Source organism: Apodemus sylvaticus, chromosome 22 (assembly GCF_947179515.1).
Source record: "Apodemus sylvaticus chromosome 22, mApoSyl1.1, whole genome shotgun sequence".
Lineage (NCBI taxonomy): Eukaryota > Metazoa > Chordata > Mammalia > Rodentia > Muridae > Apodemus > Apodemus sylvaticus.
Genome location: NC_067493.1, coordinates 55,526,541 through 55,597,885, shown reverse-complemented (window position 1 = coordinate 55,597,885; position 71,345 = coordinate 55,526,541). Strand labels below are relative to the sequence as shown.

Here is a 71,345-nt window from a genome sequence, read left to right as displayed (position 1 = left end):
GTGTGTAGAGTGTCCAGTCTGCAGTTCCCAAGGTTCCTGCATCTTTTCAGACAGTGAAATGACTCATTGCAGAAACCCAGCAATACACATACACATACTTGCATATACACATACACAAACATACACACTCACAGATGTACACATAATACACACACATGCATACACATACAGACACTCACAGACGTACATATAACAAACACACATGCACACACATTTATACACAGCACCTGCAAACATACACAGTACATATATGCCAACACACACACACCTCATCCCCAGTGCCATGTTGCCTGGCAATAACAAGGTAGCAGTCAGCTTGATGAATGGGACAGTGTTCCTCTGCACTGACTTCACCTGAAGCTGTAGCTATTTTGGGTTCTGGTGGAGCCCTGGTTAGGCTTAGCTGGTTACAGCACCCCAGGCACTTGAGGTAAAGGGATGAGGGAGGAGCAGAGAGATGTGAGACATGGCTCTGGAGGCAGCATCATCCCTGGCGGAGATCTCACTCCATGCCGTCAAGCTGGAGCCTGCAATGTCATTAAAGTCCCCTCAGAGTCACCCCCTCTTCATTGTCCCGCCGCACCTCTGCCAGATCTCCGTGAGTCTCTTAGGTCTCAGCCTGACATCCCGTCCCCAGCCTGGCCAGGCATGCCCTCCACGTGAGCCCACGTCCCCAGACACTGGAGCCCTCTAGGTTCTGCATGTGCTCCTTGAGCCACTCTGAGTGGTTACTCCTCGCTAAGCCTCTCTTTCCTTATCTGTCCAATGAGATAACTAGAACTCCTTGGGGAGGTTTGTGTCAGATAATCATGTAATTGATTGACATGGGGTGAGGCTCAGCAAAGGCTAGCTTGACTGAAATCCAAGCTGAGTAGTAAGCAGGGAAGACAGGCTTCTGCCCCTCCTCTATGTAGGAGAGATGGGCTGCCAATGTGGTGGTGAATGCTGGTAATCCCTGAGCTTGGGAGGATGAGGAAGAGGATTGCTGGATTACAGAGCAAAACCCCATTATCAAAAGAAATAGCAACAAAGACTGGAGCAGAGCTTCACCTACCGTCTCCTTCAGCTCCGTGCCCAGCCGATGCCTGCCCTGCAGGTCAGTACAACTAATCGAATAAGACTCCAGCTCCACACACTGCCTGAGCATGATTTAACTGCCCAGGGGCCTCACCAGAAAGGTAAAGTTTGAGAGACCATTATGAACATGGAGGAAGCAGCTTTCTGAGCTCTTGATTCCAAAGCATCCTATTCTGTGTTCTCTCCAGCCCCAGCCTTGGAGGCAGGCCGACCCCTCATATACAAACATCTGTGCAGGAATCCCATTGCCAGTACCCTGTTGCTAGCTTAAGGAGCATTATTGTGTCCTGGGGGAACAGGACAAGGTGAGGGACTGACGATGTCATGGAGAGACAGACTCCCCAGAAGACTGGACAGGGAGCCAGATGGCACACCAGCAGTTCTGCCCAGAACTTGCTTCACAGAGGCGATAGCAATGGCTATCAGGACCACTAGAGTGCCACAAACAAGATGCTTTCTGTGGAGGCACATTCCAGACCCAAGAGAGGTTATTTTAGTTGAAAATATATCCAGAGGGAGGCCAAGAAGCTAAGGACACTGCCTCCCTGTACTGGGAAGGGAAAGCTAAACCCCACTGCGCTGGTGTGGCAACGTGTTTCTCTTCCCCAGGGCATTCTCTATGCTGTGTGCTGACTGTATTCTCCATCCAAAGAAAACATCCTGGATGGAGGTGTGGGTGTGTCTGCATGACTTCCACACAGAACCTTCTTTGTGCCTGGCCTTCATTCCGATTACTGAAGGAGTTGGACACAATGTATCGCTGAGTGCTCCAAGGAGTTGGAGACAATGTATTGCTTAGTGCTCCAGGGGGTAGGACACAATGTATCACTTAGTGCTCTGTGTTCACCACACACTGAGAGGTGGGGTAAGATGGTGATGGCAAGGACATTAGACAGGGTGGCAGGTGATGTAAATGTTGGTGTCAGCTGACAATAGTTACAACAACCATGTTGACAATGATAATCATAACGACAGTTGACAAGGACTATGATGGTGTAGACAATGGTTATGATGATGTGGACAGTGGCTAAGATGATGTATAGGTGATGATGATGTTGCCAGCAGCTATGATTAGATAATGATGGTGCTGACAATGACTATAGCGATGTAGATGATGATGATGATGTTGACAACCACTGTGATGATGTAGATAATGAAGTTGACAGAGACGATGACAATGACTGTGATGGAGTAGACCATGATTGTGATGAGGTTGACAACGATGATATAGTGTTGACAATGATGTAGATAATGGATGAAGTTGACATTGATGATGTTGGCAGTGACAGTTGACAATGATTATGATGATGGAGACAGTGATGTTGACAGGGACGATGACAGTGACAGTTGATGACTATGATGATGTAGATAATGATGACATTGTTGATGTTGACAGACTATGACGATGTAGATGTTGACAGTTGACAGTGACTATGATGATGTAGACAGTGATGCTGTTGACATTGATAATGTTGACAATGGCGATGATGTAGATGATGATGTTCACAGTGATGAGGACAGTGACAGTTGACAGTGACTATGATGATATAGATAATGATTATGTTGACATTGATGTTGACAGTTACAATGACAATGACAGTTGACAGTGACTGTGATATAGATGGCACAGATGATGATGTTGATGGAGTTGATGATGTTGACATTGACTAAGATGATGTAGATAATGATGAAGTTGACATTGATGTTGACAGTGACAGTTGACAATGACTATAATGATATAGATTATGATGATGTTGACACTGATGATATAGAAGTGGCTATAATGATGTAGATGACAGTGATGTTGACATTGATGATATTGACAATAACAGTTGACAGTAACTGTGATGATGTAGATAATGATGATGTTGAAATTGATGATGTTGACAGTGACTATAATGATGTAGATGATGATGTTCACAGTGACAAGGACAGTGACAGCTGACAGCAACTATGATGATATAGATAATGATGATGGCATTGATGTCGACGGTGACTGTGATGATATAGATGATGATGTCAACAGTTATGTTGACAATGACAGTTGACAATGACTATGATGGCACAGACAAATGATGATGATGTTCACAGTGATGATGATGGTGACAGTGACTATAATGATGATGGTGTTGACGGAGGTGATAATGTTGTTGTGATAGTGATGATGATATTGACAGAGACCATGATGATGTCAACAATGATGGTGTTGAAACTGATGATGTTGACTTTGACCAAGATGGTATAGACAATGATGATGTTGACATTGATGATGTTGGCAGTTACAATGACAATGACAGTTGATGGTGACTATGATGATGTAGATAATGATGTTGACAATAATGATGACAGTGACAGTTGACAGTGACTACAGTGGCACAAACATGATGGTGCTGATGGAGGTGATGATGTTGACATTGACTAAGATGTTGTAGATAATAATGAGGTCAACACTGATGACGATGTTGACAGTTGACAATGACTATAATGATGTTGACAGTGACTAAAATGATGTAGATGATGGTATTCACAATGACGATGACAGTGACAATTCACAGTGACTATGATGGCACAGACAAATGATGATGGTGTCAGTGATGACAGTGGCAGTGATGATGATGTTGACAGAGACCATGATGATGTCAACATCATGATGGAGACAGTGGTGGTCAAGATGGTGATGCTGATGATACGGTGACGACGACAAGGTGAGGCTAATGACTGCAAAACGATGGTGACAGTGACAATGACAATGATGACATGAACAACAGTAATTACAGTGGTGACAGCGGTGACAGTGGTAATGATGATGATAACAACAATGATGTTGAGGATGAGAGCAGTATCAGTGGTGGTAGTAATGATGATGTCATGATGCTAACAACGGTGATGCTGGTGGTTGACAGCGGTGGCAGTAATGAAGATATCTGTGACAAGGACAAGCATCTACTGCTGTGCATTTCTCTGAGTGCTTTGATTTTCAGTCTACGCAAAAACTTTAGAACCAAGTCCATGGTTGCTGAATTCATCCCTTGCTGCTTGCAACGTCCTGACAAGTTGTTTAGGCTCCGTGTTCATGTCTGTGAGATGGAGACAAAACATCAGCTTTGGGCCGAATGCTTAGTCGGTGTCTGAGCAGCTGTTCAGGAGACAGGCTGCCTCTAACAGACCCTTCTTTGATATTCCTGTCCACCCCATGAAAAGGGAATCTTTTCATGAGCTGGGCAGTGGTGGCGCACGCCTGTAATCCCAGCACTCTGGGAGGCAGAGGCAGGCAGATTTCTGAGTTCAAGGCCAGCCTGGTCTACAGAGTGAATTCCAGGACAGCCAGGGCTATACAGAGAAACCCTGTCTCAAAAAAAAAACAAAAACAAAAAACAAATCCAAAAAACCAAAAAGAAAGAGAAGAGAGAGAGAGAGAGAGAGAGAGAGAGAGAGAGAGAGAGAAGAAAGAGAGAGAGAGAGAGAGAGAGAGAGAGAGAGAGAGAAGAGAAAGAAAGAAAGAAAGAAAGAAAGAAAGAAAGAAAGAAAGAAAGAAAGAAAGAAAGAAAGAAAGAAAGAAAGAAAGAAAGAAAAGGGAGTCTTCATGATTTCGGATAGGATGCCAGTCCTGAGCTGGCCGTGGCTGAGCTGGGCCTCAGCATCCTGCAGCATCTCCCTGGGGCAGTTTCTGACCCACGGGGCTCTCTGAACTCAGGCTGGGCTCATGGGAAAGCTCCAAAGCAAACTGGGTGCAGTGAGCCCAGCCACACCCTCGGGCGGGGCTAGAACCACCCCAGGGAAGGCCAGTAAGGGCAGGTTGTGAGGACTTGTGCTTGTGTTATCTGGTGCTAGTCTGTCCAGCAGACACAAATGTGGATGCCAGTGAGCTGTATCCACAGTGCTTCTGGACTTGGAGACTGAAGAATCTAGCTATCTCCCAGCTCTGCCTCTCCACAAACAGCCCCATCTCTCAGGGGGCAGAGAGATGAGCACTGCTGCTCAGCCGGACTTCTTCTTACGTGACCCAGACCCCACAGGTGGCCCTGATATAGAATAAGTCCTCCCACCTCGTTGAACACAACCTAGAAACTCCTCACTATTGTGCCCAGTTAGTTCCATCCAAGGGATTCAGTCCTGTCTGTTAACAACCAAGACGAAGCACCACAATTTCTCAAATGTAAAGCCATGCACACGGTCCAGCTGACACTTGTCCTAAGGTAGAGGAGGACTGAAGATGAGCTGAGCTGAGTTGAGCTCACAGAAGCCTCCGAGTGAGCGCAGTAGTCATGGAGAAGACACCTGATTACATCTAAAGAGGCTTTTAGTCCCCTCAAAGGCAGAGGACAAATGTCTTGTGGAGTGCCCTAGAAACAAGGCATAGGGCATCTAGCAAAAGGCGTCTGGTTCCTAATGTCTTGTCAGGGCTGAGAAATGCCTGTGTGTGGCCTGTGTTTGAGCACACACCACGTAAACACCACCAGCTTTTGTGCTCTCTACAGAGAAGCTCAGGGTCCCTGACCTGGAGGGAAGAGCTTACCTGGGCTGGCCCACTGCAGCAGCCTTCCAACCGGATAATCAAGCCATCCCAGCTGTCTCATAGGATCCTGGCTGTTCAGGCAAAGGTAGAAAACAAACCCGTGTGCAAATGTGTTTTCTTGTAAACGCGTCAGGGGGTGGCGGCTGCCTGCCGAGAAACAGCCCGTTGGCTGGTGCAGCTTGGGGCAAAATAATCTTTTGCAGCTCCTGGGAAAGAGAGTGGCAGAGGTGGGGGCACATGGGAATCCAGGTGCTCCCTGGAGCACCCCCAGTCGTCCAGGTGAACATCTCAGGGGCTCAGATAAGTGAGCAGGCAGGTGTTAACCCTGCTCCCTTGGGGAGGCGGCTGGCCAAGTGGCAAACTTGCCACCAAGGCTTGTTGCCTTGGGGCTTTTATTAAGTGCAATTTGCCTCCAGTAACGCCAGGTTTAGTTTGCAGGTCTGCAGAGCTTTGAGTTCAAGCCCCCACCCCTGGCAACTGCTCTTTGCTTTTTCCCAGAAATGGGACCCTACAGCCCTCAGACGCCAGCTTCTTTCATTCTGGGCCATATTCGCTTGTTTGACTGTCAGGGCTGGCCACAGTTTCTTCCCCTGAGTAGGGCGCCCCTGACACAGGAACTCACCACCTTGTGCTCATGCCTGGAAGGGGAGGATGGCAAAAGCAAGCAGGATTGCTCTCTGCATCTGAATTCGGGTTATGATGTGAGCGGAGCTGTCATTTCTCTCAAATTAGCAACGGAGGAGGGGATGGTTAGATACCATAGTAAGCGGACTTTGGTTGTTGTTGTTCTTGCTGCTTCTGCTGCTGTTGTTGTTCTGAGACAGGGTTTCTCTGTGTAGCCCTGGCTGTCCTGGAACTCACTCTGTAGACCAGGCTGGCCTCAAACTCAGAAGTCCGCCTGCCTTTGCCTCCCGAGTGCTGGGATTACAGGCGTGCACCACCACTGCCTGGCTGATACCAGGGAAGACTTAGCTCCAAAGTGCCTGTTCCTATGGAAACAGGAGATTGGGTATCAGGAAAAGGGAGCGCGCGCGCACACACACACACACACACACACACACACACGTGCAGAGAGAGGGGGAAGAGAGACAGAGACAAAGAGACAGACAAGAGAGACACAGTCAGATACACACATATACAGAAGAGAGACAGAGAAAGAGAGAAAAAGAGAAAGACAGAGACAGAAAAGAGAAAACGACAGAAATGAGAGACAGAGACAGAGAGACTCACAGAGCACACAGGCCCAGCCTGAAGTCTTGGTTCAGCCCTGATGGGCTACATGACCTTAATCAAGTCTCTTGACCTTTGGTCCCTTGACCTTTGGGAGCCTCAGTGTCTCACCCATGTGATAGGGTGGGGGGAGTACCTGCCCTACAGAGTCATGCTGAATGCTGGAAGTTATGTGTTTTCAGACTGAAAGCTAAAGGAAGGTGAGACTTAACCAACACCTACCCAAGTCTGAAACTATAAAGCCACCAGCCTCCTGGTGGACATCCTCTTGAGGTCCAGAGCAGGCACTCCGTCAGTGCTAAGAGAATAAGCCAGGGTGTGCAGCCCTGACCCAGCGTGGGCCTGGGGGGATCAGGAGACATCTCTGAGTGGAGAAGAAACTCTCCCCAGATGTGAAGCAGGTAAAGGTGTTCTTGGAGTGATGAGCCCTCCCTGCTAGGATAGCCTCCAGTTCAGGCTGGTCCCCTATGGCTAACAGGCTGCAGATGAGGTTAGTACTAAGGGACGTTTGTTGATTGAATGAATGAATGAACTGTAGTTTGACTATTGGAAAACACTAAGCACTGGTGTGTGTGTGTGTGTGTGTGTGTGTGTGTGTGTGTGTGTGTGTATAAAATATACATACATGATAAATATACAATATATGTGTACATATATACATATATGTATAATATCTGGATACATATGTGTATGAGATCCAGAAGAGCAGAGAGAGTGATCTACCTGGACAAGGCCACAAAGCTATAGAATGATCTTGAAGCCAAAACGGAAAGAAAAGAGAGAGGCGCCACAGCTTGAGGTGTCCTGCACAGAACCTCCGCCTGCCCACACCACTACTTGTGGGCAGCTGACATTACTCAGAAGACCGTGTGAAATGACATGAGCAACCTCATCATCTTATAACAGAATCACTCTCCTAGCCATTTGGAAGAAGCCGCAGCAGGACATTGACCTAGGCAAGGCTTTTCTGGGTCGACTGTGAGTCGTGGGCAAACCTATAGAAGTAAGTGTAAGACCACTTCCCTTGTGGACAGGAAACAACTCCGAGAGGCAGGAGGTCTGAGGCGGGAAGTCAGTTCCACCTACTAGCTTTGCAGCATCGGCCTTCCCCTCAATTGACCCAACCCTGCCCCGCGGACTTCCTGTGCAGTGCTCCTGGATGCAGGAGGAGTGTCAGTCACCACAGACGAACACATGGAGGCACCTTCCCTGTCCCCAGGTGACTCCAACTCTCAGCCCCTGGGATGTAACTGCACAGACATCTCCCCTTCACCGGGCAGATTTATTCTTGGGGGTGTGTGGGCGATGAGCGTTTATGTGGGGGAAACATTTGTCTAAATTTAAATTTAAAACGTGTTCAACAGCCGCTTATTAATGCTGGGGCTGGAAATGGATGGCTTGCTTGCGTTCTTTCCTTTCTTTCTTTCTTTCTTTCTTTCTTTCTTTCTTTCTTTCTTTCTTTCTTTCTTTCTTTCTTTCTTTCTTTCTTTCTTCTTCCTTCCTTCCTTCCTTCCTTCCTTCCTTCCTTCCTTCCTTTCTTTCTTTCTTTCTTCCTTTTCAAATGAACTGATAGGTAGGAGCTTCCCCCGGCTCTCCCTTCTGACCCAGTGTTACCTCTCTCTGTGTCCTTGGGCTATCTGTCCATGGACTATCAACATGGGAAATTAGAAGCTGAGAGAGAGAGAGAGAGAGAGAGAGAGAGAGGGTCTCCTGCCTCTGTCCTGCACTCCTGCCCCCAGGCTATCTGGGCTAGTTCCTGCACTCCCGGCAAGGTGTCCATCTGCCCCGCACCCTACTGTACTGAGCCCGGCCCTGCTATGTCACAGCCCTCTCAACAGCCAAGGCAGTGGGAGGGAGGGGATTGTACGCTCACCCCGCGTTAAGCATAAGAACTTGCAGTCTGATGCCTTAAATGACCCCGTGTTCCTTCTTCCTTCCCGTGCGAGCACCAAGATGCAAACTCCAGTCTAACTGATGTCGAAACTCACACAATGGCTGGCGAGATGGATTTGCTACTAAGGGCACTTCTATGCCAAACCTGGCAGATCTGGCTTTGCTCCCCTAAGAGCCCATGACAGAAGGAAAGAACCAACTTGCTCGAGGTATCCTGTGACCTCCATGTGTGTGCTGTGACATAGAATAACAAATCATTTTCAAGAACTCTCATATGCTTCCCTGCATTTTTCAAAGCACAACTTGGAGAGGGGAAAAAAGAAAAGGAAAAAACAACCACAAACCCATTTCTCACCCATTTCTCCCCTGTCTGGCGAGGCCCTTTCTGCCCAGCTCTGTCTCGGCCCACAGGGAGGCTCCTGCCCCTCCCGTGGCTACTGTGGTGTTCTGTAATTGCTGAGCAATTTGGAGATGACTGGAAATATATAATTCATGGGTGTGTCTTTCTCCCCAGTCCCCTGGGAGGCATGGAGGCCTGACTGTCTCCCTGGGAGCATTGACCTCGACACAGAAGAGCAGAATCTAAATGTCCCAGTCAGAGGCCCCACTGGCCACCCTACTACAAAGTCCTGCAAACGGGAACCCCAGCTTTGATCCCCAAGTAGAGCCAGTGATGGAGAGCTAGATTAAGGCTGGGAGAATGAAGGGCAAGCCCAAGAGCGCTGTGCTTGCCTGGCTTGTTCCCAGGGCAGGTGGGAGACTGTGCCTCGGCCCGGCCCTATCCCCGGGGCTGGCCATCTGTGATGCAGAGAGCAGCTCAGGTCAGCACCAGCCTCTGGGGGGCAGGAAGGAGCAGGGACACGGCCCGGGGGCTTCAGGCTCCAGCTGGTGCTTCACTTTCAATTCCCTGGAGCTAAAGAATCTAGTTTTCAGCTTCCAGCACTAACCGGGTTTCTGGGGCAAACAGTAGCAGCTGCTGTTCCTCATTTTGAGTGGGGTTCAGGGCCCCAGTCTGCACTGGGAATGAAAAGAGAGTGGGGGATAGCACGTTTGTATGTCTGGACTGGGATGGGAGAAGGGCCCAAGAATGTGCCATGAGGCAGGGTGGTGGTGGTGCACGCCTTTAATCCCAGCACTTGGGAGGCAGAGGCAGGCGGATTTCTGAGTTCGAGGCCAGCCTGGTCTACAGAGGGAGTTCCAGGACAGCCAGGGCTACATAGAGAAACCCTGTCTCAGAAAAGCAAAACAAAACAAAAGCAAAAACAAAAGAGTGTGCCATGAGGGGCTTGGGCTTCTTCTCCTATGATGTCCAGATGATTGACAGGGTCTGGGGACGTCCCCTTTCTGTCCGAGGTCCTCGTAGGAAGACATTGGAGGAGACAGTTGTCCATGTTGTCCATAGAGTACCATCAAACCCTTCCAGCTGAAGGCAGTGCTGAAGATCCCAAGGGCCCGGGACCTCTGCCCCTTCTGAGGAGTCCTCATTCCCTGCACGGGCTGGGAACACACAAAGGAGAAAAGTTCCCTGAATCAGAGGGATCCCAGTCACCATGCTGTGTCCTCGGACTGAAGGCCCCGGGGTCAGCAGAGGGAAGAAGGTTCTAGACTGGCAGCAACCAGAGTCTGGGAGGTGTCTTGCTGCTTTTTGGCTTCCTCTTCCATCATTGGATTGCCTTTGTCTGTCAGGGGATCATGAAACCACTGTGGAGTCTCCTGGAGAGGCCGTGACGTGGGAGATGAAGGCCCATACAGCAGCAGGTCTGCCATGGCCGTGAGGGAACCACTGGGGGTAGGGCGGAGGTTCCTCCCCCATACATGCAATCTGGTTAGAACACAAGCCTGGGCCAGAGATGCTCCTGGGTGGAAAATTCCTCTCTGGGGAAGAGTTTCTAATGGAAGCGGTCACTGTTCCCAAATTAGAGTCCAACTGGGTGTGTCAGCCAGTGGCAGTTGTGTGTGATTGTGGCTAGGAGGTGCTGAATGAGAACAGTGTGGACACGGGGCGGCCGTTTCTGGAGCTAGCTCTGTCCGACTTGGCTTGGTGACCCGGGGTCACTCTGTGGGTTCTCTGAGTCCTCCCCATATAAATCAATCTGCCTGTCCTGGCCGGTTCTTAAGAGCACCTTGCCCTCTGGGACAACAATGACAAGAACTGGTCCTACTAAATACGGCCTTCTGTTCTCTGAGCCTCAGTTTCCCCTTCTGTTAGAGAACACCGCTTTGCCGGGTGGTACATCTCGGCCTCTTATCCGGCTCCATGCTCCCTACTCTAGAGAAGATACCCCAGAAGCGACCGACCGACCGTCGGACTTCCCTCCCACACCCTGTGTGGTCTACCTTAAGAAGCATGGACAGAGTTACCCTGGGGTTGGGGGACAGCTTGGGGTTCAGCCTCGGCTGCATGGCTCCTTTCCCAGTATCCAGTCAGTACATGCCGCCTGGTGCATGGTGTCCCCTGCAGGGGACCTTCTCTGGGGTCCTCAGCTCATAGACCGCTCCAGAGGGCCCCTCCCCCTCCCCCTCGCTACTTGGCACTTCCCAGTTATTTTACTAGAGCAGGCTGGAGACGCACCCTTGAGCACAGGGATAGGCAGTCTCCACACTGGCTCTGGCTCAGCACAGCAAAGCTGCCTCCATCTTTCCCTCCAGGACCCTCCTCTGGACTCCAGGACCTTTCCCTTTCTCTCTGCTCTACCCCCCCCCCCCACACTGCCCCCCCCCATCAGTCTGGCCCCTGGATAAACATTCTGCCCATGAACACAACCATCCATTATCCCCCTGACAATTAGCAGCCTATTAAGGATGCCTATGCAAATGAACACTAATTGACCCGCGACACAGCAGCGCCTGTAGGAGAGCATGGCTCCAGATGGCTTAATGATAGGGCCCAGGGCCCTGCTTTCCAGCTCTCCTGGGAAGGGAGTGCTGGGGGCTGCAGAAGGCAGCCAGCTGCCTGGTGGAAAGGAATGCAGATGCGGACTGGGTCTTAGCGGGGCCATCAGAACCGCTGGACCGGAGCTCCTACCTGGTCTGTCTGTCCCTCCCTTTCTACAGCTTCTCTTACCTTCGGAGGCCAATGTTGGCAACTATGTAACCATCCTTTCCCTGGGGGCGGGGCATCAAACAAACTGTTGCAAACACTTTCAATTTCAGCTGAAAGAAAAAAAAATCAAACTGTTGCAAACACTTTCAGTTGCAGCTGAAATAATGGTGTGTATTATAGGACACAGGGTGATGTCTCAGTCCACCCTGTGTGTGTCATGCGGTGCGTGCTGAGGTGACCAAAGTGGGGGAGGGCTGGCCGCTCCAGGAGGCAGAGAGCTGTTTAGGTTCCTCTGAGGACAAGGCGCTGTAGCCTGGAGAGATTCTCTACCCAGACCCACCCAGTAACAAATACTACAGCATGCTGCCCCCCTCAAAGCCCCCAGTTTCCATCCCCAAGGCTATTATTCCCTGAGCACACTGGCCTTTGGCATGAAAACTTGATTTTAAGTTGAGCACTGGGATGAGGGGCAGCCTTTTTTTTGTTTTTGTTTTTGTTTGTTTGTTTTTGTGTGTGTGTGTGTTTTTTTTTTTTTTTTTTTTTGGTTTTTTTTTTTTTTTTTTTTTTTTGGTTTTGTGAGACAGGGTTTCTCTGTGTAGCCCTGGCTGTCCTGGAACTCACTCTGTAGACCAGGCTGGCCTCAGCCTCTTTTTTCTTCACCCCCTCCATTGCAAATGGCCTTGGGGGACCTGCAGTACATGGGGGGGGGGCTGGGGCTAAGGCATGGTGTGTGGGGCTTTCCTAGCCCTGACAAGACGGTGTAGGTAGGAAGTTCCCATCTGCACCATCCTCCAGAAGGTGGGTGGCATGGCCCCTACTCTGTGTCCTCTTCCCTGAGTCCCCTACTTCCCCACCCCACCCCCACCCTGCCATGACCATCTCTTCCTGTCTCCTGTCAGCTGCTAATGAGTTCAGTGTCCCCAGATGTCCACTTGGCAACCATTTAAGGAAAAAAATGTGTGGCAATTATAAAGAACATAGAGGGGGGAACCAAAGAGCCAGATCTAGAAACATCATCAGCGAGGGAATGGCTGCGGGGACCAACAGTGTGTTCCTCACTGGTGTGGAAAATGGCTTCCTGGTTGCTCACATGAGGCAGATGAGTGGGGCACCCTAGAGTGTCTCTGTCCTCTACACTTTCATTCAGTGCTCCAACAAGAGCAGGGAGTGGAGTGGAGTTGAGGCTGATGGAAACGGGTGTCTCTCTCCAGTCAGACGAACCCAGGTGGGCTACCGGCCAGGGCCACGCTCCTCCCTAAAGATCTGTGGTCTGCAGAGTTGAAGGGATCCCTCAAAGTACCAGAGTGACTCCTCGCTTCCTCTCTTCATGTCACATAGGTGTGACGTGCATGGGCTCCCATGAGGCGCCAGCTTCAAGATGATCTTCATACGGTGTGAAGCTCGCTGGGGATATGGCTTGGATGGAGGGGTGGCTCCTAGCATGCATATTCCTGGCATGCCTGTGTGTATGAGTGTGCATGTGAGTGTGAACATGCATGTGTATGAATGCATGTACATGTGTGTGAATGTGCACGTGTGAGTATGCGTATGTATATATATGAATGTGCATGTGAGTGTGAACATGCATGTTTAATGAGTGTGAATAAGCATGTATATGTGACTGCATGTTCATGAGTGTGCATGTGTGAGTATGTGTTAGTGTGCATGTGTATGAATGTGTATGTGAGTGTGAAAGTATGTGCAGTATGCATGTGTGCAAGTGTAAATGTGTGAGTATATACGTACATTTGCTTATGAATGTGCATGAGTGTGAACATGCATGAGTGTGAGTGTGCATGTGTATGAATAAGCATGTATGAGTATGTATGTACATGTATATGAATATCCATGAAATGTGAATGTCCGTGTATAAGTATGCATGCATGTGTGTGAGCATGCATGTGAGGATGTGTGAGTGTGCATATAGAGTGGCATGTGTAAGTGCGTATTGAACAGTATGAGTGTGAACATGCATGAGTGTGAGTGTGCATGCATGTGAGTAAGCATGTGTGAGTATGTATGTACATGTATATGAATATCCATGAAATGTGAATGTCCGTGTATAAGTATGCATGCGTGTGTGTGAGCATGCATGTAAGGATGTGTGAGTGTGCATATAGAGTGGCATGTATAAGTGCGTATTGAACAGTATGAGTGTGAACATGCATGAGTGTGAGTGTGCATGCATGTGAGTAAGCATGTGTGAGTATGTATGTACATGTATATGAATATCCATGAAATGTGAATGTCTGTGTATAAGTGTGCATGTATGTGAGCATGCATGTGAGGATGTGTGAGTGTGCATATGGAGTGGCGTGTGTAAGTGCATATTGAACAGTATGAGTGTGAACTGCTGTGCTGTATCATGATATACAGATTCCCACCCTGGGCTTTGTCATTGTGTAGCTAACACAGCAGCTATGTAACTGTTTTCTTCCTTGGTTCCCTAAAGGCAGACCATAGCCTTTATGTTTTATTTATTTATTTATTTATTTATTTATTTATTTATTTATTTATTATCTATTTGTATGTGTGCATGTGTGTGCACACATGTGCGTATATGTATAGGATCATGCCACAGCGTGCACATGGAGGTCAGTGGACAACTTTCAGGAGTCAGTTCTCTCTTTCCATCATGTGGGTTCCTGGGGATTGAACTTGAGTCATCAGGTTTGGAGGCCACTGCCTTTCCCTGCTGAGCTATCTCCCTGACTCTGTTTTGTGTGACTGGAAGGACAGATGGTGCCCGGCTGAGTGGAGAGATGGATGGATGTGGCTGTCACAGTTTGGATGGAAGGATGGGATGAGTGGGTAGGTGTCCTGAAGGAAGATGACAGACTGACAGATGGATAAAAGGGTGGATGGCTGAGTGGACAGACTAATGGGTGTGTAGAGGTTGAAGGTGTTGGATGGACAGACAGATGGACGTTTGGTGGCAGACGTGCGTGGGTTTTTGTGCCGTGCTCAATTATCAATTCCACATGCCTAGGAGGAGATTGCTGTAGTAAGTGCTGAGTCCCAAGGACTGTGGAGGCAGACAGCATCCAGATCCCCAGTGAAACTGACAACTGGGTCTCCCTTGCTGAGGGCATCCTGTCGCCCCCTGCTGGCGGCAATATGAAGCAGCGTTGCCCAATTGTCAACCTACATCCAGGTTTCCCCTCTGGGTCCAGAGTCCAGCACTCAACTCTTCTTACCCATGAACCCTCTCCAAGGCCACCTTGTGACAGCAGAGATGTAGTTGGAAAGCCAGAACTTTTCAACACCTCCCATGGAAATTTGAGTTCCTACCCATCAGAACGTCTCAGAAAGCCCTGGCCAGGGGAGGTGGCTGCAGTCGATCGAAAGATATGGGCTCTTACTTTGAGGCTATCTCTGAACTGTCAGGCATTGTCCAGAGTGTGTGTGGAGAGACGATGTCAAAAAAGGTTAAGAGGTGTGGTTTGGCCAAGCAAGAAGGCACTTACCTGTAATCCTAGCACTTGGGAGGTAAAAGGAGGGAAGAACAAGAGTCCAGGGATAGCCTCAGCTACAGAGCAAGTTTGAATCTAGCCTGGGCTACATGGAACCCTCTCTAAAACAAAAAACAAAAACAAATAAAAAAAATTCACCTCAAACCAAAAAACCCTGTGTTTTTAAATTGCAGTGACGCCCCACTCATCCTGGAAGCCCTGCCTTCCCTCACCTGTAAGATAGGAGAGAATAAATGAGATTATACTCTGTAGAGGACACCCAGCCCCCAGCTGGCCACCTGGAGGCCCACAGCCAGTGCTGGTCACATGGATGAGTTGCTTACTGAGCCTGCTTCCCTCCCTTCCCACCTCCCGCTCAGGCAGTGATGGTGGTCTGTAGATTTGATTTCTGCGTTAGAACACAAGCCCTCGGGGTGTGTATTCTATCTCTGCGTCTCAGCCATAGCTGGAACACAGCGGGTCTCCTTGAGGGAGTCATGGGAATGAGTTTGGGCTCAGCAGTCTCGAGGTTTCCTTTGGACCTATGGGAACGCACAGATCCACGCACGTTTGATAAATGTATACAGAGCTTGTGTAGAACGGGGGGAGCAAGCAGCTGGGCCGCGCTGCTGGTGTCTTCTGCGCACAGATTCAGCCAACCATGGGTGGAAAATGGGTGAGGGGGACCCAGGGCCGGGGACATGGCTCAGTTGGTGAAGAATTGGCCATGTAAACATGGGGACCCAAACGCAGATCCTCAGCAGTGGGAGGACAGAGGCAGGAGGATACCCAGAGCTCACTGACCAGGGAATGCTACCAAATTAGCTTCCAGTTTTATTGAAAAGATCCTGTCTCAAAACACAAGGGGGAGTGACTGAAGAAGTTACTCAACATCGACCCCTGGCCTCAACACACACTTATAACACAACGCAAACATGCACACACACATACACAGAGACAGAGACAGACACACACAGGCACACACTCATAACACACATACATATACACAGAGACACATACATACACACATATATACATATACACATACATACATATACACATACATACCAGAGACACACAGGCACATACTCATAACACACATATACATACATACACACAGATGCATACATACATACACAGAATCATACATACATACACACATACAACTCAGAGACACACAGGCACACACTCATAACACACATACATACACATACAGAGACACATACATACATACACACTGACTCATACATACCCACAGACATATATATATACACATACACAAATACATATACAGACATATACATACAGACACATGTATATATCAGAGACACACTAATACATACACACAGACACGTACACACAGATATGCACATACATACCATAGACACAGAGACATACAAATAGATACACATACATACCAGACACACACACACACGCATGCACACGCACACGCATGCACCCTCTGGGTCCATACTGACTGTTCATTAAAGTCCTTTTTTGCCATTATTTTTTAAGTACTTCGTAACAACAACTCCTAAGCACTGAGATTGTATTAGGTGGTCTAGGCCATGTGAGATGTTTGGAAACCCACTGGAGTGTGTGTGTGCAAATCCTATAGAAACCCCAGACTCCAGCCCAGTCATTGAAGTGTCCCAATTCCAGTGTGGCAGAGAGTGGAGGCGAGGCGGGGTTCTGCATTCCTGGAGCCCACGCAGCCCTGCTCTCAGGTGCTTCCGACCCGACTCTCTCCGGGGCTCCGCACCCCTTGAGGTTTCTCAGGACATCTTTCCATTCTGAGCTTCAGTGAGGAGCCCTTACGCCTGTGTCCGATGTTTTACAGGTGGTAGCACTGTGGCCTGAAGCTTGACCAGATGGAGTCTTTCCAGCACGTGTCCCCAGAAGGCGGAACACAGCTTGGTCACCCATTGGAGATAGAGAAGAGGCCAGCATCAGAGCTCTCAGTGAACTGATCAGACCCAACAGCCCAAGGGGCTGAGAAGGGGGTCAGAGTGACATTGCAGCCGCGGGGCTCCCTCCCCTGATCCCTGTCACCAGAGTTCTTTAGCTATGTTCTAGACAAGGAACAAGATGTGGGGAATGGAGACCATGTCCTGTAAATCTCCTCTTTTGGCCCCAGGCAGCTCACAGTGATCTTGGGATTCCAGCAACCTTTGTCCTTGTCACCTCTAGACTCAGCCAGGCGCTGGCTTGCTTTCCAGCTACTGTGTCTCTGTGGAGGGATCAGAGCTCCAAGCCCTTGCGGTCTCATTCCAGGGAAGTCAGGAGAAGCCACGCCCTCCACGCCCCTTCCCAGCCATCCACCCTGCCAGCCCTGAGCCAGTCCGGAATGATCCTGCTATGGCCAAGCTCTGGTTCAAGTTCCAGCGGTGTTTCCGGTATTTCCGCAGGAAGCCCGTGCGCTTCTTCACCCTGCTGGCTATCTACCTGACCGCCGGGAGCCTCGTCTTCCTGCACTCGGGCTTCGTGGGCCAGCCCGCGGTGCCCCAGAGCCAGGCCAGCCCCGCAGCGGAGAGCCCGGCTGAAGGAGCTGAGCTGCCTTTCCTGGGTGACTTGCACCTGGGCAGGGGTTTCCGGGATACGGTGGAAGCCTCCAGCATCGCTCGCAGGTACGGACCCACATTCAAGGGCAAGGACACCAGTGAGAGAGCCAAGCTGGGCGACTACGGAGGAGCCTGGAGCCGAGCCCTCAAGGGGAGGGTTGCTCGGGAGAAAGAGAAGGAGAAGGAGGAGGAGAGAGGTAAGCGCCTGGAGGGACCGAGGGAAAATACAGACACCAATGTAGAAATAACAGCCACCAACTGGTCTCAGAGCTCCGGACACACGTGAATGTAGGGAATTGGTCCAGTCATCCATGAGTGAGTCACGTGGCTACTCCTTAATTGGGCAAATTCTGTTTGAACCCCGCACTTGCCTTGGCTTAGAATCCCACTGCTTGTTAAACACACAGAAACTCCAGAATTAGTGTTCCAGAGCACAGAACGTCCCAGGATCCGTGGTGAACACTCGACATGCGTAGAATCAGCTCCACGATGCTGAACAGAGCTGCTACTCTGCCTGGTGTAAAGACAGGGAGGCAGCTGGGCAGTATGGTGAATCCTGACATCCCTGCCCGGGGGAGGCTGAGCTGGGAGGAGTCAAAGGCTAGCCTGGATTATGTAATGAGACTCTGTCTCAGAGACAAAAAAAAAAGACACCAGGAGCCCAGGATCAATAGCAGCTACTTAGACAACTGAAGCTAAGACCAAGTTAAAGAGTTCTCATCCTGTGAAATGAGGAGTCAGAAGCTAGCCTGGGCTATATAATAAGGCAGGGCTCCTGATACTAACACTGCCCTGGGGAGGGAAGGAGTCAGGCTAGCCTGGGCTAAAATATGAGCCAATGCTCCAGGCACTAACACTGCCCTGGATAGATTCCATTGCCTTGTATTTTCTCAGCTTTTTTACATCCAAAAGGATTCTGATTACTGGTACATACCACAGGCTAGAACAGGGTACAGATGATCGCATGCCTGTTTACCAGATGTGGATGGCTGGAGGGGGGTGTAGCTCAATTAATAGTGGGCTTCCCCAGCATGCTTGATCCCCAGGGGCTTGATCCCTGGGCAGGGTAGTGCACGCCTGTAACCCCAGCACTACAGAGGCACAAGACTCAGAAGTTCAAGGCCATTCATAGCTACATAGGGAATTGGAGGTCAGACTAGTCTAGGAACCCTGTCTCACAAGCAAGCAAAAGGGACTGGATAGATGGGCCATCAGGTTAGAGACCAGATGCATACTGTTCTTGCAGAGGACTCCCTTCTATTCCCAACACCCACATCAGGTGGTTTACACCTGTAACCCCATCTCCAGCAGGATCTTATGCCCCTGACACATAGCCACCACCACACATACGGAGAATTTAAAATAAAATAAAATCAAGAACCAGATGTGGACATGGGGGCTTGAGAGGTAAAGATGCCAGCTCAGGGCTTCACAGCTGTTGTCCGTATCACTTGGGGGTTTAAGTTCCATCTGTCCAGATGCCTGCCTCTCTCTGAAGGTGTCCCCACTCCACTGACAGCTATCATGTGACCAGTGGGCTGGGGAAACCTGCCATTGCCACAGATCACGAGATTATAATGGGAGGATGTGTGGGGGAACCCAGCGAGGATGGGGTGAGAGGATTGGGCCCCTCTGTATGCCACAGGAAGCCCTTCTCTACCCCTGGAAGGCACAGGATTCACAAAGGGACACGTGGGTGCCCCTGCCCCAGTCCTAGGCTGAACCTGGCTCAGAAGCTGTCCCAGGAGACTTTTACCATCCTCTCCTGTGACAGAGCCCAGAGCTCAGGGAGACAAGAAGACAGGACAGAGATCCTTAGCCTAGGATTCTAGCACTATCTTAGTCATCTGTGTAGTGCAGACAATGGCCCGTGAGACAGATCTGGCAATGCGTCTGAGACACAACTGGCAGTTAGCAGTGCTCAAGAAATACTCCCAGGATCTACTCAGGGAGCAGCCATCTCTTTGCATTGCAAGGATGGTCTATTAGAGAAATCTCTGCTCTTTCCACGTTGCCCCTTCAGATTCCACCTCTGGCCACTCCGAACAGCACCTGGTCCTTTTAAGTCCCCGGAGTCCCTGCCAGCCCGTTCCCAGTTCTCGGGTTCCCTCCTGTACTGCAGTCTTCTGTCCCTGCTGTGCACTGAGCAACTTCCTGCTCTCTTTGCCTCAGGAGCTCAGTCCTTTAACCTACTTACTCTTTCCCCACACAAATCTCTGCACAGCTTTTTTTTTTTTTTTTTTTTTTTTTTGCTTTTTTTTGAGCCTCTGCCTCCCGCAGCCACTTTCCAGAGTGACCTAACCAGTTCCACTCCCTAGCTTTACCCTGTAGCCATGCACATCAGGATTCAAAGACATTTTGCTTGTACGCCCCGCTGCGGTCCAGAGGGCAGGGGTATTCCACTGTTTGCCAGCTCAACCCGTCAGCACCTGGGACAGCGCCAGGGGCCTCTGGATTTCAGCTTTGTCCAGCTCCAGGCCTCTGCTGCTTCCTTGTCCGACCAGATATGTGCCACAGTCATACATACTGTGGTCCCCGTGACAGTGGATCTGTATGATGCGGGGTTGTGAGAATCAACTGCCGTTAGCTCTCCATAGCTGAGGGTTCATGCCCTGGGGTTTAGCCCACCACAGACAAACAAATAAAAAAAACCCCTAAGGAACACACACTGGCTTCCCTCTTGTATGTCCAGGGTTCACACTGCGTTAGGGGCTAGAGTCATTTAGAGAGAGAACTTCTGAACACGAGAGGGAGGAGATGTCTGAGTTCTGTGCAAATGCTGCACTCTGTAAACATGTTGGGGATGCCGGACCCCACCCCCGTGAGACACGGAGAGACGTTGCATGGCCACTATGACTGTCAGCAGTAACAACGCCGTTTACGGAGCGCCTGCTCTATGCTTGCTGCTGCTTATTTCCTGTTTGTGGCTTAGGATAGAGCAGTCTGTGTCTGTGCCTGGATCACCCTCTGGTCCCTGATGTCACTTAGTAGCTGTCCTGTTGTTAGTACCGGTGCTAACCATTGAGTGGCCGCGGTGGGCAAGACCATGGAGCGCTGATTCGTCGCTTTATTTAACTAGCACCACTCCATGATTTGGAGGCTGTTTTGGTCCATATTGATCACGGTAATACTGAATTCAGAGAGCAGTGGCTTGCTCTGGTTACAGAGATTGCCGGATTAGTGAAGTTATTGGCTTCCAAAGCTTGTGTGCCTTCTTCTCAATCCTGGGCAGAGCCCAGCAGGTGACCTTACACATGTGTTATGAACTGAAAAAACAAAAAATGGAAAAGTAGCCCCAAACTCCCGGCTCTTGGCAGCCCCAGGAACAAGCAGTGTCATTAGGAAAACACATCCTGTCTATTCTTCAATTTATTTGAGGTTCAGCACCTTACATCAGCACTGCCAAAATCAAAATGCTTTTTTTCTGACCTGATACAGAAGCCTGGCTTCCTCCCAAGCTGGCAGTGCCCTGCTACATGTGGGACCGAGAGCCTGGCACTGCCTGGCACTAGCTGCGCACACACATCGCTTCCCAAGCCCCACAACAACCAGTGAGTGGCTTCACATCATCATCTAACCAGGAAGGAAGGAACGCAGTAGCAGAAGCCTAGGGAACAACACCCGATGCTAGCTGCAGTGTGCACACTCATGTGGAATTGTTCATCCCATACACGTGTGTGTGCGTACACACATACATGAGCATTCATCCTACATACAAACACACATGCATATTTATACACAGGAACATCTACATATATGCGCATATACTATGAACATGCATATGTTCAATATGTATATATTGTGTATGTACATATATACATACATCTCCACTCTCATTCATTTCTCTGTTCCTTCATGGGTGCCACAGGCTCTGTCCAGTGTCCTCTTTTCATTTGGTCACATGGTCATCTTGGTCACATGGTCATCTTCTTACAAGGCCATCAGCCCCTGTTGGTTTGGGGCTATGTTCTTCTAGTTGACCTCCTTGCCTCCGGACTGTCTGTCACAAGGCCATATTCTGAAGCATTGCCCTGGTGTCTCTTCTAGGGCAGGGGCTGTGCATGAGACAGAACTCACCTCAAATAACCCAGGGCAGAATATTTGACCCCACTTGTCAGAGAGGCCAATGATGTCTCCAGGGGCCCAGCTCTGTGCCTGCGTGCCACAAACCCAGACCTGGCACAGCGGGATACCTCAGAATCCTTTCACAACAGTGCAGAGAAAAACATGCAAGCCTGCTTGTGCTCAGCCGCCCTCTTAGCAAATGGCCCCTGTCAGAGAGAAGAAACTCTGTGGAAAGATTAACGGGGGCAGAAGGAAATGTAAGGAGAAGAATTTGGTGCAAGGAGGGGAGGCCCTCCCGTGCTGGATTCTGGACTGGAGATAAAGCCATAGCTATTTCAGCTCCCCTCTCTCATCCTCCACCCTGGTCTTTGAGCAGAATGGAGAAACCCCCAAGGGTGTAGTGTCTTTGCAGGAGATGGAGCTGGGCTCAAGTTTGGTCTGAGACCCTCCTTGTGGGTGGATTCAGCAAATATTCAGCTGGGCCATAGGGACTGTGTGTGTGTCAAGCTTTGGGGGTTTCCTGAAACAGGATTAAACAAAGACTTAGATGTTCAGTCCTTTAGTGAAGGCCCAAAATGAAGGGTGTGGGTGGCCTTGCCCTGTGCGCCCACAGCATCCCAGCAGCTGAGATTCTGTCTCAGGTAGGAGGCGTTTAGAATGTGCCGCAAGAACACAGGCCAGCAGGGCCTCCAGAGCTGTCACCAGTGACAGGCTCGCATGGCGCTGGGGCAACAAAACTCCCTTTGAAAAGCCAGACTGTTCTCCCAGGAGCCATTGCCACTGTTGTAGGAAGTCTGAGATGACACGGTGAGGACTGGTGTCCAGCAGAGTACAACCACCATGCATGGCGGGGCAATGTCCTCCTGCAAGCTCTGCTCCCCAGTAAAGAACAGGGCAAGTTAAACCTGGGCAGCCTCCTAGGCAGAGGAAGTGCCAACTGTCACTGAGGGTTTCCTGGTCACTCCCAGGGAAGGCCATTTAATCCCAGGCCCTGGCTGGATCCTTCTCTTCTGAGGAAAGCGCAGAGAGAGCCAGTGTGAGTCCCATAGACCTGCATTCAGATCTTCATTCAGCTTTTAGCTCTGAGCCTCTCCTCCCTAGGCCTCTGTGAGGAGGGAGAATACCAGGTCTTTCCAGTGTACAGGCACACATCCCAAACATCCAGAAGAGGGATCTCGAGCCAAGCTGTGTGTGTGTGTCCAACTCTGGCTTTGTTTATACAAGCTGTGTCACCCTGAGCAGACGGTGACCTCTCTGGACCACAGAGTAAACATAATATTCTCACAGAGTCTCGGCGAGCATTCTGTAGGAAGAAGCACTGACCATAGCTCACATCCAGATGTTGGGAAAATGTTAAGAAAAAATAGATTTTGCAGACTGTAATGTGCTGTCTCTGTGTATGAGTTTCTACTAGACCTAAAGGGATGTATTCCTGGTGCCAACAACTGCATGGTTCTTAGATATCATTGGAAGTAATTCTTGGATGGACGCATCCACCCAAGTCCCCTAGAGAGACAAACTGTAAAGTGTTTAGCCAAGTGAATGGCCAGTGTCTTTTTCTGCTGACTGGGCCCTTGTACCTAGCACACACGGGACAATACAACAGAGCATTCGTGAGACAGACCCCTCTGGCCATTGACTGGTGGTTTCATCACCTGTAAGGAAAGCACATGAAAGTCATCCTATCTAAGCCCCGTAGACCCGAGCCGGGAGGTAACCGTATGAAGTGAGGCTGGAACCTTGAACCGTCCAAGTGCAGTGAGACCCTTGAGGCAGGCCGTAAAGGAGAGGAAGGTTCTAGACCTTCCACAGTCACTAAAACAGGCCTTACTTATCCTGGGTGACGTAGGGCTCCTCCTGGGCTACAGGTGTGGAGACCCTGAATGTGCTTGTGGTCCAGGGAAAGGAACCCCTCCTGTGCCCTACCGTCTTCAGGGTCTACAGGGAACAGTCTAGTTCCCACTGCCCTGATTGGCCAAGACCCAGAAGTTCCCATCTCTTGCTTGTACGCTGAGGACAGAATCAGGTACTGCACACTTGGCAAAGCCACACAGCCAGGGCACACGGGTCGCCTCCTGCAGCCCTCCGGCTTCATCCTCAAGTGTACCCAACTCTTCCTCTTTCCCCACAGCCAAGTACATCGGCTGCTACCTGGACGACACCCAGAGCCGGGCCCTGCGAGGTGTGTCCTTTTTCGACTACAAAAAGATGACAGTCTTCCGTTGCCAGGACAACTGTGCTGAACGGTAGTGCCCCCGTGCCCCAACACTGTCACTGTATCCCCAGACATGTCCCTTCCCACCCTTTCTGCAGGGTGTTCCTTCGATGGTGTAGTTTGCCTTGGCTTGTCAGATGGTGAACAGGGGAATGTAGGAAGAAAGGATTGCAAGAATGATTGGCTAGTGCATATATACGTGTGTGTGCATAAGCATGTATGTCTACATATGTATGCACATGCATGTGTGTGCACATAAGCATGTGTGTATACAATATATAAATGTATACGTACATGTTTGTGCACGTCTGCATATGTGTGCACATAAGCATGTGTATACACATATATAAATGCATGTACATGTTGGTACACATGTCTGCATATAGATGAGCATGCACATGTATGCAGATAAGCATGTGTATACATATATAAATGTATATATACATGTTTGTGTACATGTGTGCACATGTGTGTATATACATATACGTGCATATACATGTTTGTGTACATGTGTTTACACGTGTGTGCACTTATATGTGTGTGCACAAAGATGCATACGATGTGAATATGGCCATACAGCTGTATGGAGTGTGCCGAGGAGCAGGCTTGTAAGGCGTGGTGTGTGGTCAGCTGGTTACATGGGTGAGTTTAGTCTGGACAACTGATTGTCTCTGAGACATGGTAGTTGTGTGATCACAAGCCTTGGCAGTCCTCTTGCCTTGAGCTCTGGAGTCGCTGGGATTGCAGGCCTGGGCCATCATGCCTGGTTTTAAACTCCACCTCTTAAAGAACGCAGTCCCTTGACAGAGGAAATGCTCCGGATCCTGATGTGGTGCTGGGTAGATGGTCAGAGCCACCCAGGCTTACGGCTGCACATGCCCTGGTGACTTGGTGGCATTAGCCCTGCCCCACCCACCTGCTCCTCCTAGAAGATGAAGCAAGAGCAGATGACAGAACTGCCTATCTTGGAACCTCACTTGCAGGATTTGCCTCCCTGTCCCCGCCCTGTCCCCGCCCCCAGACTCCTGCTTCTCAGGAGTCTCTCCCACTGGGGCCTCTCCCACTGACAGAAACAGCACTTCCCAAGGAAAGTGTGCTATCAGTTCTGAAACTGGAGGCAGCCTACACCTCAGAGCCAGGTTACCTCACCCCTGGAACCAGCTGACCACCAGCATTTCCTCTGTCAAGGGACCTTCTAGAAGGCAGGCTGCTCTGAGGAGCCCTCGTGGCTCTGGGAGCACAGTGGGCAGGAGGCTGGCAGGGCTCCCCCTTCCCTGAATTCTCAGCCAGAGCCGGCAGCCTCCTTCCACGTGTTTAGACCGGTGTCCACCGAGTGGCCTTTTTAGGAAAAAGATTTCACGGCTAGGAAAAAATAGCACATCCTTACAGTCTCTGGAATTTTGTTTTGCTTTGTTTAGAGGAAGAAATTTTCTTCTTGGCTGGGAATGTGAGCTTGGTTTTGTATCCTGCCAAAGGGATCCGAGTGCCCTGGCTCCTCCCCCTTCTCCAGTGCTTCCCAAGGGACCTGGCAATGAGGTGATAGGTTCCTGGAAGGTGGGAAGCTGGGTTCTTCAGAGGTGGAAGAGGGGGGAGGGGTGGGGTGATGGTGTGTGGGTGTGTGCCTGCACGCTCAGGATCTAAGTGAGTGTGGGTATGGCTATGCATGCGTGTGTGTAGTTGTATGGGGTGTGTATATGCCTGTGTGAATGTGTGTATGCATGTGTGTATATGTGTATCTGTGTGAATGCATGAGTATGTAAGACTATGCGTGTGAATGTGTGTGTGCATAGCTATATAGGTGTATGTGTGTGCATAGCTCTGTGTGTGTGCATAGCTCTATGGGTGTGTACATAGCTGCATGTGTGTGTGTGTGCATAGCTGTATGGGTATGTGTGTATATATGCATAGCTATATGGGTGTGTGTGTGCATAGTTGTATAGGTGTGCATGTGTGTGTATAGCTGTATGGGTATGTGTGATATATGCATAGCTATATGGGGGTGTGTGTGCATAGTTGTATAGGTATGCATGTGTGTGTGTATAGCTGTATGGGTATGTGTGTATGTATGTGTAACTGTATAGGTATACGTGTGTATGCATAGCTGTATGGGTATGCATGTGTGTGTGTGTAGCTGTATAGGTGTGCGTGTGTGTACGCATAGCTGTATGGGTGTGTGTGTGTGTGTATGAGTGAATTGAGTGAGTGAACATGTAAATAAATGAGTGTATGTCTGTATCTGTGAATGTGTAAGTATATATGAGTATGTGTGTGAATGTATTCATATGTGTGCCTGAGTTAATGTGTGTATATAAATGACAGTATGAATGCATATCTATTAATGCATGAGCATGTACGTGTGTCGTGTGACTGTGAGTGTCACAGTAAGGCCATAACACCGCAGACAGTGATGAGGGCCGTTGGGTGACCCCAGGATGCTCTCCGTGTCCCCAAGGGTCTCTGACTCCCCACCCTCTGTGAACCCAGCAGGGTTTTAGCCCTGTGGAGTAGGCATGACCTGTCCTTCCTCCATCCCCGCCCTCCACCCTTTGTCCCCATTCTGAAGTCTCCCGTGTGCTCTCATTCCTTGGTCTCCATACCTCCTGGAGTCCCCTGTCCCCTGGGGTCTCCCTGGTGCTGTTGCCCTGCCTGACAGCAGCTCTCCTCCCCACACCCCCAGGGGTTACCTGTATGCTGGGCTGGAGTTCGGCGCTGAGTGCTACTGTGGCCACAAAATCCAGGCGGCCAACGTGAGCGAATCGGACTGTGACATGGACTGCAAAGGAGAGCGGGGCAGCGTGTGTGGTGGCGTCAACCGCCTCTCAGTCTACCGGCTGCAGCTGGCCCAGGAGGCTGCCCGAAGGTGTACGTGAGTCCGCCCCACACCTCTGCTGCTCAGCCTGAGGGTCCCTGAGGGTTTCAATGTCTACCCCGCACCTTCTGGGAAGCCCATCAGTCCACGACTTTACCTCCCTCCTCAGCCACTCTGCCTGCCTACGTTCCTGCTCTCCTCTGCCCCACTGAGTCTAGACCGGATCTAGGCCCATCTCCTTCTGAGACGAGATTGTCCGCACGACCTAGGGCAGGGTAGTAGCCAAGACCACGAGAACAGGAAGCCCTTGTCCCTTTCTGAACTCATGATGCGGACTAGCTCCTGTCATGTTCATAGTGTCCCCTGAAATAGGCAGGGGGAAAGCTAGGCCTCGTGGCACTGGCCTGGCATTCCTGCTACTGGGGAGGCTGGTGGGGGAAATGCTTCCAAGTCAAGGACAGCCTGGGCAACATAGTGGGAACCAGCCTCAAAACAGGTTTAAGGGTTTGGGAAGGTGCTGGGAGTGTGACTCGGTGGTAGAGTCCTTGCCTGCTGTGCACGAGGCCCCTGGGTCAATCTCCAGGACCCACAAAATAAACAGGGAGGGAGGGAGGGAAGAAGGAAGGAAGTAAAGGAGGGAGGGAGGGGGAGAAAGAGAGGAAGGGAGGGAAGGAGGAAGAGGGGGTAGAGAGGAGGGGGGGAGTGAGGGAAGCACAGGACACTGCTTGTAGACATCCCCATCTGAGGTGAGAAGCCTGACTTAGCCACAGACCCTGTGAGCAGTGGGGGGCCTTTTCCAGTCCAGCCTTACCTGCTCCTTCCGGGGAAACCCTGCAGTTTGCAAGCCAAGGAGAGAATGCGTGGGGAGAGGCAGGAGACATCTCTTCTGTGGTCATTGTCCCACAGCCCTCCCCAGAGCCTCAGCCTCCAGAGTAGCCAGATGACCAGGCACAGCTGGGTTCTACACCCCTGAGGTGCCCACAGGCTGTCCCAGGCTGTCGCTCGCTCCACAGCCCCCACCCTCTGTGTGTGGCGGCAGCTCCACACCTGGCCATGGGGTGGGGCCACTTCTCGGTGGCTGTCTCTATCACAGTCCATGGCTTGCGGTCCGGGACCTTGGTAGTTAGCATCGTGCAAGCCTTGCCCTGCAGCCAACAGGGATGAGCGTGCCACCGACTTGCAGATGTGCCGCTTGCACCTCAGTTCAGGTCTGAAGGTCCAGCTGGCAAAGCACAGAGGTGGGAAACCTCAGCTGGAGAAAACTGGTGTAGGGGACCTGGTTCTGACCATCGGTGTAACGCAGTTCAAACTCAATGGCAGACTGCCCATCCTCACTATTGACATCATTTGTACTAATATTCAAGTGCTAATAGTGTTGGCGCTTTGGCCACCTGAAGAGATGGCCTCAAGCATTGCAGGCACTGACCAGACACAGCTGCTGACTGTGGATGCAGCCAGGATGGTGGGAGAGATTTAGGTGTTGTGTCTTGCTAGCTGGGTCATCTGAGAGGTGCCCCCCCTTCTGGTTCTCTGGTGTTGCATTTAAATCAAAGGCTTCTCAACTGGATGTGGTGTATGACACACACAGATGGTGGGATAGCCTATGTGAGGTAGTCTTTACACACGTAGGGAGGACTGAACGGCAGGGATGCACCCTGCCCAGTCTGCGTATGTCTGTGGTAGTAAAGGTCCCCAGGTGGAGCTCCGTACTGCACGGGAAAAGCTTCTTTGTGTTATGTGGTATCTGGGTGGAGATGGGGCTGTTTCTATTGAGGGACTGTGCATCCTCTAGGCCAGTGGTTCTCAACCTTCCTGATTCTGTGACCCTTAACATGGTGCCTCATGTTGTGGTGATCCCCCAACCATAACATTATTTTCATTATTATGTTATAACTGTAATTTTGCTGCTATTCCAAATCATAATGGAAATGTTTGATATGTCGGATATCTGATATGCGACCCCTGTGAAAGGGTCATTAAAATCCAAAGGGGTCGTGAGCCACAGGTTGAGAACCACTGCTGTAAAGACCCAGAGATGTTCCCAGGGTTATGCAAGTCGTGAAGCCTTCCATTGGAGAACTAAAGGAAAACCAAGCCTTAGTATGAACCTCAAGGCTGCTTCCCCTGAGACTAGAATGGAGGTGGTGTGGGTAAGAAGGAAGACGGTTGACCAGATGTCCAGCTGAGATGCCTGATGGGCTCCTAGTCAGCTGTGTGGTGTGTGGAGATTCTGAAACAGGGCGCTGTGTACTCTCATGTAGACTCGATGTGGGAGATGCAGCCACTCTTCCCAGGAGGCCACAGTCCTGGGGTAACAGTTGATTCAGCCTCAGGAAAGAAGCAAGGGGACACTTGAGTGGAATCCTCTTCTTAGGAGGATTGAGGTAAGCGAGCGACCATCATTCAGCCAGAAGCAACTTCTAGATTCAGCAGATGCTTTGTTGGAAGCAGCTTCCCTGTGTCTCCATTATAAACGTGTGGAAACTGACATGCAGAGAGCAGAAAGAGCATTTGGAGGAGTCCTCAAATGATGGATAAAGCTTTGCCTGGTAGAGAAGGAGAGGACACACAGACTTAAGACAACACTACCAAGGAACCTGGGGAAATATACGCAAGAAGAACTGGACACAGAAAAGCCTGGATACAGATCAGATGTGACAGGCACTGCTTCCTGATGCCCTGGTGCCTTCGAGAACTGCAGGTGGCTGGAAACAAGTTTTGACACCCAATTGGAACATCTCCACTTCTTCAAGGACTCAGCTTGAGCCTAACTCCTTCTTCCCCTAACCCCTCACCCCTCACCCCTGACTCCCTTTTCTGCCTCCTGGCCCTAAGATTTATGTCATCTCTGCTGCCTTTGCCCTGACTCCAATGCACCCTTGACTCCCATACCTGGGATCTGCATTAGCCAGAAACAACTCAGAAGTTGCCGTCTAAGTTGCTGGTTCAGAAAGGTGTCATCTAAGTAGCTGGCCCTTGGCAAATATAGATGACATGAACACCCTTCCCAGGAAACGAAGAGGATAGACACAAGTCCATTTGCGGGGCCCCTTAGGAACCCACAGAGAGCATTTCCAATCAGAAGGCTGTGCAGGAGCATTTATTTCCTGAGTGCCACCCTGGTGAGCCCAGGAGGAGGTCGCTTGTTCCTGCAGTAAGGAAGACAGTCAGTGGTGAGCTGGGCCAGTTTCTGTAGGTGCCCTGCCTTCCTGCCTTGACACAGACTCCAGGGCACACAGATTCATTCTTGGTACAAACGAAGCAAGAAATGGACTATCTTCTTGGTGAGATTACATTTGTCACAAGAGTTTGCTAAATGTGCCATTGAGTTTTGCTTTCTTCCCCAAGGGACAGACCAGCTGGTGGTGGAGAACATTGTGATTTTATAGGTCACAAGAGAGTGTGTCTGCCTGAGGATGCTTGTGGGATTTGGGGTGGAGAGGATCCAGAGAGCTGTGCCTTTTTCAGGGAGTCTGCCCCCCCCATCCCCCGCCTGCCTTTAGGCGGCTGTCCATGGTGCTGATTGCTCTCGGGTACAAATCAAATCCCATGACAGCCACCCAGCGATCCCTGGGCCATCTCCCCTCCCTCAGCTCCTTCCTCTCTTCCCTTCTTAGGGTTCCTTCTTCATCCTCCCCCTGGTTGCTACTCTGACCTTTGCCCTCTCTTCTACCATGATGAGGCATTATACAATTCACAACAAAATTAAAGATCTCAAAACCCAGTGTCTACATCCCAATCTGGGTAGTGAATTCTGCCCGTGACTGTTTGCTCTGGAGATTCCCACGTCTGAGAGCTGCTCATCGGTGCCTCCACGCCTGCCTCCGGCTCGTCCAGGAAACTCACGTCTCTTTGGAAGGAGCTTGCCACTGCCTTCTCTGCCAGACGCTAACATATGGCACCTGTGAATCTCTCAGTCCTGGGACCAACTGGAACAGGTGGACTCAGCTTGTGCTTCCCCGAAAAATTCACAACACAGGCAGACATGGAAAGTGGTGTGGATTTTTCCGCCCCGATTTTATTCCAAGCTGCAGGTCCATTCCAAGTCTCTGATCATTGTAAATCGCAGACAACCCCAAACATCACGGGGACCAGCAAGCGACAGCCTAGACAGCATCAGCAGAGTGCGCGATACTCCTGAGGGAGTCTCTTAAGTTTGCTCTGAGAACTACCCAGTTCAAGCAACTTGGATTTCCAACATCCACGAGACCTTCTGATGATATCTAAAAATAGCCACCTTGAACCCACCCACCCTGCCCCAGTCCGAGAGGCTCTTTGTATAATTCAATGTGTCTCTTGACTATAGGTAGCTTATTGGCTGAGAACAGCTCCAGCTAGCAGTACCCCCTAGCCAGCATCTTCCATACAGTGGAAGCCTAATTGGCCTAATTACCCAGGGGTGGTGTCCTTTTTCAGACCAAGGAGGACTCCTCTGTCTGCCTCTGAGCTGATTCCTGGGGATATTTACAGAACAGTGTAGTGGCAGGACTTCCAACTCTTGCAGCTGCCCTTAGCAATGAGTGTCAGTGCTCCGCTCAAGTCTTTCCATAACACAGGGTAAGCTACTGGGTCACGCCCACCCCCGCTAGACTGCCATTAGGAGCAGACATTGTCAAAATGTGGGACATTGGCTTCGGAAACTGTCCCAGTATCCTGCTGTGGAGGCCGAGAAGAATTCTGGGAAATAAGCGTGGCTGGCATGGGGTCTCCGGAGTCCCACCTTAGAACTGCGTGTAGCTCCTGTGGAGAAGCCAAGGAAGGAAAAGCACCTTTGATGTACCAGAAGACCAGAGACAAAAGCTAGCTCTGCTCCCTGGGGCTGTGGGACCTGGAGATGAGGGCCTTCCACGACTTGGGCTCTCTGCCTGTAAAACAGGGTAATAGTAATGATGACCTCACAGGCTATGGTGAAAGAGAATGAAGTGTGCCCAACATGATGACACACACAGCAAGCCACTGTCACAGCTACCATTGGAATGTGACTAGAGTGTCACTCACAATCTGTGGCCAGCAAAGGCTGGGGCTCTGCCTTTTATAAGACATTCTTCCTTAAGAGTTCTTACAGTGGGGGCTGGAGATATGGCTCAGCAGTTAAGAGCACTGACTGTCCTTCCAAAGGTCCTGAGTTCAATTCCCAGCAACCACATGGTGGCTCACAATCGTCTGTAATGGGATCCGATGGCCTCTTTTGGTGTGTCTGAAGACAACTAGAGTGTACTCATGTACAATAAGTAACTAAATCTTGGAGTGGAAGAGAGGGAGGGGGACGGGGACAGGGATGGGGAGGGGGAAGAGTTCTTAGCCTGTTTCCCTAGAGCTGATGCCACCGTGCCTCTGCTGGGAAATGGAGCAGCAGGACTAGAAGCAGCCAGCGGCCAGTCCTTCATCAAGCCAGCCACGCGTGAAGACATCCGCTGCGCCCTCTGGAACTCTCTGCAGCATGACTCTGCATATGCTTCAGAGGTGACTGTCCCAAGGAACAGAAGGCTGGAGTATTTATTCCACCCATGTTTGGCTGAGGGTGGCTTCTGGGGAGGTCACCTTCTCAACACTAAGACAGAGTGTCTGGTCATCCTCAGTCTGTCCTGGGATGGGCTGTATATTAAGGGACACTGACAGCAGCTATTGCCTGGTACTGAGCCTCTGGGTGCACAGGTAAAGGAGGGGGAGACCCCATTCACAGATGAGGAAGACTGAAGATGGCCGTCTGAATCTGCTAAACTGGATAAGTCAAGCACCTGCACCCGGTCCATCTGGCTCAAGGTTGATCCCCTTTGCACTGGGCTCCAGAGATTTTTTTTTCCCCAACAAGAAAACATCATCCTAGTGCTGTGAAAATCTAAATATTTTTATGCCACAGGGAGGCCAAGGGAACCAGGGGTCATCTCACTTTTATTTTCAAATGTAAGAGACACTAGGCAGACAGTCACGTGACCCATATCAAAGATGGGGGAAGAAGGGCAGTTGGAAGAGCCAAGATCTCAGCCGCCTTTGGCGCAGTCAGTGTCCGGCTGACTAAGCTATAAAGGACAGACACTTAAGGAGAGAAATGGCCTCTGCCAGGCTCCTGAGAGTCGGCTGGACTCTCTCCTTGCTGACTTAGAAGGCTTGCATATCTCCACTGGCTCTGAGGAGCTCTGCTGAGGCTCTTACTCAGGGGCTCCGAGCTGGAAGATCCTATGTCCTGGTGACTGGCTGCTCCAAAAGCGAACTCCCAGCCTGCCTCCCCTTGCACCTGCTCCCAGATGCTGTCCCTGGCTCCTTGAGACTCTGCAGACCTCGATTTCAGAATCAGCACTCCCTGTTTGGTCCCCACATCACCCCCAGGCACCATTCATGGACAGCTGCTAATCGTCAAAGAAGATTCCTCTCTGAGCACTGGGCTACCAAGTCTGCACGCTCTCTCTGCCCTTTGCTCTCCCTGCCCTTTGCTCTCCCTGCCCTTTGCAGTCTGGACTCCTGATGTCCAGGCTGGGACTCCCTCCCCCCACCCCCCTGTTCTCCGTCTCAGCGCAGCAGGTGAGGAGGCAGACCTGCCACAGCTCACAGCTTCTTCACATCGTTCCCAATACAAACATAAGAACATTGGGACCTCCAGCCCCTCCCCTACCAAACAGGACCGAAGACAGGGAGCTCTGAGACAGCCTATACCCCCGACATGATGTAACAATCATCCTGCAAGCCTGACATGATGTAACAATCATCCTGCAAGCCTAAAGCAGTGCCTTTGCTGTGGGCCAGCGCCCCTGTGAACAGTTCAGAGACCTGAAACTCACATCTGTTATTCAGGGACATCCCACCCGCTGCATGGAAGTAACTCTCATCCTTCCCCAGCCTGTAAGCCTACGCGGGTGTGTCTGTGCACACACAGGGACGTGGCTCTGCGTCTCGACGCTCCCACATCTACAGAGCTGGAGGCCCGTACCCTCCAAACCTCCCTTTACTTTTCCAAGGCCAAACAGTTTGTTTCTGGGAACGGCTAGGACAGAATGCGACTCCTCTGCCACAGAGCAGGTTCTTAGTTTATCAGAGAACTTCCTTGATGAGAGTTTGCCTCTGTGGGCTTTGTAGGTTTGCCCTGTTCTAGCCCAGGCTGGCCTCAAATTCACTATACAGCCAAGGATGACCTTGAACTTCTGATTGTGCCGTCTCTACTCCCAAGTACCGGATTACAGTCTTTGGTCCCCATGCCTGGTTTATCCAGTGCCAGGGATGGAATCGGGTTTTGAGCACGCTAGGCAAGCTAACTACCCACCAGGCCAATCGCTAGACACCTTACAGAGAGCTTTTAAAGGTGGACCATGCTGGCATCTCTAAGGTGCTCACCAGGGTGCTGGCACACAGTAGGGTCTCTGCTGGCACATAGTAGGGGCTGTACAAGCACCGCCTGCCCCTGCCTACCCCTGTGCTTGAGATTTAGATTCTTTGTTGGGACTGTGCCTCTGGGGAGGTACATTCCACTTGAGGTCTGAGCAATCAAGGGCTGGGGGTAGAGCTCAGGGGTCGAGTGCTTGCCTGCTCTAAGGGCTGGATTTGGTTGCCAGCAGTGCAAGGAAGCAAAGGTCTGAGTTTTTAAATATGCTTCAGGAACCTTGCAACAAAATCCCAGGGGCCACATACCGCATTTCCTAGTTACATAAAATGCATATTCATTGTGGAAAGGATTAAAGAGAAGTCTTGTTAGACGGGAGAAAGAGAGGTCCACTCATGGCCATCCTGGACCAGCGAGAGTTCTGCATTTCCCATCCCAGAGCTTCCAACTACACGTTTGCCTCAGGCTCTGCTTCCCCAAAGCCAGCCTCTGACCATGGTTCCAGGTGTTTTCTTCAGCGGCGACTTCGCCTGTGGACCCGGCAGTGAGACCCAGGCTTTCTACTAAACGACTGTATTTCCAGGTTAAGGACCATAAAGAGAACACCCCTCCCCATCCCCTGACAAAATATCAGCTCTTGCATCCCCTAGATGTCTATCTTGGGTCAGCATAGATTTCTGAGGACCAGGAACTGTCTGTCCCTCAGACAGGAGAGGACCCTGGGACCTGAAGGACGGTATACCAGGATGCTGCCGGGAGCTCTGCTTCCTGTGATCCTGCAGCACTCGTCCTTCTGATGAGACTGTGGAAACCCCCGAGCACCATGTTTCATGAATAAGGCGCAGGGATGCTAAGAGAAAGGGGGGTACAGTGGCCCACAGAGACCCATCTCAGTCACCTGTTGACATAGACGCTGGGGCAGAGGAGAATCCCTTGAAATAGTGAACTCATTCACTGGAACTGGACCATTCTTTTCCTCTCTGTTGTGGCATGCTGTGTGACCTTGGGTGAATTCTGCCTTCTCTGGGCTTCAACCTAAGTCTTTCCTCCAGAAGGAGATTTATTAGCGTTCCTTAGTGACCGCTGGCTGTGGTCTGAGTAGTCCAACAAGAGCTGTCTCCTGACAAAAGAGCTAATGATTCGGTGGTTGTTCAGTCCATGAGGCTGTGTGCCAACAGCCCCACTCTGGCTCTGGAGTCCCAGGGAATTACTGGAGAGCTGCTGGTCTTCGGTCTACGTTGAGATCCCAAAGAAGTAGTTTCTAATAACAGTGAGAGAATGTCTCTGTCTAATAACAGTGAGAGAATGTCTCTGTCTAATAACAGTGAGAGAATGTCTCTGTCTAATAACTGAGAGAATGTCTCTGCAGCAGTGTAGACGAGCTTGCTAATGAGAGTGGGGACAAGCAGGCACAAGTTTTCCCCTTCCATGTCCTTTTGTGAAGGCTGATACCAGAGGTGTGGCCCAGTGTCTAAGTCAGGGTCTATATTCCTGCACAAAATATCATTACCAAGAAGCAAGTTGGGGAGGAAAGGGTTTATTCAGCTTACACTTCCACATTGCTGTTCATGACCAAAGGAAGTCAGGACTGGAACTCAAGCAGGTCAGGAAACAGGAGCTGATGCAGAGGCCATGGAGGGATGTTCCTTACTGACTTGCTTCCCCTGGCTTGCTTGGCCTGCTCTCTTATAGAACCCAAGACCACCAGCCCAGGGATGGCCCCGCCCACAATGGGCCCTCCTCCCCTGATCAATAATTGAGAAAATGCCTTAGAACTGGATCTCTCATGGAGGCATTTCCTCAAGGGAGGCTCCTTTCTCTGTGATAACTTTCCAGCTTGTGTCAAGTGGACACACAAAACCAGCCAGTACACCCAGTCCCCCCTCAAGTGATCCAGTCAGGGAAAACCCCTTGCAAGCTCACCCAGCTACTTGAATTCGATCAGTTCCTGATGCAGCTGGGTTGATTAGCTAGGTCTGACAACTGTTTCCCTCTGGCCTCTTCAGATGGAAGTGCGGTGTTCAGGGGCTGCTTCCGCCGACCCAACAACCTCTCCCTGGCCTTGCCTGTGACAGCGGCCATGCCAAACATGTCTGTGGACAAGTGTGTGGACCTTTGCACAGAGAAGGTAAGCTGGGGCTATTCATAGCTCTTGGGGTACAGGGGCAGGGTGGCTAAGGCCACTAAGGAGCAGAAGTACAGGACAGATTGTGACCTACAATGATGTCATAGTATGTCATGGGGGCATGGACCTATGACATCATAGTGTGTTGATTCACAGGTTAAAGGCAGTGGGGCCACAGAGCAGAAGGAGTAGCCTGCCTGTGTCTAACCATGAGGGAGAATGAGGTTGAGGACAGAGAGGGGGAATAATAAACTCTCCTGGCTAAGCAACATCATTGGTGGGAGCCCAGGGTAGCCCAGTGGGACCCCGCTGTGTGCCACCTTTCTCTCTATTCTTAAGAAGTTCCTATAGCTGGGCAGTGGTGGCGCACGCCTGTAATCCCAGCACTCTGGGAGGCAGAGGCAGGCAGATTTCTGAGTTCAAGGCCAGCCTGGTCTATAGAGTGAGTTCCAGGACAGCCAGGGCTACACAGAGAAACCTTGTCTTAGGAGGGAGGAAGAGGGGGAGGAGGAGGAAGATGGGGAGGAGGAGGAAGGAGGAGAAGTAGTAGTTGAAGAAGTTCCTATAGAATATCTTAGAAAGAAGCAAGACCTGTATGGATAGAGCTCACTGGATACAATGTATGGTTTCCTCTCTTGAGTCTTCCTGGACCCAGGGGGAGATCTGGGCTGTTTCTGGTTTAGAAGCCAATGGGACAGAGATAACCTGGCTATTCAGAGGGCAAAGGAAACATCCCAAGGCATCGCTGGTATGCCCACAGGACATCTTGGGCCAGCAAGATGGCTCAGAGAGTAAGAAGACGACGTGCCACCAGGCCTGAAGACCCGAGTTTGATTGCCAAGACCCACATGGTAGAGGGAGAAAACTGGTTTCTGCAGGTTGTCCTCTGGCCTGCACGTGGATGCCCAGTCAATTGATAATTTATAGCACAGGTTTTGACAGAGCTATCCAGGACGAGCACTGTGACATTGTCATGAGAAAGACAGAGCAAAGAGGGGCTTGGCTCTCACATGTTCCGGGGGAAAGCATCAGCACAGTCTGACTCTGTCTACCACGGCCCTTAGTGAATCCCTTTTGCTTGAGATGGTGCTGACCACAGGCTCACTCTCCCAGGGGAAAGGGAGCAGGGAGAATTTACCAACACTAGCCACTTAGTATCTGCTGGGGTTGGGCTCCAGCACGCCCTGGGGATACCTGGATCTGAGGACACTCCGGGTCTTACCAAGCCAGGAAGGCTCTGCACATCCTCTGACTCCTTTGCACCAGATATAGGTGACTTCTAACCCCCAATTTGGTACTAATGCTGTGTGAGGCGTTGCTATGGTGATGGCTGAGGGAAAGCAAAGGGTCCAGATGTTGAATGCCCATGCAGTACTTTTCCACAATGTTTTTGACCTCACCACGGAGCCAGCAGATGGGGAGGGCGGGCACACCCTGTGGGTCTCCCTTTGCCACCTGGGAAAGGTTGCAGGCGCCTGCTTCTCTACTGCCCTTCCTGTTACAAACACCATGTCTCTCCTGAAGGAGTCAGATAAGCAAGCAGCACAAGAACCTGATGGAGTAAAGCCATCAGGGCGGGGCAGGTAGGCGCCGATGTCCGGGGAGGAGGATTTCGGGATGCACTGGCACTGGGTGACTCTTGCTCTGCTCCCCCGCCCAGGAGTTCCCCCTGGCAGCCCTCGCTGGCACCGCCTGCCACTGTGGCTTTCCCACCACACGGTTCCCTCTTCATGACCGGGAGGATGAGCAACTGTGTGCCCAGAAGTGCAGCGCGGAGGAGTTTGAGAGCTGCGGGACCCCCAGCTACTTCATTGTGTACCAGACGCAGGTCCAAGGTATGTTGGGTCGCTCGACTGACGCCCAGATGCCACCTGGCCAGCCGGTCCCTAAGCCAGCAGTGAGAGTTGCTGAGAGGGCAGAGGGCTGGGCTGCTGACCCTGCCTGGCCTGAGGGCTCCTGGGTGTGAGACAGAAGGGAGGTTCTAGGGAGCCCAGGGGACAGCGTCTGTCTCTCCGTCCCTCACCCCCAAGGCAGCTCTTTGCTGATAGCAGAGGTGGAGATGTTGGGTGGAGAGAGCCCAAGGTCTCCGCTCCTCCAACACAGACCCAGCGTGTGATCCCAGACAGACCATTCCCCTGTCCGGGCCTCAGTTTCTCCATGTGGGAAATGGTGCTGTACATGGTTGGCTTCCAAGGTCCTTTTTGGTTGCAGAGTTCTGTCAATGTGCCTAAAGCAGCTGCTGCTGCTTCTGCTTCTTCTTCTTCTTCTCCTCCTCCTCCTCCTCCTCCTCCTCCTCCTCCTCCTCCCTCTTTCCCCCCCTCCTCCCCAACTCTGTCTCCCTTTCCATCTCTGCCCCTTTGCTAGGAGAGTCCACGCTGTTTATCCTTCTACTGCCCGAGGGGATGCCAGGGAAGAAGGCAGTGGCTGTGGTGCCGAAGGTGCAGGCAGTGATGATAGGGATAGAGGGGATTGTGAGGTGACAGTTGCAATTGTGTTTGTCAGTTTGGGTCAACTGGACACAAGCCTATATGTATCCGAGAGGAGATATCTCAGTTGAGAGGTGTTTCTATCAGATTGCACATAGCTGTGAGTGTGGGGTACTCTCTTTATTAATGACTGAGGGGAGAGGTTCTAACCCACTGCGGGTGGTGCCACCCACCCGTGGGCAGATGCTCTTGGGTTGTATAGGAAAGCAAGCTGAGCAAGCCAGGAAATGGCTTCCTCCAAGCTTCTGGCCTCTGCTCCTGCTTGAGTGCCCGCCCTCAGCTCCCTCGGTCATTGGTGGCTCCTTCAGTCAGTCTGGTGTTTTATCCCAGCAGTAGAGAAGAAAACTGGGACAGTGGTGGTGGTGGTGATGATGGTGGTGGTGGTGATGATGATGGTGCTTGTTATAAAGCTGGGCAGGTGCACACTGCATGGGTGTGTCAACAGCAAAAAGTACACGCGAGGCAGCTCACACTCTCAAACCCGAGAGTGGAAGCAGCAGATGCCTGTCTGTCTGATTTGCATACGCATCCTGTGTATGACTGGAGGTCCCTAGCAGGCAGTCCCACCTGATCTGACGTTGTGTACAGGGTCCAGTCCAGTGAGGTGGGATGAGCGTGCGCTGGTGTCTCGGTCAGGGTTTCCATTCCTGCACAAACATCATGACCAGGAAGCAAGTTGGGGAGGAAAGGGTTTATTCAGCTTACACTTCCACATTGCTGTTCATCACCAAAGGAAGTCAGGACTGGAACTCAAGCAGGTCAGGAAGCAGGAGCTGATGCAGAGGCCATGGAGGGATGTTCCTTACTGGCTTGCTTCCCCTGGCTTGCTCAGCCTGCTCTCTTATAGAACCCAAGACCACCAGCCCAGGGGTGGCCCCACCCACAATGGGCTGGCCCCACCCACAATGGGCTGGGCCCTCCCCCCTTGATCACTAACTGAGAAAATGCCCCACAGCTGGATCTCAAGAAGGCATTTCCTCAAGGGAGGCTCCTTTCTCTGTGATAACTCCTGCCTGTGTCAAGGTGAAAGGAGTTATTTCTACAGCTAGGCCAAACTTAACCATCTCCTCAACCCCATCGTGCCTGTCCTCGTCTCGATATGGCCTCATCTCCAGAGCACACCGTGCTGACCCCCATCTTCCCCCCCATACCCCCACAGACAACCGCTGTATGGACAGACGGTTCCTCCCAGCCAAGTCGAAGAAGCTCATCGCTCTCGCCAGCTTCCCGGGCGCCGGCAACACGTGGGCTCGCCACCTCATCGAGCTGGCCACCGGCTTCTACACCGGCAGCTACTACTTCGACGGTTCCCTGTACAACAAAGGTGAGGGGCGGACAGTGAGAGAAAGGGGCGCCGCGCAGCATGCCTGGCCTCCTCGGTCGAGCCCGCCGTGTCCCTCATATCTGACCCACGGATACCATGTGCCTTCTTCTGCCTTGGTACCTCCCCTGAGCTTGCAGACTAACAGACATCTATTAAGCACCTAATGTGTGCTGGGCACCTCAGCCCAGACAGAGACAGATCATCAGCTCTATGCTATCGTTAGGGGTGTATCAGCTGTTTCCTCTGAGGCGATTATTGAGTATCAACTGTTCACCGGGCGTCTCACCTACAGCATTTGCTGCGTGTGGTGCTTTTTTCCAATGCTCCTCACAGATATTCACCGAGCACCATTACGTCGGAAATATGCTTCCCTCGGGTGGTTTTCAAGATGCATTTATGGAGATGGAGCACCAACTGTGTGCCAGGTATCTCAGGGATGTCCAGTCACCCCCCCCCAGATACCATGCTGAGCTAGAGGTGACAGGCGCTGCCCTCTCGCCTGGGCCTCTAAAAAGTGGAGTCAAATAAGGGGAAATGACTGGCCCCCAGTCAGTTTTCAAGTGTGCTCAACTGTTTCCTAGTTCACCCTCGAGCCCTTATCACTCTTGGGCTTCTTGCTGGGGAGCTAGAAATCAGGCCGGCCCTGGACATGGAGCGCTTTCCTTGGTCCAGGTTTTACATCTATGTGTGGACAACCCTTGTTTGTGGCTGTGGCTGTGGTTGTGTTTAGGGGAGGATCGCTCCCGGCTCTGTGATCTTGGGCACACTGCTGTAGGTCTCTGGTCCTGTGATCATGCACCTACTAAAGCTAACGGTGTGCGCCTCGTGAGGCTGATGTAACGGCGGATGGGCGGGTGCACGGGACAAGCTCAGTATGTGGGAAATGAGCCCTGCGGTCATGGCTCAGCTGAGGAGAAGCTAGTCAGCGACCGCTCTCAGGATGGAGAGTAGAGGGAGGGGAAGAGGGTGGGGTGGAAGGTAGGAGCCAGGCAGTGGTGTGGAGCCCGCAGGGGTGCGGGAGCGGGGCAGGGGTGCAGGAGCGGGGCAGGGGTGTGGGAGCAGGGCAGGGGTGCGGGAGCCAGTTCCTAGTTTGTTTCCATTTCCTGAGATTAACACTGACCAAAATCAACTCAGACAGGAACAGGTGGGAGCTGATGCAGAGGCCATAGAGGGCTCTGCTTTCTGATTTGTTACCCAAGGCTCGCTCAGCCAACTTTCCTGTAGAACCCAGGACCACCAGCCAAGGGATGGTCCACCCACAATGGGCGGGGTGGGATCCTCCCATATTAATCATTAATCAAGAAATACCCCCCAGACCAATCTGACAGAGGGGATCCAAGCTGAGTTGAGGTTCCCTCTCTGTGTCTCTAGTTTGTGTCAGTTTTATAAAAACTAACCAGCACACGGGGCGGGGCCTGTGCCTTCAGATCCCAGCTCTGTGTATTTGGTTTGGATTTCCCAACTCATTTAATTAGCACCTACTATGTGTGAGGCAGCACTACTATGTGTAAGGCTCCTATCAGGATTTGAGCCCAGACCCTCAGAAGAACTGGAGCTGTGCTGTCATTTTGAGCTGGTAGCTGGGAACAGGTCAGGTATTGTGGGTAGGCCAATCCTCACTGCACTGGCTCCACGGGCTCCACCCTCAGAGAAGGGGCCCTGGGATCACGGAGGCCAGAGATCTAAAGGCTTTTCATCTCCTGTGTCAAGTTCAGTGAACCCTGCTTTGCAGACATGATGAGAGGGTTCTGAGGTTCTGTTCTCCTTCAGTGGCTTGAAAGAGGTTAGGAGACACCCGGTTCTGGCGCTGCCACCAGGTCCCGCTTGGCTTCGGAGAGCGATGGAGCCGGCAGTCGAAATGGCCATGGGGCCTTTCAGATGGGCCTGGGGTCAGGTTCTTCCCCTCCGGAGCCTCTTTAAGTAGAACAGGTGGAGTCAGCACCAAACACAGGGTTTCCAAAACCACAACCAGATAATGGCAGCAGGGGACCTGGGGACACTAATCCAAAGCACGCCTAACCTGCGACATTGGAGCTGTGAGGAGAGACGCAAGGGAAAAGATTATATTTTTCTGCAGCTCTGAGACCAGGGAACAATTGTCCGGCGGCTCCTCGGTGCCTGAGGGTCACCTGCTCCCCAGATCAGTAGAGAACTTATGAAGTGACTCTGAGAAGTGCTATCTAAATTTGCCACATTTGTGTAGTGGAGCTGCTTGGTCCATTTGAAAACGGGTGTGGGGAGCGAGGGCTCTGGTGGTGGAGTTCAACAACATTCCTCAGGGAAGCCCAGCCCGTTGTTCCTCCTCAGGAACCTAAAATTCCTCTGGCAAATGTTGTGCTGAATGGCACCACCCCGTCTACTGAACATTTAGACTCAGGCGTAGGTCTTTCTAGATTAGCGTGGTTTATTTTCAGTCTCCATAGTGTCGTGCTAGGGTGACACTGGTGGTGTCCAAGACGCAGCATCTCAAGTCTCCCAGACGAGGAAGTGACTTTTCCATACTGTCACATGCCTTCCTTCGGGCGTTGGGAAGTTTCCTTTACCGTTTTTTTGTTGTTGTTGGTTTTGGTTTCTGGAGATTGGAGATCCCACACTCTAACTAGGATGGCTTGGACCTCGGGGCCACCTCCAACATGGAGATGCCAGGTGTGGACCAACAGAGCTAGACCTGAGGCCGTGACTCTGGGGACCGTTTTCTCCTCTGAGAGTGCTGGGTTCTTGCATACCACCTGTATTTCCCCATTGCTGGGTCTGTGAGAGAATGGATCTCAGTGTAGACAAAATGAAGGCCTCAGGTGGAAAAGTCCTCATCTGAGGAAGTGTGACGTGAGGCCCCACATCCTCAGTGCCCTCAGGGCAGTGTGCCTCAGTGACTGTCAGGACTGTGGATAAAGACCCGCCCGCAGGTGCTCAGAGGACACACAGGGAGGAATTGTGGAGTGAAGAAGACGGTGAGGAAGGCTGAGGTGGTGTGCACACGTGTGTATGAGCGTGTGTGACATGTATGTGTGTGATGTATACATGTGTGTGTGATGTGTACATGTGTGTGGTGTGTACATGTATGTGTGTGGTGTGTACATGTATGTGTGTGGTGTGTACATGTATGTGTGTTTATGTGCATGCTCCTCACCCCCTCACCCCAGCTTCTAACTTCTCGACTCCCGTTGGGCACAGGGTTCAAAGGTGAGAGGGACCACTGGCGAAGTGGGCGGACCATCTGCATCAAGACCCATGAGAGTGGGCAGAAGGAGATCGAGGCCTTCGACTCCGCCATTCTGCTCATCCGCAACCCCTACAAGGCCCTCATGGCGGAGTTCAACCGCAAGTATGGAGGCCACATAGGCTTTGCTGCTCACGCCCACTGGAAAGGCAAAGGTACAGAAGGGAGGGTCGGGGACAGCGTGGGGTGTGGGGTGACAGGAGGGAGGGCCTGGGACACCGTGGAGTGTGGGTGACCAGCAAGGGGCTCTTAAGAGCCACCTAGAGCTTGTGCAGAACTGTAGCTTTGAGCAGGAGGAACCCAAGGGCCACACCCAAAGCCCAAGAGCTAAGGATTCCGCCTTTACAGTGAAACTTGATAACAGGACTCTCAACCTTTCCACTTTTTTAATAACTCTGACTTTCTGGACTTAGAGGGGTGACAAAATTGTGGGGTGCAAAGGGCTGGGAGCTACACTCTCCTCAGCCAGCAGCTACCGCACTGCTAGTCAAACCCAGATGGTGTCGATTGCCACATTTGTAGGTCCTCTCCAGGGTATCACACGGCCTGTGTCTAGCCCCAGCTTATATGGTTGTGTGACCAGTATCACTGTAGTGGATCTGCCGCATTCAGAGAGACTGGTGATCCGCTGGTGTCACAGCAAGCAGGGCCCCACACTCTTCCCTGGCTAGGTGAGGAGGCTTGTGCCCAGGAGCAGACAGTGTCTGGAACACAGAATCCAAACCCAGCTGGGTCTGAGCCGAGAACCCGGTTCTCTCTAGTAATGAGGAAACAGACGTAGAGGGGCAAAGACCACCGAGGTCACTGGGATACATAATGGCATAGCCAGCCCTCCTCTTTCCAGGCTTCCGGGGGTCTGAGAGAAGGGGGCAGTGTGGTTATCAACTTGTCACTGAGCAGCCCCTCTCTCTGTCAAACCCTCCAGGAACTAGGGATAAAGTTCCTGTGGCAGGGTATATAGGGCTTGGCACACACCCCAGGTCTGCTGATCGACACCCCCACACCTCACACCAAGCCTCCACATCCAGTGACACCCACACACCAGCCCCGCGTTCAGAGACATACACTCCCCCAGGAGCCACCTTGCTGGCCTGCTTCCTTATGTAAGACACCGGAACACCTAGACCAACACCAAGTCAGGGCATTGAACCAACTCAAAACCAACAGAGGGCATGGGGAGGCTCGGTCCACACTCAACTCATTCTGGGGCTACATTAGCCCCCAAAACCCCTCTCAGGTCAAGAGTGATCTCCCCAGGGAACAGAGCCCCCATTCTTCCCCCCATCCCCCAGCCACCCACCCATTCCTCTCCTTGGATACCCTAGGCACCAGGACAACAGGAGGGCTCATTATCAATGCAAATAAAATCACCAGGCTCCACTCCAGACCTGCCCAATCAGAGTCGTTCCATTTTCACAAGCCTTTGAGGTCTTACTTACACACACACACACACACACACACACACACACACACACACACACCTTAAATGTCACTGCCTGAAACCCTTTACTGCTCATGCATGGCTGGGGACCAGCTACGGCGGTGTCCAACCAGATTCCACAGGGACTCTGATACTCTCACGGGTTTTGAGACCTGCTTTGGGACGCCCTAGATGTACAGTAGGCAGTGACCTGGGAGCAGAGGCCACGTGCTGTGTATGTCCCATCGCTGTAGTCCTGTCCTCTCCTGATCAGAGCCGAGATAAGCCTCCCCACCCCACCCCCCAACTTTGGTTCTATAACGTTAATTTTACAGCCCCTCTGGAGCAGGATGGAGGCGAAATTTTATGTGATATGATTACACAAGGTGAATTGTCCTGGATCTGTTTAATGAAAGAGATCCTGTGTTTAATGATTCCATGGGGAACTGGCACCGAGAAACCATTAATCAGGTCCTGGTTCCTCCTGACAACAAGAAGCTGGAAGAAACTGGAAGGAAGACCTCCAGGCCTCCGCACACACAGGAGCACCCTGATACCCTGTGGCTCCTCGGGGTGCCTTTGTTCCCAGATATGTGGGTGCTGATCGATTACGCAGAGCCCTGAGCTAGGGGAGGGCTTTTGTTTTTGTTTCTGTTCTTTGCAACAAAGTCATTTAGGAGCTTTGAGAGGTAGTGGGTTGGGGATTGGAATAGTGTAGGCGCCTCTGGTAGGGAGAGCTCTGAACAGCTCAGGAAGGTGCTGTACTTTGGGAGTGGGGGAAACTCAGGCCAGCGGGAAGACGCTTGTGGGAAGTCTTAGGAAAAACTGGCATCCACCATCAGGGATTGTCATGAGCGGCAGTCACACTTCTCCACCTGGTACTTCCTCAGGATCTTTGCCTAAGATATCAAGGCTGGACATTTGCAAATCAGTACAAACCCAAGGAGAGCCGATAGCGCCAACAAGATCACCCAGTGTGGGTGGAGAGGAGCCGGGTCTCCAGTCCCAGACACCTGGCTGCAGAGTCACCTATAGACACAGAGAGGTAAAAGACACAGCAGGAAGACAGAGACAGCTTCCCCAGAACAAGAGGTGCAGGCGATAGGATCGGAAGGCAAGCTCATCTTGACACACCACACAAATGTCTTCAAGAGGATCACACTTGGCCACACCTGAAGGCTTGTGGGGTGGTAGGTGCCAAAAGCCAGCCTCACCGGAGGTTCTCCTGGGATGGTGGGAGCTGTCCTGAGTCACCAAGGATATCGGAAGGTGACTCAGAACGAGGGACAGGCTGACAGAGGGAAGGAGCCCCTGTGTATGCTTAAACTTTTCCTAATCCCACAGATACATCTGGTCCTAACCCATTATAACAGTATGGGCCCAATTAGTCAGCTGCCTTGTGAATAATCTATTTGAAGAATAAAAAAATAACCTGTCGTCAGCATAAATATTTCTCAAGTATCCATGGGGTTCCAGGAGGGGACTGCGAGAGAGGCATCTAAGGACAGTTCTGATGTGTTCTGTCGAGAACGGCAGCCCTTCATCACAGTGCAATTTAGCTGTGGGAAATTTCAATTTAGTTCAGCGGCGACCTCCCCCAGCTCCTGCTGGGTATCAGGCTGTGGGGAGGAGCAGGGGGAGGGGGATAATGCTGGTGGTGGCAGGAGTTGATCTGGGCCAGAATCTAAGACTGGATGGTGTTTCCCTGCTGTGCGACCAGGTCGCTTTATCTGTCTGGGCCTCAGTCTCTGTCCTGGTAATGAGCACACAGTAATTTTCTATGGCGTGGTTGGTAAGGATCTGTTTGTTGCCCATCAAGGGGTTAGGATTGAGGATTGTAAGATTGTAAGACTCGCTCGTGCACTGCTCCCTCTAGCGGGACTGAGGAGGACTGCACCCTCTGCAGTTTAAGCCCTCAGAGTGCCTCTTGGGATTCTCGGGTCTCCAGGGCGTTGAGGCTGTTTGCAGCATCCTCCTGCCCACTTTGGCCATATCCCACTTTCTCTCCCGCCTGAGCCTCAGCAGCTCTCCCTGAGCTCTACAACTACCCTGAAGATCACACCATGTAACCTATCTTGAGTCAGGCAACCCTAAAGGCACCCTCCCAGTCAGGTGACTTTCTATTGCATGGCAAGATGGCTGACGATCCCCCAAGAGGAGACAGTCCATGACAGAGTAGAGGGCCACAAGAAGCAGCTTAACAATCCTAACCCCACCCGCAGGGGCTCAGGCTGCAGTGGAGACATTTGCGTAAGCAGGGTGACCACTCGCCACGTGATCAGGAGGAAGAATGAAGCCTGCGGAGCCCAAAGGAGGCCTGGGTGAGCCCTGAGGGCCGGGACGATGATGTCATATTGAGAAAGATCCATCAGTGAGGGCAGCAGCCATGCTTATTAAACAACTGGCTCAGACCAGTGTGAGCTCTGGCCACGCCCTGTATACAGCCTACCATCCCCTGCGAGCAGGCTGTCACTGCTTACAACAGCTTGGTAGTAAAAGGCCTATTCAATGCAGCCAGCCAGACGTCCCAAATCCTGCTCTGCCTCTCATTCTAAGTGACCGTACACAGCCGCTCTGTGCCTCAGTTTCCCCTTCTGTTAAATGATGATGGCGTGGTGATAGGATAACCTGTGGGGAATGAGTAGAGTTAACTCCTGCCTATATCTATCTAATGAAAATGCAATATACCTTTCTAACTAACATATTAATGGGAACCATAGACCTATGGTATGAATAATTTACATAAATTATACATACTATAAATCTATTTTATAACGCCGGACATGGAGGCACATGCCTTTAATCCCAGCACTCAAGAGGCAGGTGGATTTCTGAGTTTTGGGCCAGCCTAATCTACCGACTGAGTTCCAGGCTAGCCAAGGCTACACAGAGAAATCCTGTCCTGAAAAACAAACAAACAAAAAAAACTATTTTATGTAAATTTTATAAAATTTTCATAGTCTAGTCTGGGAGAACATTGGAAGTACTTAGATACCGGCCTGATCTTTTAATCAGAATGGAGTCTTTGATGGGATATCTTTTTTTTTTCTTTCAGTTGATGAAATCATCTAGTTTATCCTTTGAGGAGGGTTCTGTAACTAACTTTGAATTTAATTATCCTATTTAAATGTCTTTTACAATACTATGTGTTACTCATTAACTAATAGTCCAAATTGAACAAACAGATGTAACTATTTGTACATCAAAAAGTCTTACAACCATTACTGAATTTAGTAGGAACATTCCAGATAGGTATAACTCTCTAAACAAATCATAAATGATTAAAGCAATGTCTAACTATTCAAAACTCAAAGACTTTTTCAATTGGGGAACATTTAATCACAGGTTTAAATGTCCATTTAGTCAAAGGATAAGCAAAGGGTTTGTTGTTTTAAGTGATTTTTTTGTTGTAAAAATTATGAAGAACAAATTGATACTTAATAAAGTATGGAGAATTAAGCATCAATTTTATCTCAGGGTATTGAATTGACCTTAAGCTTTATAACTTCAATATTATTCTTTCCTCATTATAACAATATCCATTTTTTAAACAATCCTTTTGTGACATAGTTTGATCTTATGATGGTTATTACAAAGTGTAGAAAACAATTTTAATGAGATAATATTAAAAGGAAGTTCAGGAGACTGTAATGAAAGCCACAGGAAATATGGTATCTTCAATATCCAATAATTATAAACCCAGGAAAAGGGCTTATTTTGATTGGATTTAAGTTAAATATTAGTTAGAGATTTGAGCCGCTCTGATAGGTACCTGAAGTGTTTTGCTTCTTCTGTGTATGTTCTGGTTTTGGTTGTCACTGGTGGAGAAAGCATGTCCTTTTATTGGTATTTTACCAGTAATCAAAAGTATAAAGTATCCAGAGGATGACAGCTTGGCATTCATGACTTGACTCTTTTTAACTAAAAAAGTCGAATAATTCCTTTAAATATCTAATTACAGTGTAACACATTAAGAAGATCTGTAAACTCTAAGATGTCTATGGGAACCCCAAAGCAGGTTTTTAAAATGACAAATCAAAAACCACACATTTAGGGTTTTCTCCCACATTGACTTTGCCAAGACACAGATCTTGAACACCCCTTCCCTTTTGTTCTTTTTCTTTTAAGGAGACCATGATGCTCAAAACTGTTCCTGAGATATTGGTATGCATATAATCACTCACATATAAACAAGACATATGGAAAGCACAGACAGGAGCTGGCTTTTTATTCTCTGGGATAAAGAGCTCAGGGTCTGGGGCAGGGCAGAGGGCAGGGCTAGGAAGGGCAGCAACTGTCACTAGGAAAAAATGTAAGCTAGAGAGGAGAGATCCTGTCCTAGTTATTTATACCTTCCACTGGATAAAGACCAAGGAGGTAACATCTTCATCAGTATCGTATCTTGTTATTAAAGTTATTCATGTTATTAAAATGTTTAAATTTTAAAATTAGCAAATTGTCCCAAAGAAAGGACCATCAAAAGAGCCATTAAAGGAAGAAAAGGGAAATTTAGTCAATGTGGTCACACTGGGAAAGGGAGACAATGAGACCTGAAAACTCCTCAAGTCTGTCTTTAGGGACCTGAAATAAAATCTGGAGGGGTGAGCAGTCTAGTCCCTGGTGCTTGACTGGGCTCCAAGCGTGTCTATAAGGTGTTGCAATGTTGCTTGTCTATAAGGTGTTACAATGTTGCTTGTCTATAAGGTGTTACAATGTTGCCAGAACTCTCTGAAATCTTGCTCAGGGAGACTCGTTCCCCTCCAGCTGGCAACCCTTCCCCCTCTCTCAGCCTGAGATTCCTGGGGGAGCTCCTGTATCCTTAGGGCCCATTGCTTCACAGTCTATTAGTCAGACTGACACACACGTATCTCTTGAGAATATCTTCATTTCTGCCAGACTGGTCCCTGGGAGATCAAGTTTTATGATGACAGTGCCCAGAAAAGCCATGTGTTAGAAATAACCGAGGGGCAGAGCTGGGTGGGTCTGAACAAAGTCTAAGTTCCTGTCAGGGCCACTCAGACTTCTAGAGAGTTTCCTGTTAGACACGTGGAATCAAAGGAACACAGGGCCTCACAGTCAGGAAAGCAGACAGGAAACTCCCCTTGAAGATGGGTCTCAGCTAAAGTCCCCAGGAATGCTGGAGAGGGGGCACAGACATTTGGTTATCGTTAATAGCCTGAGCTATAGTCCCCCAAGCTCCCAAGCTCGGGCCAAGCTAGATGTTGGGCTTTAAGGCTGAAAGCATGAGAGATAAAGAGAAAGAAGCTGCTCAAAAGACTCGGACTGTTTTGGAGTTAGCCTTTGTTTTGACATAAAACCCTCTAAAAAGGTGGTGGTGGTGGTGGTTGTTTTGGTTTGGGGATTTATTTTTGGGTTTTTGGTTGGTTGGTTGGTTTTGATTTTTGTGGGGTTGGTTTTTTGTTTTGTTTTGTTGTTTTTTATTTTTTGGCTTGGTTTGTTTTTCTTCTTTTGGGTTTTTTTTTTGCTTTGTTTGTTTGCTTTTTGGTTTATGTTCTTGCATTTAACTCACATGACTCTAAGAGCTCCTTACTATTCTGAGTTACCAATTTTATCATGTTTTGGAGAGTGTTTTATATTTAGTTAAAGCGGCTGCTGATCTGTGATTTTGTTTTTTAAAGATTTATTTATTTATTATATGTAACTACACTGTAGCTGTTTTCAAGACACAACAGAAGAGGGCATCAGATCTTATTACAGATGGTTGTGAGCCACCATGTGGTTGCTGGGATTTGAACTCAGGACCTCTGGAAGAGCAGCCAGTGCTCTTAACCACTGAGCCATCTCTCCAGCGCCTGATCTGTGATTTTTAAGATGTTCGTTGCCTAGGACTTCATTAAGGGTAAAACCTAAACCTGGAGGAGGAAAGTGCTTCGGTCATCTTTAGTCTATTTTGTTTTATTTTCCAGAACCCTTGCAAGTTAATCAGCAATTATCACTCACTAGAGCCGCAGATGGCCATTGGGCTGCGGGCGCTTCCTCCTTTCTGGGTCCCCCACCCCCGCCCATTTTCTCCAGTAAAGTCACCTGCTTACACTAACTAGGGAGCGTGTGTTTTGGGTCAGTTGTATGCACCCGCTTTGGGTCTTCCCCCACTGGGTCTGTTATCCTACCTGTTTACACAAATATGAAGGCGCTCAAGACAAGGGGTGAACAGAGCCTCCGATGTATCTTTCCCAGAGAGCCAATATCCCAGCAGTCCAGACACAGAGGCAGGCTGCTCTCTGAGTTTGAGGCCAGCCGGGTCAACAGAGTAAGTTTCAGAAGAGCCAGGGCTATACAGGGAAGCCCTGTCTCAAAAAACAAACAAACAAAATCCCTAACAAAGAATGGAGGGTGTTTGTTTAGTTTCCCCCACTGTAGATAGTGAGGTGTTCCCCCTGACTCCAGCACACTTCGAGGTCACACTTCAGGTTGAGGCGAGGTGGGGTGAGAGGGAACAGGTGGCTTTTGTCTCCAGGGGCTTTATCATCAGATGATCATAAACCTCCTAAGCTAAAGGTCACGGGAGAAGTAGCAGGAAAACAACAACAACCCAGAATTAAACATTTGAGGATTTAGGACACAAAGGCCAAAAGTTAACAAATCAAAACTTTTCAAAAACAAGGTAAAGCAAGACAAAACACAAACAGAAATAAATCCCCTCAGAGTTCCAAAAGCAAATGAAATATACTGAGAACAAACTGAACGTGGAATCTAAAGCGTCTTTAGAGCTCAGAATGCAAGCAGCCCAACCATAGGTTAGACGAATGGGGCTTCACACAAGCACTCAGAGCAGATACCTTAAATGAATACTTTGAAAGCAGACAAAAAAGAGATGCCTCTCAGAGTGTGGGCTGTTAGCCACAGCTCAGAACAGACAAATACACTGTCCGCAAAACGGAGGGAGGGAGGGAGGGAGGGAGCCCCAAACAGAACTCACCAACCATCCACCCAGCTGAGGGAACAAAACCAGATGGCCAGGGCTCCATGGATCCAGACAGGTGCCTGGCGTCCGTTCCAGCGATTCCTCTGGTGAAAAGTGGGCCGTTTTTTGGAACCTCGTATGTCACCATAGCCAATGACTAAAAACCATAGCTCTTATCTTAAAAGGAATGTCAGAGAGCTTATTCTGGAGACAGCAAGTGACCGTGGCCCAGAAACACAGATGGCGTTTACTCCAGATTCTGTGTTCCAACCGGGAAGCAGTTTCGTGAAATGTTTGTAGTTTGACAAATCAAAGAAAGCAAAGGCAGTTTAAAATACACTGGTGGGTATAGCGCAGAGCCGGGCACAGACACACAGAGGAAGCCTTTCTATAGGCCCAGGGTGCTGTCTGATGATGTTCTTAGTTAGCCTCAGGGTTGGTAGAAGCTAACTGTCTTGTGTGATAATAGGTTCCAAAAGGTTTCTATTAGTCAGGGGGAGTTAGTTCCATGCAAGAAAGAGCTGTGCGGCCGCTCTTTGCTACCTTGTGGGTTCTTCTTCTTTTTTTTTTTCCTTCTACCCTTTCAACCCATGACACCAGATAGGAGAGGGGAAAAGGGGCAGAGAGGAAAGAAAAAGGGGTATTATTATGGTTAGACTAGTTCTGCTGATTAGGGGTGTCATGTTTCTGAGGGCAAGTTTGATCTTTGCCATTAGAATCTAAATTATTCTTCTTTCTCCTTTTTCATACACAACTACTTAACATACCACAACCAACAATGACAACCAGCAACCTCCTCCCCTCCTCAAGGCCCTAGCATTTATCTACCCTCTGAAAAGTCCCCAAATTCCCCAGTGTCACACAATTGCAGCTGGCAGAATGATTTGCCTGCAAGGGCACGAGGCAAATCATAGTCAGCTGCTGCGGGCAGTCTGAAGCAGCCCCTGCCCGCACCTGGGATCAGAGCAAAAACATTCTTACTCGTCTGTGTTTTTAAAAGATTCCAGGCAGTGGTGGTGCACGCCTTTAATCCCTTGGGAGGCAGGGGCAGGCTGATCTCGAGTTCGAGGCCAGCCTGGTCTATAGAGTGAGTTCCAGGACAGCCAGGGCTATACAGAGAAACCCTGTCTCGAATAACCAAAAAAGAAAAGCAAACAAAAAACAAAAACCCACAAAATTGTCACTACCTAGATGTTCCAGAGGTCTAGAACTAGCCCAAGGTAAAGTAATTAGCCCCTGGATCTGCAACATTCCAACCTCCCCACAGAACTACAGCTCTGATCATCAGTCTCTGCCCATTCAAAACCTGGAGCTTCCGGCATACTAGGCTAGCAAGTGCTCTCTGCTCCCCTGCCCTTCCTGTCTAATTCCACACCTCTGTGCCTCCACAGTTTGGTGGTATCTGTTTACACACTGTGGTTCTCTCTGCGTATAGGGCTGTGCCTGTAGTGAACCAGGCACCAGACGGGGCTGTGCTCCCCAAGAAAGCACATGTGGGTTTCAGGGATCTGGAAGGTTTGTCATCTGCCCATCTGGTGGCGTGCTGATGCTCTGCTCTCTCCATAGAGTGGCCCGAGTTCGTGAGGAACTATGCCCCGTGGTGGGCCACGCACACGCTGGACTGGCTCAAGTTTGGCAAGAGTGTACTGGTGGTGCACTTCGAGGATCTGAAGCAGGACTTGTTTACGCAGCTGGGCCGCATGGTCAGCCTGCTGGGCGTGGCGGTCCGGGAGGATCGGCTGCTGTGCGTGGAGAGCCAGAAGGACGGCAACTTCAAGCGCTCGGGGCTGCGCAAGCTGGAGTATGACCCTTACACAGCCGAGATGCGCAGGAGCATTGCTGCCTACATCAGGATGGTGGACACGGCGCTGCGAAGCCGCAACCTCACCGGGGTGCCTGACGCCTATGGCCCAAGATGATTGATGGGCAGCCAAGGAGGGACCCAAGCACCTCCTGCCTGGTTTCCCTCTGGCACAAAGACAGCGCCAGGCTCCTGCCTGCCTTCTGAAAGGCCCCTCCGACGCCTCAGGAGATGTCCAGACACCTTCCCCTGGAGAGTAGGCTGCCTGATTTGGGGTGTCCCTGCCGTTGGTGGGTGAAGGGGGAGGATAATCTGGAAGGTTCTGGATGCGGCAGCTGATGGACCCTGCTCTGACTGTGTGGGCCCCGGCCTCTTCTTCCCCTGAGCAAGCACCGGCTTTCTGATCTCTCTCAGGCCAGCTCTGTGTGACAGCCGGCTGGGACCCGACTCTGTGGCCTTGGGTGACTGACTTCTGAGGTATGGAGACTGGTGCTCTGGCTTTACAGAGGGAGCCGCCCCCGGGCTAAAGCACACACGGAGACACAAGCTGGGTGTGTCCCATCTCCAGGACAGCAACCCTGTCTTGTCTGCTCATGCTAGCATGTCTTGGGACTGGGGGTGATGTTAGGGTTCTTGGTCCTTCTTCCAAAATCCCTTAGGTACCAAAAAACCAACCTGACAGGTTGGCCACGTGCCACATACAAAGCCCTGGGGATCTGTCTTTGCAGGGTCGGGGCCTGGAATGGCTTATCTTACACTGCCCGACAGATCCCTTAACCAGGGAGCCCTTTACTACCCAGGTCAGGGAACAAAAGTGCTCCAACTCAGAGGGAGTCACACCCAAAACTGTCCCCTACCCTCTAAGCCATCAGCCTCCCTTCCCTTGCTTGTGGCCCAATAGGGCCAGCCCCGACTGGGGACTCCTCAGAAATGGGGCAAAGAATGACTCTCTCATAATTCCCATGATGCCGCTGCCCTCTCGACAACGCTGAGACACCAAAGGATTTCTGACCCGAGTCGCTGATCACGTTTTTAGGAAGCATGCATCCGGGATCCAGACTCCCCACCTTGGGTCCCTCTGGCTTCCCCTCCAGCCCCGTCGCCATTCCCATGACATAACCGCAAAAGCCATAGTCACGGCCCCTCGCTCTTCTGTCCGGAGCAGCCCCTGCAGCCTGGGGGGGGGGGCAACAGAACACTCGCTCCCACCTAGCCAAGGAACCCTGGAGAAGGTTCGTGAAAAGAGATATATTTTTTTAAGAGGAATATGACCAAGACATTCTGCTCCTTGGACATTGGCCACACAAAAAGAAGGACCTGCTTTCCTTCCCCAGCGCCCTCATCCGGAGGGTTTGGACCACCCCAGGGCTCAGCCAAGGGGGCTCTGAATGTATTTTGTACGGTGTTTTCCCCACCCCAGACCAATTTCTAGTTTTCTTTCATGGGGTAGTAGAGGGCCTGGCCCTCCTCTCCTGCTTGGAGGTCAGCTCTCTCTCTCTCTCTCTCTCTCTCTCTCTCTCTCTCTCTCTCTGAGACTCTGGGTCCAGAACCTGGGTCAGTTCTTTGCTAGTGGCCACCTCTGGTCACAAACTTTCTTTTCGAAGATTCCTCAGGTCAACACTATCATTAAAACAGAGTTTTGTTGCTAATTGGCTGCCCTGTTGTATGTTCACACACGGGGTGTTTGCTTGTGTGTGTGTGAGAGAGAGAGAGGCAGGAGAGGCCTGAGGTGTGCAGTTCTCTGGGTTTATTGTGCACAGATGTGGACCAGAGTGTCCATGGACGATGTCTCTTCTGTGTGAGTGGTAGAAACCCTGTGTGGCTGCTGTGCATTGTCTCTGAGGCAGGGGAGCCGATACAAAGCTGCCCCGGGACCTCAAGGCTCCCCATTGCCATCAACGTCCACCTGGCTTCTGCCACCAACCAGACTGGACTTTCTGTGGGAAAGGCTGTGACCAAAGACTTACCCAGTCAGAGGGAGGAGGAGCTTTTGATGTCTTATAGGGAGTGGGGCAGTTGAAATGGGTAGGGAAAAGGCAGGGAGGGGCTTCTCCTACCCCCACCCCCAGAGTCCTGGGCCACCAATGCAGAAGAAGCAAGAAGGAGGGAGGACTCCAGTGTCAGAGTCCCTGGGGGAGGGAATGCTGCTCATGGAAGCCATGTTGGGTGTTAAACCGAGCCTAACCTGTCCGAGGCGCCCCTTGAACCTGGGCTAACCAATCTTAGACTCTTGCTTTGAACCTGAGTAACATCTATGTTCCCGAGGCTACCTTCGCCCACCTGTTCCCAGTGAAGGGAGTCATGTGACATCAAGCTGGCCTGGATTCTTGTCTCAGGACCATAAGGGATCTGCCTCCCACGCCTTCCTGATGTCCAGGGGTGAGGCTGGGCTGAAGCTCCTGTCACAACAACTAATGCCTGCTCCTCCTGTGGCCATCTGGAATCAAATCTTTATATTTCAGACTTGGAAGGAACTAAAGTAGCTTTTTTTTTAAACTCACACATAACTTCCTGAGCATGGGTTACCAGTCCGCCACAGGCCCTGTGCCCTGTTTCAGAGACTGAAAAGGGACTTAAGAACTCTCCATCCCCACAGAGTTCACAGAAAATGTTTGGGGAAGGGGATCATGAGTCCCCTGGTGGCCCCTACATGGAGACTGATTTCAGGGCTAAGACCCTCACTGGGAAAAGCAGTGTGAACAATGGCTGGGGGTTGGGGGTCATCCAGGCTGGATCCTGCTGTCTTCCCGCAGTGACTCCCAGACTCAAGGAGAATAAGGCTGATTATCTATCGGAATCAGTTCCATGTTTCCCCAGGCACCCTGGAGACGGATGAATCCAGTGTGGGAGGAAGGGGAGAGGCAAGGGGTGCAGGCAGCTCCCCCCCCCCAGGACCATCTCCCCCCTCTTCCTTGCCTGCATCTCTCTGTTTTCTTTTCCTCATCTTGCCTCCTGTCTGTCTTTGAGCCCTGGTTTCCCTCTTTGAGGTCAGACTTCCCCCAGCTGCCCTGTTGTCCCTTTCCTTTCTGCCTGCCAAACTGCACCCTCTGCCTTTCTCTGTCCTCCACACAGTCCCCTCTCTGTCCTCTCTGTCCTTCTCTCCATCCTCCTCTCTGTCCTCCTCTCCATCCTCCTGTCCTTCTCTCCATCCTCCTCTGTCCTCTCCATCCTCCTCTCTGTCCTCCTCTCCATCCTCCTCTGTCCTCCTCTCCATCCTCCTGTCCTTCTCTCCATCCTCCTCTCCATCCTCTTCTCCATCCTCCTCTGTTCTCTCCATCCTCCTCTCCGTCCTTCTCTCTGTCCTTCTCTCCATCCTCCTCTTCATCCTCCTCTCCATCCTCCTGTCCTTCTCTCCATCCTCCTCTGTCCTCTCCATCCTCCTCTCTGTCCTCCTCTCCATCTTCCTCTGTCCTCCTCTCCATCCTCCTGTCCTTCTCTCCATCCTCTCCGTCCTCTTCTCTATCCTCCTCTGTTCTTCTCTCCATCCTCCTCTCCGTCCTTCTCTCTGTCCTTCTCTCCATCCTCCTCTCCATCCTCCTCTCCATCCTCCTCTGTCCTTCTCTCCATCCTCCTCTCCATCCTCCTCTCCATCCTCCTCTGTCCTTCTCTCCATCCTCCTCTCCGTCCTCTTCTCCATCCTCCTCTCTGTCCTTCTCTCCATCCTCCTCTTCATCCTCTCCATCCTTCTCTGTCCTTCTCTCCATCCTCCTCTTCATCCTTCTCTCCATCCTCCTCTCTGTACTCTTCATCCTCCTCTCCATTCTCCTGTCCTTCTCTCCATCGTCCTGTCCTTCTCTCCATCCTCCTCTCCGTCCTCTTCTCCATCCTCCTCTCTGTCCTTCTCTCCATCCTCCTCTTCATCCTCCTTTCCATCCTTCTCTGTCCTCTCCATCCTCCTCTTCATCCTCCTTTCCATCCTTCTCTGTCCTCTCCATCCTCCTGTCCTCTCCATCCTCCTTTCCGTCCTCCTCTCCGTCCTCCTCTCCGTCCTCCTCTCCATCCTCCTCTCCGTCCTTCTCTCCATCCTCCTCTCCATCCACCTCTCTGTCCTCTCCATCCTCCTTACTATCCTCTCCATCCTCCTCACTGTCCTCTCTATCCTTCTCACAATCCTCCTCACTGTCCTCTCATCCTCCTCACTATCCTCTCCATCCTCCTCACTATCCTCTCCGTCCTCCTCACTGTCCTCTCTATCCTTCTCACAATCCTCCTTACTGTCCTCGCATCCTCCTCACTGTCCTCCTCTCCATCCTCCTCACCATCCTTCTCTGTCCTCTCCATCCTCTTCTCTGTCCTCATCTCCATCCTCCTCTCTGTCCTCCTCACCACCCTCCTCTCTATCTTCCTCACTGTCCTCCCATCTCGGTCTCCCCATTGATGCTACAAGTGTCTCCCCCACTCTACCCCTTGATCTTCGCGCTCTCCACTCTGCCCTTCCCCCCTCTCCCACTCCCATCTCCTCATCCTTCAGGGAGGGGGTGGCTCTGTGGGATCCAGGCCTAGTGAGACAAATGTACTCAGCCTGGTAACCAGGGAAGTGGTTTCCTTAGCAACAGAATCTGCAGAACCAGAGCTGTGCAGTCCTGTCCTTAGCTCTGCTATTATGGTAATAGCAGAAGAGAGAGGAAGTGGGAGAGAGGGAAAGAAAGGAAATGATTATCAGACAATGCCTGACTCACTGTGACACTGCACTGCGGGAGGAGATGACACCTCTCACTCAGTGTGACACTGCTGGGGTCCCTCCTCATGGGGGGAGGGACAACAACCCAGCATCAGCTCACTGTCTGATAATTTGGGAATACTCAGAATTGAGGCACAGAAACTAGAAAGATGACTCGGAGGGTAAGAGCACTTGAATGCTCTTCCAGAGGTCCTGAGTTCAAATCCCAGCAACCACAGGGTGGCTCACAACCATCTGTAATGGGATCCGATGCCCTCTTCTGGTGTGTCTGAAGACAGCAACAGTGTCTTATACACTCATATACTCATAGACATAAAATAAATAAATCATTTTTTTTTAATCGAGGCACAGGGGTGAGGGCAGAGAGAGGCAAACAGTGGGTACTGGGGTAAGTGTGCAGAGGATTAGGCCACACGCTGGATGTGTAGAGAAGACAAAAAAAGGCCAGCAGGACCCAGAGCTCCCGGCCTCAGCAGTGCCCACCCCGGGGGAACCTGTGACAAGGGTCCCAGTGAGATTCCCCCACTGAGAACACTGTGAGTGCATCGGCGGCGGGTAGAGCCCTGTAGCCTCCCGTCTCCTGGGAGTTCTGCTTGGCAGGGATGGAGGAAGACACCTTCAATTCCATCTTCTGTTCTCAACTGCCCAGGACAGATGTGGAGGCGGGGACCACCCAGGGCGTGGCGGAGGCATGAGAGGCCCAAAAGATGTTAACTGCCTCACTTTGGGACCCAGAGGCTGGTGACAGTGCTGGGGTTAGAACCAGAAACCACCAGAGCCCATTTGGAAGGTAGAAGAGGCAGAGGGTGTGCCGGGAGAGGAGAGGAGACAGACAGACAGACAGACAGACAGCCTTAAACCATTGCTCCGGCGTTCTTTTGTACTCCGACTACATGAGATTGTGGATGACTATTTCCAAGAAAAAGAAAATCTGTCCAGGTACATTCGTTCCCTCCTGGAGAGACGGATTGGGCCCTGCTTCTAGGCTCCTGTGCAAGATTCAGGGGGACTTAGGAGGTATGGGGGTGAGGGGCAAAGAGCTGGTCACAGTGACATGGAAATGTGTCCCATCTCATCCCAGAAAGCACTGACCTCACTGGCGTTGAGGTGCCCTCGGTGACGAGTCTGTTCTTTGTCTACAGCAGTTTACTGTCTCTGTCAGATTTACAGCCTGCAATCTGTCAGCATTCAGGAGAGAGGTCTGGAAAGGAGGGCGCACCTCGGAACTCGGAGGAGGAGGAAAGGATGGGGTGTTTCTGCCCACCCACCCCTGACTTGCAGCTCAGCACAATAGTGGCTATATTCCAGCACGCCCCGCAGCCCTGTTGCTGACTGCAATGCTCAAGCCTCAAGGGAGGCAGCTCCTTGGTGCAAATGGCTTTGTGGTGTTCCCTGCTAGACTTGGGAATGAACAGACAGAAGAATGGCGGAGCACAGCGGTCACTGGTGACCTTCAGGAGTACCAAAGGAAAAGGCTCAGGGAGGAGACTTTGCTGAGGCCTGGGGTGGGCACTCAGTTTCTTTGGCTACCGCGCTTCCTGAACTCAACATCCCTGCTGAGCTAAGATCTCCTGAAGCCAGTTTCCCAAAAGATTGCGCTCAAGGTCCCAAAGTCTGGTGGAAGTGTGTGTGTGTGTGTGTGTGTGTGTGTGTGCAGGTGAAACTGTGAGCTTGCCAGTGTAATGTAGGAAACAGCACATTGATGTTTAGACCACTGAGGCACGGGCCTCAGTGACAATGTCCCAAGGGCGTGGCACTGACAGCTATGGCCCCCACCCAGGCCTTTAGTTGTATCTCCCAAACTCTCATGGCTTCCAACACATATAGATGCCAGGATCCCCTGAAGCAGCCATGTCCCAATAAAGTTCCTAAGAGGCACCACAGTCAGCAGCCAGGGCAGGCTGACTTAGCACTGGGCAGCCTGGGGTCTGTGCCCCAGGGAAAGAGATGTCTCTCACTCCCACCTGAGCCCCTGTGGTAGTGTGAATATGCTTGGCCCAGGGGGCGGCACCATTAGGGGGTGTGGCCTTGTTGGAGTGGGTGTGGCCTTGTTGGAGGAGGTGTCTCACTGTGGGTGTGGCCTTTAAGACCCTCATCCTAACTGCCTGGAATCCAGGTTTCCCCTAGCAGCCTTCAGATGAAGATGTAGAACTCTCAGCTCCTCCTGCACCATGCCTGTCTGGATGCTGCCATGCTCCTGCCTTGATGATAATGGACTGAACCTCTGAACCTGTCAGCCAACCCCAGTTAAATACTGTCCTTTGTAAGAGTTGCCATGGTCATGGTTTCTACTCACAGCAGTGGAACCCTAACTGAGACAGTCATGGCATCTCTTCACAGCAATAGAGCAATGACTAAGACATCTGGTTTGAGAACTTACTTATGCAATCGCACACTGGATGGTAGGTGTGGGACAGATGTGACATCATCGGTCGTCAGGATGAATAAGAGAGGTGTGGATCTGACAAGATACTCGGGAGGGTGCTGAGGGCAATCGTCTACCAAGGAGAACGAGAGATGAGGAAGGAGACGCGGAAGAGCCCCCGGCTGGGCTTCCTGGGTTTGCCCAGACCTCTAGGTTTAGATTGTGAAACAGCCCCTCAAAGCCGTGCTTTCCAGAGTCACACAATGGGGCCCCAACTTCCCAAATGGGGGTGTTTAGTAACATCTGGAGGCGTTGCTGGGTTTTTCCGCAGCTGGAGGTGTTGCTGGCTTTTTAATGGGTAGAGACAAGGCTCCTAGCTTCTCCCCACACAGCATGCACAACACACGGCCAAAGTGACCAGGAGACAAGGTGCTCTGAGGGTAGTGGGCTCAGAGTTGGCCATGCAGACGCCTTCTGGTTCTTAGCAGCAAGGATACCTAACAGGTTCCCATGACAACTGCCAGGCAAGGAAGGACCTTGGATCCTGTGTAGCTCACTGCCTGGCTTTCTGAAAAATCTTTCCTCTGCTGGAACTCCCCACACCCCTCCCCCACAGCCCACAGAGGAGAATGTGCAGAAGAGGAAGGTGTAGTCGAAGACCTTTTCCTGATGATAAATGAGAGTAGTGGACTAACTCAGGGTGGGGCATTAAAAAACAAAACAAAACAGGGACAAAGACCATAAAACTGCAAACCTCTAGTTCCCACGGGAGAGACTGGGAAGGTAGGTGCTGTGCCAAGGACAGTTTGGAAACAGCTGTGTGTAGTTTTTCCAATTTACTGAGGGGCTGAAGTTGTGGCTCAGTGGTTAGGGTGTCCCATTCCATCCCTAGTACCACATAACCCAGTGTGTGGTGGTATATATACCTGTAACCCCAAACTTCAGGAGGACCACCAGTTAAGGCTAGCCTGAGCTACATGAGACCCTATCTCAACAAAATGAATAAAATGAATAGACTCTCCCTGTGAGCAAACAGTGGGCTTCTGTTTTCAGTGTTGGCGGTGACCTTTATCGCAGAGCTCCCCACCCTGGGGTGCACCCAGGAAATGTTTAAGCAAGTGGAAGGATGGGAGGTACCTCTGACATCTAGTGGTTTGAGGCCAAGGCAATGTACACACACACACACACACGACAGAGGATGGTCTCACCCAAATGGTACTGGTGTCAAGTCACTGACAGAGCCTGGTGTGACCCGAAAAAGGCAGAGTTTGGTCAGAGACAGGTGAGAAGCCATCTACCAAGACTTTTCTTTCTTTCTTTTCTTTTCTTTTTTTCTTTTTTCTTTTTTCTTTTTATTTATTTATTTATTTATTTATTTATTTTGGTTTTTTTCGAGACAGGGTTTCTCTGTGTAGCCCTGGCTGTCCTGGAACTCACTTTGTAGACCAGGCTGGCCTCGAACTCAGAAATCCGCCTGCCTCTGCCTCCCAAGTGCTAGGATTAAAGGCGTGAGCCACCATCGCCTGGCCTTTTCTTTCTTTTAATGGACCTGGGCTCGCTGCTGAGCACCTCCGAATCTCCGTGTCCTTAACACGAGTACTGCATAGGACCGGGGTGGGCTGGAGGTGCAGGTGCTGCCTCATGTTCGCCACCAGCAACCTGGAGGGACGGAAGAGCACGTGATGGAGCCGAGCAGATTCCCTCGTCCGGTGCACCCTTCCAACGCTCGCTCCCCGGCCCTGTCTTGGTAACTTTTTCTGTTGCTACACTAGAACCCCAAGCCCAAGAGACCACAGGTGAGCTTGTTTGGGCTGAAGGTTCCAGGGGGGGCGTGAAGGTCCCTTGCTACAGGGAAACATGGCAGCCGGAGCAGGAAGCTGAGAGCTCACATCCGCAACCACGAGCCACGCCACAGAGAGAGCAAACTGGAAACAGCACAAGGTCTTCGATTTCAAAGTACACCATCTTAGTATTTCTGTTACGGAACGCTGTGACCGAAAGCAGCCAGGGAAGGAAAGGGTTAATTCAACTTATACTTCCGCATCACTATTCATCAAAGTTACAGGAACTCAAGCAGGGAGGAACCTAGAGGCAGGAGCTGATGAAGGGGTGCTGCTTGCTGGCTTGCTCCTCTTGGCTCACCGGCTTTTGTATAGAACCCAGGACCATCAGCCCAGGGATGGCCCCGCCCACACTGGGCGGGACCCTCCCTATCAATCACTAATGGGCGCGGGGGGGGGGGGGGGGGAGCCCTACAGCTGTATCTTATGGAAACGTTTTTCTCAATTAAGATTCTGTGTTCCCATCCGGTCTAGGTTTATGTCAAGTTGACCAAAAAACAAACAAACAAACAAACAAAAATCTCAAGCAGCAACCCTCCCCCGCGACGACTTCCAAGACTGCACCACTTAAAACTCCCTGAAGGGCACCACAAACCAGGCACCTAGGCCGCAAACGCCTGAGATTAAGGAAAACGTTCCTCATCCACACCACCGGAAGGCGTGGGCTGCCCTGTGAGAGCGGAGCCTGCCTCCAGCTTCCAGCTGGTCCCGCTTCATCCTTAACCCGTTTGGCCTGCTCTCTTTAATCAGGAGCATTTCAGAAATACCACAGCTAACCGGGGCCCTGATGTCTCTAGAGCTTAGTAAGTCTCTTGTAAATCTAGGCTGTTGAGCCATGTGAGCCCCTGAGGCTTCGGTGTATTTGCAGACAAAGAAGGGTCATTCGTAGGTCCGCAGTCACAGAAGCCAACCAGCCGGACAGGAAGGGACAAAGGCTCAGAGAGGGTCAGAGCCCGCCACACCTATTTCCCCTAAACCAACAGCTACCATCCCCTTTCTCGGCGGCACTTCGGTGGGCTAAAAGAACTGAGGCAGAGAAACCTGACCCGGGAAACCCACACCCACTTCCTGACCTCCCTAGGTTGCCCTGGAGCAATGGCCCGCCCATCCCATGGCTCCCTAGGCGGTGGAAAGTGTTTAATTAATAAACACACACGCCTTTAATGCAAGTTGATGTAGAAGAGCGACATTTAAATGCTAATTATTGTTATCAGGGGCTGTTTTCTGCCTAATTAAATGCATGGATTCTGTAATTATTAGCTAATTCCCAAAGAGAAGCCAGGCCCTCAGGTGTTACAACTTTCCTCAGCCACCGACCAGGGCTTGAACCGGAGTCCTAGGGAAAGAAAACCGGCTCTGTTGTCACTTTGTGGCTATTTTTTTTAAAGTGTCAGTCACGGGGCTAGAAGGATGAGTCAGTGGTTAGGAGCACTTGCTGCTCTTACAGAGGACCTAGACTGAGTTGCCAGCACCCACTGGTGGCTCACAGCCATCTGTAATTCAGTCTCAGGGGATGCCAGGCCCTCTTCTGACCCCATGGCGCATGCGCATACGGTGCACATACGTGGGATGGACCTGTGGATGCCAGGCCCTCTTCTGACCCCATGGCGCATGCGCGTAGGGTGCACATACGTGGAATGGACCTGTGCACTTGAAGCCTGGCTTGGGTCATGGCTTTCCTTCTTCACAAAACGAAATTGTTCTATTCAGTTGCTTTCGCTTGGTTCCTTGGTTATGTGAGGTGTGTGTGTGTGGTGTGTGTGCACTTGTGTATATGTATATGGTGTGTGTGTGTGGTATGATGTGGCATGTATGTGTCCATATGTGTAGAGTGTGTGTATATGTGTGTGTGTTTTGGTATGTGTATTTGTGTGTGGAATGTGTATGTGGTGTGATATGTGTGTCTGTGTGTGAGTTTGTGTGTATGTGTGTTGTGTAGAGTGTGTATATGTGTATGTATGTTCTGATGTGTGTGTATGTGTGTGGAGTATGTGCATATATGTATGTCTATGTGTGAGTTTGCGTGTATGTGTATGGTATATATGGTATGATGTGGTTTGTGCGTGGAGTGTCTATATATATGTGTGTGTATGTGTGGGGTGTGTGTATGGTATGTGTTGTGTGTATATATGTGTAATGTGAGTGTGATGTATGTGTGTGCTATGATATGGTATGTACATGGTGTGTGTGGTATCTGTGATTGTGTATGGTATGCATGTGTGCTGTGGTGTGTTTGTGTGGGGTTGGTGTGTGTCTTTTAGTGGTATGTGTATGTGTGCACTATGATGTGTATGTGGTATGATGTGGTATGTGTGTGGAGTGTGTTGTTTGCAGGAAGTTGTAAAACACCAGACATGAGTGCTGGGAACTGAACTCTGAAGGAACAGTTGGCGCTCTGAGGGGCGGGTCCCTGGTTCCCTCAGGGGTGAGCTGGGTGCTCTTTGTCTATCCCCAGGGCAAGTCCTCCGTTGGTGCAAACACACTTTGGCCTCACGAGCCTCCCAGTCCACTGCCTTGGAAGAATGGAGGCAGCTCATTGCGGCGACTCTCACTGTGTTGGTTTTACTGTGTTAGCTTGTGTCTTGTTTCTACCTGTCAGATATCTCTGTTCTTGTGAACACAGGCACAAAGAGGCCTCCTCCCCAGCATCACTGCAGTTCAAGTCCTTATGCTGGTATAAGATCAGTCCCTCAACTTCCCCAGATGCTAACATCCATTTCTCTGGCACCCACCCTACAATAGTAGGCAAGTGTCTTACTTAGGGTTGACAGCTGCGAACAGACACCGAGACAAGACCAAGGCAACTCTTATAAAAGACAACATTTAGTTGGGGCCTGGCTTACAGGTTCAGAGGTTCAGTTCATTATCATCAAGTCAGGAACAAATCAAAGTACAGGTGAGAATGGTGGGGAAGGAGCTGAGAGTTCTGCATCTTCATCTGAAAGGGCCTTAAAGTCTGCGCCCACAGTGATATGCTTCCCTAACAAGGCCACACCCACTCCAACAAGGTCACGCCCACTCTAACAAGGCCACGCCCACGCCAAACAAGGCCACGCCCATGCCAACAAGATCACACCTCCAAATAGTGCCACTGCCTGGGCCTAGCATATTCAAACCACCACAGCAAGCAAAGCATCTGCTATGTCAGCCATTAAAAATGAGCCAGGGCTTGCAGGATGTAGCTTAGTGCTTCAAAGCACTTCTCCTTACTGCTGAGGATCTGGGTTTGGTTCCCACCATCCACATGGTGGCTCACAACCATCTCTAACGCCAATTCCAGTGGATCTGATGCCCTCTTCTGGCCTCGGCGGACACTGCCCATGAATGTTAAATGACACAGGCAAACCACTCACACACGTTTAATTTAAAGTGCATGATTCACAGATTTGTCATGCTTTGCAGACAAACCTGTTCCAGCTGCCCAGGTAATCAGTGCAGGAGCGAAGCAGTCATATTGAGGACCTGAGCCGATGGGATTATCTGCACGTCCATCAAACCTCATTAACAAAAGCAGCCAACAGTTCCACAGCAAAAGTTTGCAAACCTCTGGACCACTTCAACATCTCTCTGACCAGAGGCAGTTGACAGAGATCACTTAAGGCTCATGATTTGAGGGGATGCCATCCATTATGGTGGGCAAGGTGCAGTGACGGATGGCTCTGCATATTAGGAGTGTGCTTCTGATCCTCACCTCCTCAGACAGGACGGGAAGCTGGGCCAGGCTATAAACTTCAAGGCATATCCCTCCAGCCTGCCCCTGGTGACCCATTTCCTCCATCTAAGCCCCATCTGAAGGTTTTATAACATCACTGAACAGCGCCTCTGGTAGCTAAGCATTCAAACGCCTCAGCCTGTAGGGAGCTATGGTGATTTAGATAAGTTTGACCTTTATAGACTCGTGGGTGTGAATACTTGGCCATAGGGAGTAGCACTATTAGGAGGTGTGGCCTTGTTGGCGTGGGCGTGGTCTTGTTGGTGTGGGCGTGGCCTTGTAGGCGTGGGCGTGGTCTTGTTGGAGGAAGCATGTCACTATGGACTTTGAGGTCTCCTATGCTCAAGCTTTGTCCAGAGTAGCACGGTCTCCGTCTGCTGCCTGTGGATAAAGATTTAGAACTCTCAGCTTCTCCAACACAAGGTCTGCCTGCCTTCCTGCTTCCTGCCGTGATGATAACGGACTGAACGTCTGAAACGGTAAGCCAGCCCCGGCTAAATGTTTGCCTTGTAAGAGTTGAAACTCTTACTGACATGGAGCCATTACACATTCAAATACTAGCTACACCCTCCACGTCACGGTCTAAGGCCTGGGGAGGAAGAGACTGACAGCTGCCAAGCGGCAGCCATGTGTCAGAGGGGACAGGGACATAAAGAATCCCAAGTGCTACCTGGCATATTTGTTTCATGGAAACTCCCCCAACTATAACACTTAAAATACATTAAAATACAGGCTGGAGAGATGGCTCCGTGGTTAAGAGAGCCGACTGCTCTCCCGAAGGTCCTGAGTTCAAATCCCAGCAACCACATGGTGGCTCACGACCATCCATAATGAAATCTGATGCCCTCTTCTGGAGTGTCTGAAGACAGCTACAGTGTACTTATATAAATAAAATAAATAAAACTTTTAAGAAACATTTAAAATACAATAATCATAATTACGTGCTCGTGGGAATTTAAAATGGGGGTTGCTGTGTTCAGGGCGGGGGGGTGTAGTCCACTGGTTGGTTGGCCCCAGAAACAGGCTGCTTGGTTGTCTCCATGGGCCCGACCCTACATCACCGCAGGCGGTAAGCATTGCAGGAGACATTAAATACGAGTCTTTTCAATCAGTTACCATAAAACCTGTGTTTATGACAAGGAATATTCAAATCTTTTTATCTTCCCCCACCTCGGAAGACTCTAATGCAAATATTCCAACCCCCACCAGCAGACTCTCCTTTTACTTACCGGCTACACTCTCTCTCGGTGCACAGTGGCTAACCTCTCCCCTGCCCCAAGGTTTTATGTGCACAGATTTTAAGATTAGCCCTTTGGGAAGGACTGAGGTTGGGCCTCTGCCAATGGGAAAAGGCACACACAGCCTTAGTGTGCATCCTGTCCCGGGTCCTCACTTCTGCTTTGAGGAACAGCACGTGAGGAGCTTTTTCCTCCTCACATCTGATGTGGACCTCTCGAACCCTGCCTTAAGGGGAGACTAACTCCAGCTAACATTCGCCACCGCCCTCCCTCCACTGTCCTAAGGCCAGGCCCACCTAGCAAATGGAGGGCGATTTGCCAGTAGGTATTGATGAGTTTATAAAGATAAAAAGAGGAGGGAGTATGTTCTATGGAGGTGTAGTCAGGCACTGGGGAAGAGGGTGCCTCAGCGGGCCCATGCCAAGGCATCCCTTCCTCCTGAGGGACCAGTCACATAGTATAGCATAGTATAGAAAAGAGTTTATTCGGGACATGGGGAGGAGAGTTAAGAGGGTAGTAGAGGCAGAGAAAGGCAGAGAGAGGGAGGGGAGAGAGGGGGGAGGGAGGGAGCAGAGGAGAGGAGAGGAAAAGAGAGAAATAGAGAGGAGAGGGGAGGAGAGGAGAGGGGAGGGGAGGAGAGGAGAGGCGGGCCTTGAGATCGTGGAGAGATGTGGGAAGGGGATGGGGAGAGAGGAGGAAAGGGGTGAGGGCACAGAGCGGGAACAAGAGGGAAACTAGAGAGTGAGGGGGGCTAGCAGCCCCCTACCTAGCTGTGGCCAGGTAACTGTGGGGTGGAGTTTAGACAGTATGCTAACAGGGATTCCCAAACTAAACCTATAGGGTGGAAGCTGAGGACACACACACACACACACACACCGCCCCGGCACTGCCGTCCAGGGGCTAGCTCAAGATTCTTAAGAGTTGGAAGGAGACAAGGCCAGGACACTGACCTCTAGTCTGAGCCCAAAGCCCTTTATCAAGTGGCTCAGAACGGAAGCAACTGGGGAAGGAGTTGCTGTGGGGAAAGTGCCAGCTCAGAACCTTCCAGAGAGAGCACAGCATGTAATGGCTCCTCCTGAAGCTGGTGCTTGGAGAGTGCAGGAGGCTGTGGGGTGCTCGCAGAAAGGCTGACATTTCCAAGAGCTCTTTCTTCTGCTGCCCCTCTGTGGTTTAAAGCCCACAAGCCACGCCTTCCCTTAAATCAATTAAAATGGACTTGTCTGTGCTTATCAGCTCTTTATTTTTGTCTTTTAAAAAACCGTGCAAATTACCCAGAGGCCTCTACAGCTCCTGAACCAAAAGGCAACAGGAATCCTGTTCTGCTAAATCTAATTAAAGGCAGCTACTGGAAGCTGACTCTGGTGGAGTGGAACAGATCCAGGGTAGAGAGGGCAGGGCTCCGAGAACCCCAAAGGGAGCCAGCCTGCCATGGGCCATCCAAGGGGCCTCTGGTGGAAAAGGAATTTGTTCTGCTTGGTTTTGTTTTTGTGACATGGCTTCGCGTAGCCCAGGCTGGCTCACTATGTAGCCAAGGATGACCCTGAACTCCTCATCCTCCTGAAGCCTTTTCCGAAGCTCTAGGATTGCAGGTGTGCCTCTAAGGCCACACCCTATTATTTATTTATGTATTTAGTGGTAGGCATGGAGCCCAGGGCTGGGCCTGGAGGGGGTATTCGATCTTCTGCCTAAAATCTTGGAGCCTCTGAATGGAAAGGCGAGCGATGAATCAGCACTAGTCCCCATCCCCATCAAATCTGCCTCCCGGGTCTGAGGAGCTGTGGCTCAAGTCGCAACAAGAGTATTCTGCACATGGTGTACCTGTTTAGGAGCTACATCCAGATAACCTCAGCTGTGTCAAAGCCGCCATCTTCCCTTCCTCTGCTCTGTTTCCCAACCCAGAAGGCCCAGGCCAGCGCGAGGCCAGTGATCTCACCGAGGCTGCCGCCGCAGTGAGCCTTTTCTACGTTGCTTGGGCATGAGGCTAGCCCTCTCCTCAAAGCTGGGCCCATTGCCTCCGTTCATCACTGAAGTGGGATGAGTCGGCAGGTGAGACCTGCTGTGATCCAAGAAACAGCACTGAGAGGCATTGGCCAGGCCACGCCCACCGCCAGCCCCGTCCCCCCCCCAGAGCAGAAGACCTGTAGCAGATGCTGTCCAGGATAGTTTTCTCCAGATGCCAAAGGCCCAGGGAATGGATTCCTAATTCCTGGCAAGCCTCAGCTAGAAGTCAAGGAGCTCAGGAGCAGCTGCTGGAGCCCAGATTCCAGGCAGCACTAATCCCATTACATGAGCATTAAAAAAAAAAAAAAGGCATTCACACAGCTCCACCCTTCCACCCTTTCCATCGGTCTCTGCCAGCCCCCGGCCCATCCTCAGGTTCCTAGAAATCTGTGGAGGAGTTCCCCATAAAGAGCAGAAAATCAATCGAGTGTGACTGAACACAGGAGCCCAGGGCAGCAGCACACGGACCCTCCAGGGAGAAGGTCTCTCTATTTCTGCCATCCACAGTTGTCAGAAAGTGAGACTGAATCGCAGCCAGTCTCCTTTCTCTGGCTGGTTCTATCCTCTGTGACATGTTGATAGAAGAGTTGTCCTATGACTGTGTTTGAGCTCTTTATGTCCCTTGCATAGTTCATGGTCAGGATCAGTTTCATCCCCAATGTGAGTGTTAGGTGGGACCTGCACCTGGTGTGCTTGTTACTGTAGCATCTCTGTGATCACAGTACCTGATAGGACCAAACTAAGGCTGAAAAAAAATTGATTCAGGCACACAGTCTAAGGAACCAGTCCATCAAAGAGGAAGAAGTGTACTATGGTGGGGTTATTCTAATCATAATGGGCCAGGAAGTAGAGACTGTGTGACAGGCACCAGAAGCAGTAACTCTCAAGAGTGATTCCACCCTTGACAACCCCCGCCTGACATACAGCACCACCAAACAGCTGGGAACCAGGCGCTCACACTTACAAGGAGCACAGTGCATTTGAAGTCAAACATACACTGCTGTCCTGAGGGAGGATTTTTCCGGCTTACGTTTTTATTCATCTGTTTTATGGTGCTGGGGATGAAAACCAGAGCCTCCTGGCTGCTAGGCGAGTGTTCTTCCAAACACTGAACTGCCTGGAAAAACCCATCCCCGGATTCTTCCAGGTCAGGACCACTTTGCTAGTCTGAGAGGTGTCATTTTTCTCGTTGCTATGACAAAATGCTCAACAAAAACACCTTAAGAAAGGGGTTTATTCTGGCTCACAGTTTGAGGGTACTCTCCACCATGGTGGGGACTTACGGTGTCAAGAGCATGTGGCAGCCTGTCACATTGCACTTACAGTCATCAACTAAAGAGAAGTAAGGCTGGAACTTACCTCAGTTTCCTCAAAGATAGATGCTAACTAGAGAGAGGTTATCAGTACATTTAAGATCAGTCAGGCAGTGGCGGCATATGCCTTTAGTCCCAGCACTCAGGAGGCAGGGGCAGGTGAATCTCTGAGTTCAAGGCCAGCCTGGTCTACAGAGCGAGTTCTAGGATAGCCAGGGACACCCAGAGAACTGTGTCTTGAGAAACCAAAAACTGAAAATAAAAATTACTAATATTCTCTGTAACTGTTTCTCAAGCTTACATGAGGGGTGTGCCATGGTTAATCTTTGATTGTCAACTGGGCAGAATCTAGAATCAGTTTGGAGACAAAGTTCATCTTTGAGGTACTGACCAGAGGATATTAACTGAAGAAGGGAGACGTACCCCAGATGTACTCCATGGGCTTCAAACAAAGGAGTAGGGCTGGGCTGAGCACCAGTGTGGTGGACTGAATATGCTTGGCCCAGGGAGTGGCACATTATTAGACCTTGTGGGAGTAGGTGTGGCCTTGGAGTGGGTGTGGTCTTATTGGAGTAGGTGTGTCACTGTGGGTGTGGGCTTTAAGACCCTCATCCTAGTTTCCTGGAAGCCAGTCTTCTACTACCAGCCTTCAGATGAAGATGTAGAACTCTCAGCTCCTCCTGCACCATGCCTGCCTGGATGCTGCCATATTCCCGTCTT

At 50.7% G+C, this 71,345-nt stretch overlaps 1 protein-coding gene across 1 annotated transcript; it reads left to right on the top strand.

Moving 5' to 3' along the window:
* The first annotated feature begins 17,569 nt into the window (after nucleotides 1–17,569).
* Wscd2 (WSC domain containing 2) lies at nucleotides 17,570–55,020 on the top strand. The gene is made up of 8 exons (XM_052168108.1): nucleotides 17,570–17,969; nucleotides 23,969–24,083; nucleotides 26,730–26,914; nucleotides 36,180–36,301; nucleotides 37,959–38,133; nucleotides 39,944–40,108; nucleotides 43,283–43,483; nucleotides 53,240–55,020. Exons 1-8 carry the CDS (start codon nucleotides 17,570–17,572, stop codon nucleotides 53,590–53,592), a joined length of 1,716 nt encoding a protein of 571 aa, XP_052024068.1. The 3' UTR covers nucleotides 53,593–55,020.
* The last annotated feature ends 16,325 nt before the right edge of the window (nucleotides 55,021–71,345 follow it).

What these genes read in the sequence shown, in the direction of transcription:
- Wscd2 (XM_052168108.1), top strand. Translation starts at nt 17,570, where the DNA reads ATGGCCAAGCTCTGGTTCAAGTTCCAGCGGTGTTTCCGGTATTTCCGC. An exon ending in GTACCAGACGCAGGTCCAAG is followed by an intron (nt 38,134 to 39,943) that starts GTATGTTGGGTC and finishes ATACCCCCACAG; the next exon opens with ACAACCGCTGTATGGACAGA. An exon ending in CGGTTCCCTGTACAACAAAG is followed by an intron (nt 40,109 to 43,282) that starts GTGAGGGGCGGA and finishes CGTTGGGCACAG; the next exon opens with GGTTCAAAGGTGAGAGGGAC.